Raw genomic sequence first — 72,089 nt, 5'->3', positions numbered from 1 at the left:
TGGTACTACGCACCTACACAGGGCCCTGGGGCTTGCCTCGCTCTCAGGGGGCTATTCCAACTAACTGCACTCACCATCAGCCCCAGGCGTCCCTCAACCTGCAGTGGCGGTCCCCCACTGACCGCAATACTGAGAGTGGCGTCACGACAAGAAGAAGATCTCCTACCTGTGACAAGATCCAGCCGAGTGGAGTCCCTGAAGGTAATGCACCGACACAACACCTCTGGAGCTACACATATACTATAGTATTTAAACCACTGACTTCCTACCTCTTTACAGTTCTTTTACTCTGGTTTCTCATGTTTCTCTGCCACTGCCCAGTGAGCATGATTCTTGTTTCTAACTTCGGCCTGTGTTTTGACTATTTTGCTGTCTGACGATGCCTGACCTTCTGGTATTGACTTGGCTTTCTGACCATTCACTGTCAGCCTGCTCCATCGCCAGTAAGTCCACATCCCTATCAAAAGGTTAAAGGGTGAAGGCCAGGGCACCCCCTGAGGTCTGCTAGACAGAGTGGCTAGTGCAAATCCTGTTCACGGAAGGTCAATAGAGAGCTGCCAGGTTAACACGCTTTAAGCACCCCTGACATATGGGAATCGGAGGATTAGGCTCTCCATCAAAAAGACCTTGGAAATACATCTTTTGTTGTTTGGTGCTAGTAATGGATTTGGTTCTACCTGCATCTCACTGATTTGCAGATGAAAAATTTTAAATACATTTTTTTCAGGCACTAGGGTAGAGAAGAAGCATGATACATTCAGTAATCTAACATCTGACATGAAATATAAAACTGACTAACTACTGTATATTATACTGTTGTGATCCCAGACTTTCTGTAAGCGATGTAACTGAAGACAATACTGCTAAAACAAATATAGATAAATTATATCTACACAGAGATTCTTAGTAAATGTTTTGAAGTGGAAAAATAGGTTTAATGTCAATGAGTAAGTAAAATGATAGAGAAATTGATATGACCCTTTAATATGTTTATAAACTGAGCAGGGTGTACAGTGAAATAGTGAAAAAAACACCACACACACACACACACACACACACACACACATATATATTAAACTTATATTTTCTGTGGTTAGTGTCTCTTTAAATGATATCATAGTTGGTTGTATTACAAAAAGATAAGAAGAAGCCATGACCAACCAGGGTTACACGTGACTGACTTTCAAAGAGTTTTCTCGACCAAAATAAACAAAGCAAGCACTGTGTAAATGACATTATTTTTGTTAAGGATTTTACATGTCAAGAATGCAAATGTTGCACGAGCTATCAAATTAAACAGTTTTGAATTATAGGAACATTCCAGTCAAAAAGCACAGATTAGATATCACATAGTGTTTATATTCCTTTTTAACCTTTGTCAGGCTGCATAATTTTGTCAAAATTTCTCGACCCCTTATCTCGGAAGGGGGTTGAGATATTTTATTGAAATTTGGCCAATATATTCTGGACCAAAACTGCTGAGATGTCACGAAATTTCAGCCCTCTACGGCTTTTCGAAAAAAAAAAAATTATTGCAATTTAAAAAGGGAATAGTTACAATTGTACCTATTCAGCAGAACGAAGGTTAATCTGTACTTCAGAATTTTAGCTTTGTGCTCCTTTTGTTTTCTGTTACTTAAAGCACAACTGCAGCAATTTTCTTTGTATTTTAGTGCTCGAATAGTGCTTTAAATCTATGTTCCCTGACTCTACTGTTATGCTTACCCTCCGCCATCTTCATCTTCTATCGCTGCAGCTCCTTTTTTTCTCTTGGCAGCTTGTGACCTACCAGTGCACAATGCAAGTGTATGAGCCTCATTGTGGTTCTGGCACATAGCCCCTACCTGAGCACAAGCACAGAGTGAAGTATAGACATTCAGGGCCGCCATCAGGGCATTACAACCATTACTGGTGTATGGGGCTCCGTGAAGAGGGTGGGTCCAGCCAGTCACCAGGGTAATTACGTAGCTTTATTAAGCCCCTTGCAGGACAGGCACCTCTCTTCACCAGGCCCCAGTTATAGCCGCAGCCAGGGCCGCCACTAGGAATTTCAGGGCCCCATACTGGCAAAATTTTCGGGCCCCTTTGGGATTTCGCCCATGTTCCACCCCAGCTCCGCCTCCACCGCTCAAACTTCCTACAGTCTCACTGCCACTCTTGCAAAAATATGGATGTATGTATTATATACATCCCCCTCCTGGGCACATTCTGGTATATATGTCTCCTTCGTGGTATATATCTCCCCCTCCTAGTACATATGACCCCTTCCTGGGCCACTCCTGGTATATATGTCCCAAACCTTGTTTATTTATTTAGGTATATATGTCCTCCTGGTATATATGTCCCTTTCCTGGGCCACTCATGGTATATATGGGTTCCTCTTGGTATATAGGTTACATCCTGGGGGCCTTCAGGTGTATATATATATATATGTATACATATATCACACTCTGGTATGTATGACCGATCCCAGGGGCCTCCTAGTGTGTGTGTAAATATATATATATATATATATATAGATAGCAATTATTATTATATTATTTATCCCTCTCCTGGGCACATGCGGGTATATATGTTCCCGGCCTGGTCTCTGCCCCTCCTGGTGAATATGTCCTGCTCCCAGTATATCTGTCCCATCCTGGGGACAAAAAAACTAAAAAAAAAACAAAACACCCTTCCCGGCTCCCACACTGGTAAATATGTCCCCCATCCTGGTAAATATGTCCACATCATGGCCACATCCTGATGCATGACCCCATCATGGCTATATTCTGGTATGGTCCCATCCTGGTATGTATGTCCTCTATCATGGCCCCATCCAGGTATATATATATCACCAACATAACCCCATCATGGTATATCTCCCCATCATGGCCCCGTCCTGGTATATATCTCTCCCATCCTGGTATATAGCACACCATCCTGGTATATAGCCCCTCATCCTAGTATATAGCCCTCCATTGTGGTATATAGCCCCTATCCTGGTATATAGCCACCTATCCTAGTATAGAGCCCCCTCATCCTGGTATATAGCCCCCAACCACGCCGCACATAGTAAAAAAAAAATAAATGAATGTACTACTTTTACTTTCATGAGGCATATGCAATTTTGTATAGATAGATAAGATGGATGTGTAGATAGATGTACAGACAGACAGATAGGATGGATGGATAGATAGGATGTACAAACAGACAGTATACACAGATAGACAGACAAAATATAGAGTAGGACTCCTCTATTGAGATTTGCCGTGACGTGGCGGGGGGCTCAAAAAATTGATTAATTATTTGCTAAAAATCTAATTTAGCATTATAGTACAGTTGGAATATGTGAATTTTCACTTTGAATTGTTTGCATACTATTCTCAAGCAGTGCTGGCTCCCCCTCTTTTTACAGATAGACAGTATACATAGATAGACAGATAATATACACAGACAGTATACAAAGACAGTATACACAGATAGACGGACAGTATATACAGACAGTATACACAGACAAACAGTACACACAGACAGTACACACAGGCAGTATACACAGATAGTATACACAGACAGTATACACAGACAGATAGTATACACAGACTGTATACACACATACTATATACACACAGACACACTGTATACACAGACAGAATGACTGTATATACAGACAGACAGACTGTATGCACAGACTGTATACATAGACAGACTGTATACACAGACAGTATACACAGACAGATTGTATACACAGACTTTATACACAGACAGATAGTATACACAGACATATAGTATACACAGACATATAGTATACACAGACAGATAGTATACACAGATAAACAGTATACACAGACAAACAGTATACACAGACAGTATACACAGATAGACGGACAGTATACACAGACAAACAGTATACACAGAAAAATAGTATACACAGATAGTATACACAGACAGATAGTATACACAGACAGACAGTATACACACAGACTGTATACACATACACACTGTATACACAGACAGACTGTATATACAGACAGACAGACTGTATACACAGACAGACAGTATATACATACAGATAGTATACACAGAAATACAGTATACACTGACAGAAACTTGTGGACAAGAAGGGGTATTTATCATGTTTTTGAAGTAAAACTACTGTACCACAGTTGTGAAAAAGTATACAGTTTTTATTATTACAAAAAGTGCAAATATCAAAATCACATGTGATGACAGTTAGTAGTTAGACATACTTAGATAAAATCCAATTAGATGAGACAGAGAGAGAAAAAAGGTCCCAGGGAGGGAGACAGACTACCCCTTAGCTAAAACTGTGAAGAAAGTGGTATTACTATATCCCAGGGGGGCATATAAGTAACCAAAATATTTCAATAGTATATCCCTTGGGCTAGTGGAGTGATGGAATGTCCATACATTAAACAGTAACCAACAGGATAAGGTCCAAATCAGGGCCTGAGTACACCAGTATGTAACACCACCAGAAAATACATAGCATAATCTCAGATAGAGAAAAAAAAATGATACAGTGGTGGGGAAATTGGCACCTGAAGGACCTACCTGTGGTATGTATAGCACCCAAAAAGGGAGTCTGTCAGCCTCACATGTGGACCCGGTCCCGACACGTGTTTCTTATGTGCTTCAACGGGAGACAAACAGTATAGACAGACAGTATACACAGACTGTATACACAGACAGACTGTATACACAGACTGTATACACAGTGTGAGGTAGCAGCGTTGCTTGGGCAAAAACGTGAGGCAGCAGCGTGTTCACACCAACAGTCTATTTATTGTTGCAGCATAACTAGATCCAATTTCCCACTGTCAAAGTCTCTTCCGGATCACAGCCGGTGCATATAGACAAATTCTTTGCATCAAAAAGTCTTGTTACCTTAGGACCCCGTTAACCGCAGGGATCTGTGTAAGGTTCTCTTAGGCTCACACTCTTGGCCTGTGTTCACTCCACACAGAGCCAGCCCAGCTCACACGGCATGTGTTAGCTTCACCAAGCCTGGCTCTCAACTGAGACACACCCTGCTGTGCTCTGCATGATTTTAAATGAAAATGCCGGACATGAGGATTGCTACAAAACCTGGACTGGGAGGAGGGATCTGTCTCCCTGTTACCCTTTGTGCTATACTCCCAGTAATAGCTATAGCAAACTCAGAGGGTTTCCAGACACATTCTGGGGGACACATAGCGGTCTTCAAATATTACCCCTGTCACTGCCTCACATATCCCCCCCCTCAGTTCAAACGGGCGGGGTTGAACTTTTGCCAACATACAGGGGCCTCTGGACAGGGCATCCGCATTGCCCTGCAACCTACCAGCCCGGTGTTCCACAGAAAAGTGAAAGTTCTGCAAGGAGAGAAACCACCTGGTGACTCTAGCATTTCTCTCCTTAGCATTCCTCATCCAGACCAAAGGGGAGTGGTCTGTCACCAGGCGAAAGTGTCGCCCCAGCAGGTAGTAGCGTAGGGATTCCAGAGCCCACTTTATGGCCAGGCACTCCTTCTCCACTATGCTATAGTTCTTCTCTGCCGGGGTGAGTTTTCTACTCAAATAGGTGACCGGGTGCTCTTCTCCATCTACCTCCTGGGACAGAACTGCACCCAGACCCACCTCAGAGGCATCTGCCTGTACTATAAACTCCTTTTGAAAGTCAGGGTTGACAAGGACAGGCTGACCACATAGGACTACCTTTAGCACCTGAAAGGCTTCCTCTGCTTGTGTATTCCAGTGGACCATGACCGACTTCTTCCCTTTTAAAAGATCGGACAAAGGCGCCGACCGTCCAGCAAAATTGGGTATGAACCGTCGTTAATACCCCATTATACTCAGAAAGGTTCTTACCTGTTTTGTGGTAAGGGGACGAGGCCATTTTTGAATGGCTTCGATTTTGTTTACTTGTGGCTTGATAACCTCTTGGCCTATCACATACCCCAAGTAACGGGCTTCTTTGAGACCCATAGCACATTTGCTTGGATTCGCCGTCAGACCAGCAGCTCTGAGCGAATCCACTACCGCTTGTACCTGAGATAAGTGGGTGCTCCAGTCACTGCTATAGATGATGATGTCATCCAAATATGCGGAGGCATATGGTTGATGGGGTTCTAACACTATGTCCATTAATCTCTGAAACGTGGCCGGAGCCCCATGTAAACCAAATGGCAAGACGACATAGTGATAGAGCCCCCCTGGCGTGACAAAAGCGGTCTTTTCTTTTGCCGCCTCTGTCAGCGGCACCTGCCAGTAACCTTTAGTGAGATCGAGAGTCGTGAAGTACTGGGACGGGCCCAGTCTCTCTATCAGCTCGTCGACCCTGGGCATGGGATACATATCAAACTTCGATACCTCATTTAACTTTCGGAAGTCATTACAAAATCTTAAAGAACCGTCTGGTTTTGGGATCAGCACAATGGGACTGGCCCATTCGCTCGTGGATTTTTCAATAACCCCTAGTTGGAGCATCTTTTTTACCTCCTCCGCAATGGCTTGCCTACGAGCCTCTGGTACCCGGTATGGCCTCAGGCGTACCCTTACTTGAGGCTCGGTGACAATATCATGGTGGATTACGGTTGTTCGGCCGGGTAGGCTTGAGAACACATCCGTATTCCGCTGCACTAATCTCCGAGACTCCCGTCTCTGCTGTTTTGAGAGAGAATCCCCTATCCTCACTCCCAATTCAACATCAGGGGACTCCTCCTTTGTTGTTGTCAAGGCACCTGAAAAGGTTAGGTCCAACGTTACGTCAGCCACCATACATTCCCTGTCTTTCCACGCCTTCAGCAGGTTTACATGGTAGATTTGCTCTGGTTTTCTTCTACCTGGCTGATACACCTTATAGTTTACTTCCCCCACTTTCTCCCGGATCTCATAGGGACCTTGCCATTTGGCTAAGAACTTACTTTCTGCAGTAGGTATTAGGACTAAGACACGATCTCCCGGTTTAAAAGACCTGATGGAGGCCTTTCTATTATACTGAGTACTTTGGGCTGCCTGAGCATCCAGCAAATGCTCTTTAACAATGGGCATTATTGCCGTGATACGATCCTGCATACCCATAACATATTCCACTGTGCTTTTGTGAGGGGTGGGTTCCTGTTCCCAAGTTTCCTTAACTATATCCAGCAGTCCCCGCGGATGTCTGCCATACAGTAACTCAAATGGCGAGAACGCGGTGGAAGATTGTGGGACCTCGCGGATAGCGAACATTAAATAGGGCAATAACATGTCCCAATCTTTCCCCTCTTTGGAGACCACCTTTTTCAACATAGCCTTTAGAGTTTTATTAAAACGTTCCACTAGACCATCAGTCTGGGGATGGTACACCGACGTGCGTAGCTGCTTGATCTGGAGGAGTTTGCACAGTTCCTTTGTAATTTTAGACATAAAGGGAGTGCCCTGATCGGTCAGGATTTCTTTGGGTAACCCCACGCGACAGAACATAGCAAACAACTCCCGAGCAAAAAGCCTCGCCGAGGTGTGACGTAGTGGAATGGCCTCCGGATAACGTGTCGCGTAATCCATCACTACCATGATGTGCTGGTGACCACGGGCTGATTTTACAATGGGTCCGATCAGATCCATAGCAATCCGCTCAAAAGGCACCTCTATAATGGGTAAAGGTATCAGAGGACTACGGAAACGGTGCGTTGGTGCGGTCAACTGACAAACTAGGCAGGACTCACAGAACCTCTTAATTTCTGCACCGACCCCTGGCCAGTAAAACCGCTGAAACATGCGTTCCCGCGTTTTCTCTTCACCTAGGTGCCCACTCATTAGGTGGTTATGAGCCAATTCCAAGGTCTGACGGCGGTACGGCTGAGGGACCACCAACTGTTCCACTATTTCCCCCCGGATTGTATCAACCCGATAGAGCAACTCTCGCTTTAGAGCCATGTAGGGAGTTTCCAGCCTGGCACCAGGCCGCTGGGGTACCCCATCAATTACCTGTACATTTCCACGTCCAGGAGCCAATGTGGGGTCCCGGAGCTGTGCTGTTCCGAAATTATCTGGAGACACGTTCAACTCCGGGATTGCCTCGGGTGGCTCAACCTCTCCTGCCATTACCTCTAGGGGGAACCTGGCAGGGTTACACTCTGTCCCTATACTGGTGACCCCTACGGCAGGTATCCCTGAGTCGGGATCGTCCGGCTCAGGGCCTGGTTCAATCATACACCTCGGAGGGCTAGGTCGCCTCCCACATAATGTCCAGAACAGGGGCAAGTCTCTTCCCAAAATAACAGCATATGGAAGTCTTTTCATCACCCCCACTTCATGTTGTACCTCTCCACACGAGGTAGCAATGGTGACCCTTTCCATAGGGTATTCACGTAGGTCTCCATGAATACAAAGTACCCCTACTTTATGTCCCGTAGGGTTTTCCCCGGAGACCAAGGAGGCATGTACAAGAGTCACTAAACTTCCTGAGTCCAACAAAGCCTCTGCTGTATAGCCATTAACACGTACTTTGCAGAGATGGGGCTCCTCCCCCATAGTAACAGTGCTTACGGTACAAACAGTATGGGCATACATTGATACCCGGCGAGCGTACCGGCAGTCCATGGGTTCTGATGTGAGTGGGCACTGTGCCATCACATGCCCGAGCTGATGGCACCACCAGCACATAACAGCAGAGGTGTCCCTGTTTCGGGTGTCGGACTTTGGGGAACCGGGACTCCTGCTGACCTTAGTCTGGGGTTTACTCTCTGCCAGGGCTGAAGACGGGGCAGCACCCGAGGAGGGACGGGAGTCTTTTACCAACTGTGAAGGGGGCGTATCCCTACGGAGTGCCCGCCGTGAAGCAGAGTCCCGGACCAACTCCTGTGTAGCTGTGTAGCGTTCCACCAAATTCACTAGCTGGTCTAGGGTACCGGGGTCCCCCTGTCCCACCCACCGTTGAATGGGGGCTGGCAAAGTCCGCACAAACCGTTCAATCACCACCCGCTCAATCATCTGTCCGGGGTTCAAGGTCTCCGGCTGCAGCCATTTTTTTACAAGGTCCAGTAAGACATGGGCCTGTGAGCGTGCAGGTTTTCCCTCCTCAAAGGACCACTGATTCACTCGTTGGGCCCGGAGATAAGTGTTAACCCCCATTCGTGCAAGCATCTCACCTTTCAGTGTGCCATAGTCCTTGGCATCTTCCGTGCTGAGATCCAGGTAGGCTTTTTGGGGTTCACCTACCAAGAACGGGGCCACGACATCAGTCCAACGGTCGATAGACAATTTCTCTCGCTCAGCGGTCCTCTCAAACACGGAGAGAAAGGCTTCTGGGTCATCCTCTGCACTCATCCTCGTAAGTGCTGCTCTTACTCTGTCCTGGGCCGCAGGAAGGACTGGATGACCTGGAGTTACCGCTGGGAGCGCTTCTCGCAGAGCAGAAAGCTGCTTAGCCAACAAGCTGTTTGTCTCCTGTTGCTGAATGAACGCCCGCTGGAGCTGGACATTGGTTTGTTGCTGCTGAGCATTAGCCTGGGCCAGCTGCTTTACAAGATCCTCCATGGTGGCTGCTGAGTTAAACTGTAACTTTGCAGGCTTGATCATAAACATGTGAAAACTTGGTTGTTGCCCCTAGCAACCAGGCTGCAACGCCTGTAAGCTTCGTGGACCCGCCGATCCACCGCAAACAGTCAGTAAAAAAAAAACAACATTTTTTTTTTCTCCCGGGTAAGTACCTCTTAGGCCATTGCCCTTAGCAACCAGGCTGCCATGCCCGCATTCTCCACCATAATGTGAGGTAGCAGCGTTGCTTGGGCAAAAACGTGAGGCAGCAGCGTGTTCACACCAACAGTCTATTTATTGTTGCAGCATAAATAGATCCAATTTCCCACTGTCAAAGTCTCTTCCGGATCACAGCCGGTGCATATAGACAAATTCTTTGCATCAAAAAGTCTTGTTACCTTAGGACCCCGTTAACCGCAGGGATCTGTGTAAGGTTCTCCTAGGCTCACACTCTTGGCCTGTGTTCACTCCACACAGAGCCAGCCCAGCTCACACGGCATGTGTTAGCTTCACCAAGCCTGGCTCTCAACTGAGACACACCCTGCTGTGCTCTGCATGATTTTAAATGAAAATGCCGGACATGAGGATTGCTACAAAACCTGGACTGGGAGGAGGGATCTGTCTCCCTGTTACCCTTTGTGCTATACTCCCAGTAATAGCTATAGCAAACTCAGAGGGTTTCCAGACACATTCTGGGGGACACATAGCGGTCTTCAAATATTACCCCTGTCACTGCCTCACAACAGACAGACAGAATATACATACAGATAGTATACACAGAAAGACAGTATACACAGACAGTATACACAGACAGATAGTATACAAATGTGGCGCCCTGGCCTAGCCAGGTCATCACAGATAACACTCAAACACCCCCCACCCCCATTAGACAGGGACACCAGCCAAACAAAAACCCTTGTTGCCTCCCTCCAGTGTCTGATGTCCACACCAGGTGGGGTGGAGCTAAGCGGTTGGCTCACCCACCGAGGAGTTCACAGGCCTGGAGGCGGGAAAAGTGACAGTTTAGTCTAGGAGGTGGAAGAGACAGGAGTAACCACTTGGGTGTCTGGGTTTGTGGCCCAGGCACTGACAGCAAGATTGGCAGACGGTGGTGGCCGCCTGCAGGAGTGGTGGAGCAACGTGGAACCGTAGGACCGGGGACAGGCGACGGCCCGCCGGTACCGACCGGGGAGCGAAGTGAAGCCAGCACACACAGGCAGGGCCATCGGACCCCGACCAGGCTTGAAGCCGCCGACAATAGTCAGATCTGAATGTGACTGGAACCCCAGGGGTTTCACAACAGCAAAAGTCCCGATTGCAGACAACAGCCCACACTGTGAGGGTAAACAGCTACCGCTTAAGGCTAGAGACCCAAGGGCCAGCGTCTGCGGGCAAACGGGCTCCTCCGGTACCCATACACCGGGGAGCGGACTACCGTTGGGAATCCATAGTAGTCAGAAAGAGAACATCAAGGTGCAGGGAAAGACAGCCGCCATCACCTGTCCAGGGAGAAGCACTGCAGCCAGCTGCGGGACCCGTCCATCCAGCCGTTTGGTTTACCGAGGACTTTGTACTTTTCTTGCTGAGTGAGTACACCCGTGCCATCCGGCACCGCGCCACGCTGTCCCTGTAACCCTGCACCTCGCCAACCCTGCCTCCCCGTCACATCATCGGGCCCCGGGACCACCGACCCCTACCCACGAAGGGGGAAAACAACATCCCAGCTGCTCCGTACCATCGCTCCCAGGATCCCCGTCACCAGCAGCGGTGGTGCCCATCTTCACCACGACCCGTGGGTGGCGTCACGGACTAAATCCCCCAAACCAACCACCTCTTTTACTCACGGGCGAGGAGCGCCGCTCGAGTCCCCGGATCCGGCCCACCGCTCGAGCCACCGAGCGGCAGCAGCAACCGCAGCAGCGCCAGACCCGAGCGTTAGCGAGAGCGCAGCAGCGACGGCATCCTCCCCGCCCGCGACAACTTGGCGTCACGAACAGGATTGAACCCCTCTACTTACCAGTAGAAGTGCGCCTTGTGATCCCCGCCGGCGGCGTCCGGACAAAAATTTTGAAGCGCCGCCATCTTGGCGCGAAAATCTCCCGCTCAAGCATCTTCTCCAAGCAGGGAAGGTGCGAAAGCGAAGCCCCGCCCCCAACAAACGGAAGTGCTGAAGAGTACCAAGGGGGGCGCGAGAGTGTGTCTGCCCGATGTAGCCGAGGCTATAGAAAGCGGGGACGCCAGGACTCTGCAAGATATCCCGTTCCTGGAAGCTGAGCAAGTAGGATGTCCGTCCCGTCCAGCAGGCCCACGCCCCCGGAACAGCGGCATGGGTGGAGGCTCAGGTGGCCCAATTAAACCGCAGGCTGCAGACCCGGCTCCAGCTCCTGGTGCAAGAATGGGAGGCTGGAATGGTGGAGGTGGTGATGACCGTGCAGGCCCGTCAGGCGAAAACAGAATCGGAGGAGCGGGTGAGTGACCCACGCCCCTGTGTCCCAGAGGGACCGGTCGCTGCGGCCGAGGGGCCCGGTCTGCCGTCGCTCAGCCAGCTGCGTTCCCCGCTGCCCGTATTGGTCAGTGCCACCTCGTCGGCCGGCCAGCTGCTCCTGAACCCGACAACAGATGACATCACCCCCGCCTGCAGGTGCTGCTCGCGAACGACAACTTGCCCGGCCAGTCCTGACCCCGCTCCCCTGGGAGATACCCGCTTCCAAAAGGGAGTCACCCCGCCCGGAGGCGGCCGCGCCTGAAGAGGCCCCAGCAGTCCGCCCGACTAGTACAAAAACGGAGGGTGGCCTGCCTCAAGCCCGGAAGGTGATGCTGACTGCTCCCAAAATCCAGGCCTCGGCTGAGGCTGCGAAGGGTTGCCGCTGCAAGGCAGCAAAACAGGCCGCGACACAGCGGTGCCCCCCTACTCAGAAGGTGCCGGTTGCCCGCATCGGGGGGTACCGGCTGGAGCCGCCATGTTGGGAGCGGTGGCCAGACCTGATGGGACGACAGGCAGAGGCCCGGGAGAAGGCTGCAGTCCTGGCCCATATCGTAGGAGCAAAGGACGCTCTCCGGAGGGCCTCCCCTGAAGCTCGTGGCCCGGTCTTTGAAGGTCAAGTCCAGCAGTTCCACCCCCGGCGAGGATGGGGGTTTATTTACGAGCCCCGCCTGGGAGTCGAGGCATTCTTCTCCCGTCGGGACGTGCACAGCCGACTGCCTCTGGGCCATCCGGAGCGTGACCTTTGTGCGGGAGAGTTGGTCACATATACCTGTCACCTGGGAGAGAGGGGCTGGTTCGCCCTGAATGTCCAGAGAAGGGTGAGCCATGATGACTTCGAACAGCCCCGGTCACCTCCTCCGCCATACAGTCCTAGGGTGGATCCAGAGGAAGCGAGTGGTGATGGTGATCCCCAGTAGTGGCAGCGGCCCGCTGTTGCAAGCAGTTGTTCCCCGTTGGGACCCTCAGCAGTGTGAATGAATGACAGTAAATCAAACCGAAGCTTTACCTGATTATCTGTGTGATTATTCCGGCCGTTGCCGGCAAATTGTCCCCGGAGGGACCCTGTGTGCTTTTACCCCCCCTGCATGAGAGACTACTCATGGACATGGCCGAGAACTGGCAGGCCACCCACGAACTGGTGGGCTTGTAAATAGTTTTGTGGGATGGAAACCGTTGCCACCTCCGGAGAGGCAGATTGGAGGAAGGGCCCGCAGCAGAGCAGGCTGGGGCCCGGTCACCCCCAGGACCGGTGGCCATCCCCCGGGGGTCAGGGGTCCCCCAAGGACGTGGGGTCCCCTGAAGTGACAGCTGGGTGTGAGAAACTGTACCCGTTCCCGCTCAGGCAGTCTGAACCTGGACTGGGGTCAAGGGGTGCTGCCCACTTCTTAGGGGCAGCATCAGGGCTAGGTTGCTTGGGTGGGAAAGCGGAAGACATCTGTCCGTCCGTCTGTTATTATTAAAAATGTTTTATATATGTGCAACGTTTAAGTGTCCTCACAAGAAATGCTTATGTTTGAAATGTTTCCATGTTATTTATATTTTACAGTTTTTGAAAAGAAAAATAAAACCGGTGATGGACGGGCAGCCCGCGGACGGTCTGCATTTCACCAAGGGGGAATGTGGCGCCCTAGCCTAGCCAGGTCGTCTCAGATAACACTCAAACACTCCCCACCCCCATTAGATAGGGACACCAGCCAAACAAAAACCCTTGTTGCCTCCCTTCTGTGTCTGATGTCCACACCAGGTGGGGCGGAGCTAAGCAGTTGGCTCCACCCACCGAGGAGTTCACAGGCCTGGAGGCGGGAAAAGTGACAGTTTAGTCTAGGAGGTGGAAGAGAGAGGAGTAACCACTTGGGTGTCTGGGTTTGTGGCCCAGGCACTGACAGCAAGGTTGGCAGATGGTGGTGGCCGCCTGCAGGAGTGGTGGAGCAACGCGGAACCGTAGGACCGGGGACGGGAGATGGCCCACTGGTACCGATCGGGGAGCGAAGTGAAGCCAGCACACATAGGCAGGGCCATCGGACCCCGACCAGGCTTGGAGCCGCCGACAATAGTCAGATCCGAATGTGACTGGAACCCCAGGGGTTTCACAACAGCAAAAGTCCCGATTGAAGGCAACAGCCCACACTGTGAGGGTAAACAGCTACTGCTTAAGGCTAGAGACCCAAGGGCCAGCGTCTGCGGGCAAACGGGAGGACAGAAGGAGAACATCAAGGTGCAGGGAAAGACAGCCGCCATCACCTGTCCGGGGAGAAGCACTGCAGCCGGCTGCGGGACCCGTCCATCCAGCCGTTTGGTTTACCGAGGACTTTGTACCTTTCTTGCTGAGTGAGTAGACCCGTGCCATCCGGCACCGCGCCGCGCTGTCCCTGCAACCCTGCACCTCGCCAACCCTGCCTCCCCGTCACATCATCGGGCACCGGGACCACCGACCCCTACCCACGAAGGGGGAAAACAACATCCCAGCTGCTCCCTACCATCGCTCCCGGGATCCCCGTCACCAGCAGCGGTGGTGCCCATCTTCACCACGAACCCTGGGTGGCGTCACGGACTAAATCCCCCAAACCAACCACCCCTTTCACTCACGGGCGAGGAGCGCCGCTCGAGTCCCCGGATCCGGCCCACCGCTCGAGCCACCGAGCGGCAGCAGCAACCGCAGCAGCGCCGGACCCGAGCGTTAGCGAGAGTACAGCAGCGATGGCGTCCTCCCCGCCCGCGACACATAGACAGACAGACAGTATACACAGATAGTATACATAGACAGAAAGACAGCTACATATTGCACACTATACAGGACACACATCTTATACATAACACATACAGACAGCACATACAGACAGCACATAACACATACAGACAGCACATAACACATACAAAGAGCACATAACACATACAGAGAGCACATAAGACATACAGGCATCACATAACACATACAGGCAGCACATAACACATACAGACAGCACATAACACATGATTCACATTACACTCACCTGCCCATTATGCATTTCAGCGCCCACCCGCGCAACTAGCTGAGGCAAGGCAGGGGCTGGGGTTGGCAGGACCCTGTCAGGTTTCCAGGTTTTCCAGTTCTCTTTTGAATGAGCTTGCCCTCAGTTAACATGGAGTTTTAAGGTTCTGTTGCCCTACTTCCTGTCCAGCTGCTTAAAAGGCCGCCTCTCAGCCCAGTCCAGTGCCTGAGTATACTGCTTGCTGTGTGCTCCTGCTTTGCTGCTGCTAATCCTGATTGCTTTTGGATCCTCCTAAAGACTACCGACCGACCGACTCTGGACCGTACCCGGTTTCTCAAGCTGTGCCCGGATTCCGTCTGCCATCTTCGGTCAGCACTCTGCCCGGTTCTCTCTGGTTCGTAACCACTCTGGACAATCATCCCGTACGGACACTCCTGGACTTTTACCGCTTGCCCCTTGTGTCCCGGCTGCTGCGCATTTAGGCCTTCCGGGGTGATTGCCGGACAGTCCCTGTATAGGGGTTCGCTCTGGTGGTCTCCCTGGGGGAGTCCGGTGCGTGGTCCCGGGAATTCCCTCCGCTCCGTTTCGGGACGGTATTGTGTGTATTTGTATTGCTGTGTTTGTCCCGTTGTTATCTACCGTGGTTACAGATTATAAAACATCTTGTATCAAAAACTCGTCTCTGCTGATCATTGCCCTACGCTATCGAAATCCTCAGAACATATAATAAGTATTACAGACCCCTGGTCTCAGATCAGCAACCCCCCCGGTGTGAGATCAGCGGCGCCCCCCCCAGTCTCAGATCAGTGCCCCCCCGTCTGAGATCAGTGCCCCCCCGGTCTGAGATCAGCGGCCCCCAGGGTCTGAGATCAGCGCCCCCCCGGTCTGAGATCAGCGCCCCCATCCCCCAGTCTAAGATCAGTGCCCCCATCCCCCGGTCTGAGATCAGCAGGCCCCCCTCAGCGAACCCCCCTGTGGCAATTGTCTTCAGCCCACAGCACTTACCTGTCCCACTGGCTGCCGCGTCCTCTCCACCTCTGTCGACTGCCACTGTTACTTGCAGGAGTGTAATGAGGTCGCAGAGTGACGACCTCACCACACTACTGCAAGGCACAGTGATGATGCGCCGGCGCCCTGCTCTGCTCTAATGACCTTGCCTCCATTCCACCACATGGCTAATTTGCATGCTCTGCCCTGTCGCATGCAAATTAGTCATGTAAGAAAGTGAAGCGACACCGCCGGGCCCCTCTGCTGCTGCTGTGACTGGGGCCTGGTGAAGAGAAGGAGCCCGTCCTGCCTGAGGCTTAATATAGATAAGTAATTACCCCGGGCCTGTCCAGGCCCCCTTTCTTCACCGGGCCCCCTACACCAGGCACAGTAGTAATGCCCTGATGGCGGCCCTGGCCGCAGCAGAGGGGCCCGGCAGTGTTGCTTTGGCTACTAAACATATCTAATTTGCATGTGAATTGGTGGAGCATGCAAATTAGCCACATGCTGGAGTAGAGGCAGGGTCAGTGAAGTAGAGCAAGGCGCTGGAACGTCATTGCTGGGCTGTGCAGCAGGGTGTTGAGGTCATCACTCTGCCCGCCGACCCCAGCCCAGCCTGCCCACTGATCGCAGCCCTGCCTGCCCGCCGACCCCAGCCCTTGCTCTGCTTCAGCTAGATGTTCGGCGGAGGGTGCGCATCCAGCTGAAATGCATCATGGCTCACTGCTCAGAGAGGATGCCGTGCGATGTGGAAGCCAGAGAGAGTGAGTAAAATGTTTTTTTTTTTTGTTTTTCTTTTTCCAGCACGCAAATATGCCACGAGGCCCCCAGGATGCAACATATATACTAGGGGGAGGATATATTCACCAGGAAAGAAACCAGGATGGGGACATTATATATCAGAATGTGCCCAGGAGGGATATATATATATATATATATATATATATATATATATATATATATATATATATATATATGTATATATATATATATATATGTCATATGAAAAAGTTTGGGCACCCCTATTGATGTTAACCTTTTTTCTTTACAACGATTTGGGTTTTTGCAACAGCTATTTCAGTTTCATATATTTAATAACTGATGGACGCAGTAATATTTCTAGATTGAAATGAGGTTTATTGTACTAACAGAAAATGTGCAATCCGCATTTAAACAAAATTTGACCGGTGCAAAAGTATGGGCACCTCAACATAAAAGTGACATTAATATTTTGTAGATCCTCCTTTTGCAAAAATAACAGCCTCTAGTCGCTAACTGTAGCTGTTAATGAGTTCCTGGATCCTGGATGAAGGTATATTTGACCATTCCTGTTTACAAAACAATTCCAGTTCAGTTAGGTTTGATGGTCGCCGAGCATGGACAGCTGGCTTCAAATCATCCCACGGATGTTCAATGATATTCAGGTCTGGGGACTGGGATGGCCATTCCAGAACATTGTAATTGTTCCTCTGCATGAATGCCTGAGTAGATTTGGAGCGGTGTTTTGGATCATTGTCTTGCTGAAATATCCATCCCCTGCGTAACTTCAACTTCGTCACTGATTCTTGAACATTATTGTCAAGAATTTGCTGATACTGAGTTGAATCCATGCGACCCTCAACTTTAACAAGAATCACGGTGCCGGCATTGGCCACACAGCCCCAAAGCATGATGGAACCTCCACCAAATTTTACTGTGGGTAGCAAGTGCTTTTCTTGGAATGCCGTGTTTCTTTGCCTCCATGCATAACGCCTTTTTGTATGACCAAACAACTCAATCTTTGTTTCATCAGTCCACAGGACCTTCTTCCAAAATGTAACTGGCTTGTCCAAATGTGCTTTTGCATACCTCAGGCGACTCTGTTTGTGGCGTGCTTGCATGAACGGCTTCTTTCGCATCACTCTCCCATACAGCTTCTCCTTGTGCAAAGTGCGCTGTATTGTTGACCAATGCACATTGACACCATCTGCAGCAAGATGATGCTGCAGGTCTTTGGAGGTGGTCTGTGGATTGTCCTTGACTGTTTTCACCATTCTTCTTCTCTGCCTTTCTGATATTTTTCTTGGCCTGCCACTACTGGGCTTAACAAGAACTGTACCTGTGTTCTTCCATTTCTTTATTATGTTCCTCACAGTGGAAACTGACAGTTTAAATCTCTGAGACAACTTTTTGTATCCTTCCCCTGAACAACTATGTTGAATAATCTTTGTTTTCAGATCATTTGAGAGTTGTTTTGAGGAGCCCATGATGCCACTCTTCATAGGAGATTCAAATAGGAGAACAACTTGCAAGTGGCCACCTTAAATACCTTTTCTCATGATTGGATACACCTGCCTATGAAGTTCAAAGCTCAATGAGGTTACAAAACCAATTTAGTGGTTTAGTAAGTCAGTAAAAAGTAGTTGGGAGTGTTCAAATCAAGAAATTGATAAGGGTGCCCATACTTTTGCACCGGTCAAATTTTGTTTAAATGCAGATTGCACATTTTCTGTTAGTACAATAAACCACATTTCAATCCAGAAATATTACTGAGTCCATCAGTTATTAGATATATGAAACTGAAATAGCTGTTGCAAAAACCCAAATTGTTGCAAAGAAAAAAGGTTAACATTAATAGGGGTGCACAAACTTTTTCATATGACTGTATATATATATAAATACACACATGCTTTTACAAGAGTAGCAGTGAGACTGGGGGAGGTTTCAGGGGTTGAGGCGGAGCTGGGGTAGAGCCTGGTTGGAGTCTCAAGGGGGCCTGAAACGTTTACCAGTATGTGGCCATGAAATTCCTAGTGGCAGAGCCCTGTATACATTAAGTCATAGATTTTCAAGTCATAGACATTCTATATATACACTATTCTCTGTGCAAGCCTTGTGGAAGGAGCTGTGAGCTCCTGCCTCTTCTCTTGTGGCAGTATCTCTCACAGTAATATAGGCTTGATATGAGCTCAATATTCAGATACCCCTACACTCTTGAGATCTGAGGAAATCCCTGCATGTCCCTAGAAAAAAAGACAAAACACCAATCTCAAACAAATAAGAGTGGGGGATCAGATAGAGCAGGGGTGGGGCACATTCTTCTGGAGGCCATTTGGAAATTTCTACCAACCTTCGGCGGTCGCAAAAAGTGATCAGCTTAAAAATTACCCTAATATAGTTGGTCAAAGTATTAATTAACTCACCCCCTACACCCCTACTGTGGTGGCTGGAGCTGCTTTTCTTTGATGCAGCTGTGATGTTTGGTGATATTGATCATGTTGCTTCCCACAACTGCTTTTTCAGGTTTGTCTTGGTCTGGAGCGCAGTCAACAGATTGGTAAATCATATACAAACATCACAGGAGGGGCTGGGGGCATAGACATCACAGGAGATGCTAGGGCATACACATCACAGAAGACACTGGGGTGCATAAATTACAGGAGATGCTGGGTCATATACATTGCAGGAGGGGCTGGGGTAATATATACATCACAGGAGGGGCTGGAGCATTTATTCATCACAGGAGGGGCTGGGCACATATATAATTTTCGCTTTATAAGCTGCTAAGCTGCACTTTTGTTCCCCCAAATTTTGGGGGAAAGTAGGGGGTGCGTCTTATAAGCCGAATATACGGGGGGAGGGGGTGTATATATATATATATATATATATATATATATATATATATATATATATATATATATACACTGCAGGATCCGCTCTGGAGCGCTGCTGGGGTAGGTGAAGCTGCAGGCTGCAGCCTTTGATCCCCTGCTCCCGCTCATATAATATGCACAGCCACTATCCACCACCATGGTGCTGAAATCGCACCGCAGTGACGGGCTGGGGCAGCGGTGCATATTATATGAGCCTGCGTCCCACTGTGATCGCACATGTCCCCCCTGTGTTAGATATGGCCCCCATGCTGCTGCTCATTCTAAAAGAAAAAAGCTTTACTTACCCTCTCCAGCATTTCTCCCCGGTGTCGCTGCTTCAACTGTGATCAGGCAGGCACGCAGAGATGAGATCACTCTGCTCTGCCGATCACATGACCGGCAGCAAGAACCAGGAAGTGGAGGAACAGAAGCACGGAGGGAGACAGGAGGGAGATCAGCGCTGGAGGAGGTAAGGAAAGAGTGTTTTATTTTACTATGGGCAGCAGCATGGGGGCGATATCTAACACAGGGGAACGTGTGCAATCCATAGGGGGCCATAGGCAGCACAGGGGAACGTATGCAATCCATAGGGGACCATAGGCAGCACAGGGGAACGTATGCAATCCATAGGGGACCATAGGCAGCACAGGGGAACGTATGCAATCCATAGGGGACCATAGGCAGCACAGGGAAACATATGCAATCCATAGGAGACCATAGGCAGCACAGGGAAACATATGCAATCCATAGGGGACCATAAGCAGCACAGGGGAACGTATGCAATCCATAGGGGACCATAGGCAGCATAGGGGAACGTATGCAATCCATAGGGGACCATAGGCAGCACAGGGGAATGTATGCAATCCATAGGGGGCCATAGGCAGCACAGGGGAACGTGTGCCAGCACAAGGGGGCTATATTCAATATAAGGGGGCCATATCCAGATTAAGGGGGATAATTTTAGGATGGGGGGCTATGAGGGACATATACCCTATATGATGTGTTAGACGGACACTGGCATTATAAGATGGACCCCATTTAACATTAAAAAAAAATAATTCCCTTTTCCTTCACCAAATTTGCGGGTGCATCTTATAATCAGGTGCGTCTTATAAAGCAAAAAATATGGTACATTACAGGTGGGGCTGGGGGCATATATACATCACAGGAGGGGCTGGGGACATATACATCACAGGAGGGGCTGGGGGCATATATACATCATTGGAGGGGCTGACAGTATGTACATTACAGGACACGCTGGGGGCATATACATTACAGTAGAAGCTGGGGTATCTGTACATCACTGGAGAGGCTGGGGCGCATAAATTAGAGGAGATGCTGGGGGCATATACATCACAGCAGGGGCTGGGGCATTTATTTATCACAGGAAGGGCTGGGCACATATACATCACCGGAGGGGCTGGGGGCATATATACATCACAGGAGGGGCTTGGGACATATACATCACAGGAGGGGCTGGGGGCATATGCTGTATACATCATAGGAGGGTCTGACAGCATGTACATTACAGGACACGCTGGGGGCATATACATTACAGGAGAAGCTGGGGTATCTATACATCACTGGAGAGGCTAGGGCGCATAAATTACAGGAGTTGCTGGGGGCTTATACATCACAGGAGGGGCTGGGCGCATATACATCACAGGAGGGGCTGGGCTCACACAACTGGGGGGGGGCACAGACAGTACTGCCGGGCATGGACAGCACTGGCAGCGGCACAGACACCACTAGGTGGCACTGACAGCACTAGAGACACAGACATGACTGGGGGAGCACAGACATCACCAAGGTGGCACGGACAGCACTGGGGGGTGGCACACAACATTAGGGGGATGCCACACAACACTAGGGGTTGGCACACAGCACTTGGGAGTGTGGCGCACAACACTTGGGAGGCACATAACATAAGGGGGCACACAGCACTGGGGGTGGGCCCACAGCACTGGGGGGCATATACAGTACTATGGGGGTACAAAGCACTGGATGGAGGGTTCAGAGCACTGGGTAGAGGTAGGCGTCATACAGCACAGGGAGACAAGTACAGCAAGTAGGCCCTTAAACCTGCTTCTCCTCTTGTTCTGTGGTACGGGATCGCACCTCGTGCTTACCCTGCCCAAAAAGTACATCACTAAGGACCTAATAGTATGTGCTGTGTACACCCCAGGAAAGGAAGACCAAGAGTCACCTCTGCTGCGAAGGATAAGTTTATCCGAGTCACCAGCATCAGAAATCACAGCTTAACAGCAGCTCAGATTACAGGCCAGGTCAATTCCACACAGAGTTCTAGTAGCAGACACATCTCTAGAACAACTGATAAGAGGAGACTTTGTGCAGTAGGCCTTCATGGTAAGATAGCTGCTAGGAAACCACTGCTAAGGACAGGCAACAAGCAGAAGAGACTTGTTTGGACTAAAGAACACAAGGAATGGACATTAGACCTGTGGAAATCTGTGCTTTAGTCTGATGAGTCCAAATTTGAGCTCTTTTGATCCAACCACCGTGTCTTTGTGCGACGCAGAAAAGGTGAACGGATGGACTCTACATGCCTGGTTCCCACCGTGAAGCTGGTGACACTGTTGGGGATTTATTCAAAATTGAGGGCATACTGAACCAGCATGGCTACCACAGCATCTTGCAGCGGCATGCTATTCCATCCAGTTTGCGTTTAGTTGAACCATCATTTATTTTTCAACAGGACAATGACCCCAAACACACCTCCAGGCTGTGTACTGGCTATTTCACTAAGAAGGAGAGTGATGGGGTGCTACACCAGATGACCTGGCCTTCACAGTCACCAGACCTGAACCCAATAGAGCTGGTTTGGGGTGAGCTGGACCGCAGAGTGGAGGCAAAAGGGCCAACAAGTGCTAAGCATCTCTGGGAACTCCTTCAAGACTGTTGGAAGACCATTTTTGGTGACTACCTCTTGAAGCTCATCAAGAGAATGCCAAGAGTGTGCAAAGCAGTAATCAAAGCAAAAGGGGGCTACTTTGAGGAACCTAGAATATAAGACATATTTTCAGCTGTTTCACACTTTTTTGTTAAGTATTTCATTCCACATGTGTTAATTCATAGTTTTGATGCATTTAATGTGAATCTACAATTTTCAGAGTCATGAAAATGAAGAAAACTTTTTGAATTAGGTGTGTCCAAACTTTTCTGTGATGTAGCAGCGACCTTGCTAGCGATGTCGCTGTGTGTGACATCCAGCAATGACCTGGCCCCTGCTGTGAGGTCGCCGGTCGTTGCTGAATGTCCTGGACCATTTTTTGGTCGTTGCTCTCCCGCTGTGAAGCACACATCGCTGTGTGTGACAGCGAGAGAGCAATGAACTGAATGTGCAGGGAGCAGGGAGCCGGCTTCTGTGGACTCTGGTAACCAAGGTAAATATTGGGTAACCAAGCCTTTGCTTGGTTACCCGATATTTACCTTCGTTACCAGCGTCCGCAGCTTCTTGAAGCCGGCTCCCTGCTCCCTGCACACGTAGCCAAGGTACACATCGGGTAACTATAAGCAAAGCGGTTTGCTTATTAACCCGATGTGTACTCTGGCTACGAGTGCAGGGAGCCAGCGCTAAGCGGTATGCGCTGGTAACCAAGGTAAATATCGGGTAACCAAGCAAAGCACTTTGCTTGGTTACCCGATATTTACCTTAGTTACCAAGCGCAGCATCGCTTCCACGCGTCGCTGCTGGCTGTGGGCTGGTCACTGGTCGCTGGTGAGATCTGCCTGTTTGACAGCTCACCAGCGACCAGGTAAAGACGCAGCAGCAATCCTGATAAGGTCAGATCGTCGTCGTGATCGCTGCTGCATCGCTACGTGTGACCTAGGCTTTAGTATGTGAGATGAAAGGCTACAGCTTTGACCTTCTGGTATAACCTCTTGTATGATAAGAAAGTGCTGGGCGATTAAAGCACAGATGACCAACACCTGTCAGATAAGGTCCTTGTGGAAAGAGGGTCAACACTGTTGAGTTTAGCTGTATAAGGTTAGGTTCACACACTGCGTTTTTTTGACGCTGCGTTTTTACCATGAAAAAAACGCATGCGTTTTTACCGTGTTTTGGTGCGTTTTTGGCTGCATTTTGTTGCGTTTTTTCTCACTGCGTTTTTCTGCGTTTTTTTATCAGTGAACATTGCCATTAAAGATTGTTGAAAAAAAAAAAAGGTTTGATGTCATTTCCTTCTTCCATATGTTCTTCATTCTCCACTAGTGTATGCAGGAGAGCAGACAGCTGCAGAACTACAAGGCTCAGCATGCTCCATCCAGGACTGTATGCTGGAGGGAGAGTCAGGGGGAGCAGACCTACAAGGCTCAGCATACTTCATCCACTAGTGGATGCAGGAGAGCAGACAGCAGCTGCAGAACTACAAGGCTCAGCATCCTCCATCCAATAGTGTATGCAGGAGAACAGACAGCAGCTGTCGAACTACAAGGCTCAGCATCCTCCTTCCAGGACTGTATGCAGGATTTCTTTGCCCGCCCAAACAAAAAAAATGACGTGAGCTTCGCCATATTTTTGTATGCAAGCCGGGTACAGCAGGCAGGTACGGGCTGCCCCCAACCCCCAGCTGCCGATTTGTACCCGGCTGGGAACCAAAAATATAGGGAAGCCCTTTTTTTTTAATTATTTCATGAATTTCATGAAATAATTAAAAAAAAAATGACGTGAGCTTCGCCTAATTTTTGTGTCCAGCCAGGTACAACTAGGCAGCTGGGGATTGGAATCCGCAATGCAGGGTGCCCATGCTTTCTGGGCACCCCCGCTGCGAATTGCAGTCCGCAGCCACCCCAGAAAATGGCGCTTTCATAGAAGCGCCATCTTCTGGCGCTGTATCCAACTCTTCCAGCTGCCCTGGTGACGGTGGCTCGCTGGGTAATAATGGGGTTAGGGCTAGCTGTATATTATCAGCTGGCCCTAAGCCCGAAATTCATGGTGTCACGCCAATATTAGACATGGCCACCTTGAATTTCTAGTAAAGATAAAAAAAAACACAACACACAGAAAAATATGTTTATTAGAAATAAAACACAACACAATTAGTGACTCCATCTTTATTGAAATAAAGAGCCCCCCTCCGCAGTAATCCTGGGTCAAGGATCCCGCGCCGTCCAATCTGGGTCCAATATCATCTGATCGGTTTGCTGGAAGGCAAAGTGATCAGATGATGTGTCAGGTTCCAGGATGTGAATCACATCACACATCAGCTGATTGTATAAAAGCCGATTATACAATCAGATGATGCATCAGTGCAAAAGAACCCCCCAAAAAAACAACCAACAACTCATTTATGTGCTGATTACTGGCAGCTCCTGGAGTGGAGTTTGATCCCGTCCAATTGCTGCAGGAGCTGCCGGTAATCAGGGATGAAGTCTCCTGACGGCATCCGCTGACAGGTTAAGCTGGCCGGGCGCCGGCGTCACCCCGAGACTTGCGATCAGCTGACGCGTCAAGTGATTGCATCAGGTGATCAATTGCCAGGTCCTGCATCCATCGCACGTACCCGGGGAGACTGCACACAGCCGGAGCGGCGGTACCGGGAGAGGAGCTGGGAGCGGGCATGGCACCGGGAGTCTGCAGACAGGTGAGTATGACATTTTTTTTTTCTACTGTTCACTTTTGTTTTTGCAGCTGCCTCCACCTTCCACCCAGACATGGCACCGTACGGCAACAGACATGCACAGGACTGGAGGTGGAAGCGGCAGTGACGGTACCGGGAGGATTCACGCTTCTGTATTTACTGACAGAAGGAATCCTCTTCCTGTACATGTCACTTTACTACCCACCTCCTGCATTTATAGCTGCGTTTTTGAAATGCAACAAAACGCACCAAAAAGAGTGTAGGTACTATCCCAACTGGGTACACCTTGACGTTTGGTGGGATAGCTTTATACTTTTTTTGATCAAAAACAGTGTTTACTAAGTACCCTATGTTTATATACACTATGCTTTTATTTAGTTACAGCAGGGTATGTTTTCACAATTTTTTCCTTGGTTTCTCTTTGTCTTATGGCCAGTGTGAACATGGTCTCACAAGCTCCATGTATATCATCTCATACTCCGGCTCACTTTTTTGTTTTTATGTAGTTTTTTTGTATTCAGTACAAACAGGGAGTGGCCCCCTTTTCAGTGAGCTGGGCATTTCATTCTGTGCATCCCTTGACTGTGTGTCCTGTTGAGACCCGGTCACTCTCAGCCCTTAGCCATATTGAGGCCTATTTTAGACCCATGGTAAGGTTTTAATATTAGAGAGTGTAGGTACTATCCCAACTGGGTACACCTTGACGTTTGGTGGAATAGCTTTATACTTTTTTTGATCAAAAACAGTGTTTACTAAGTACCCTATGTTTATATACACTATGCTTTTATTTAGTTACAGCAGGGTATGTTTTCACAATTTTTTCCTTGGTTTCTCTTTGTCTTATGGCCAGTGTGAACTTGGTCTCACAAGCTCCATGTATACCATCTCATACTCCGGCTCACTTTTTTGTTTTTATGTAGTTTTTTTGTATTCAGTACAAACAGGGAGTGGCCTCCTTTTCAGTGAGCTGGGCATTTCATTCTGTGCATCCCCTGACTGTGTGTCCTGTTGGGACCCAGTCACTCTCAGCCCTTAACCATATTGAGGCCTATTTTAGACCCATGGTAAGGTTTTAATATTAGAGAGTGTAGGTACTATCCCAACTGGGTACACCTTGACGTTTGGTGGGATAGCTTTATACTTTTTTTGATTAAAAACAGTGTTTACTAAGTACCCTATGTTTATATACACTATGCTTTTATTTAGTTACAGCAGGGTATGTTTTCACAATTTTTTCCTTGGTTTCTCTTTGTCTTATGGCCAGTGTGAACATGGTCTCACAAGCTCCATGTATACCATCTCATACTCCGGCTCACTTTTTTGTTTTTTTGTTTTTGTTTTTAAAACGCACCAAAATGCAGCTATAATAACAATTTGCATTTCTCATTGCGTCTTTCAACATCCAATTGCACTCAATGGATGAAAAACGTGGGAATAATTGACATGCTGCGTGTTTGTGGTCACCACAAAAACGCAGCTGAAAAAAAACGCTGTGTGCAGACAGCAAAAATGAAAACTCATAGACTTTGCTGGGGGAAGCAAAGTCATGCAGTTTTCTGGGCAAAAACGCACCCGAAAAACGCGCAAAAACGCCGCGAAAAACACACTGTGTGAACTTACCCTAACATTACCAATCCAACTATCAGCTCTCCTCCTCTACTAGCACAGTCAGCTGTACTGCTACTCTCCACGCACTGCTGTCCAGAGATGTGTCAATAGTCACATTTATGTGTGTTATGCTAAACTTGTAAGTGCTCTGTATTGAAATCAGAGCAGGGGAGGGTGTCATTAAATCTCACACAGGGGTAATACAGGTGAGGCTGGTTACTCCTGTGGGAGATATTTTGACATCAGAGACATAGCTAGGGGTTGATCCCAGGGTAGGGGAGAGTAAAACATCTGAGTGGGCCCCTTACCAGGTGGCACAACCTAATAATAGGTATATTAGAGCCTCCTCAGATGACTAGACTGTTGTGGAAAACATCTATACAAAGATTAAAGGGTGCTTTACACGCTGCGACATCGCTAGCGATTGCTAGTGATGTCGAGCACGATAGCACCCGCCCCCGTCGCTCGTGCGACATTTGGTGCTCACTGCCGTAGCGAACATTATCGCTGTGGCAGCGTCACACGCACATACCTTGTCAGCGACGTCGCTGTGACCGCCGAACAATCCCTCCCTCAAAGGGGAGGTGCGTTCGGCATCATAGCGACGTCACTGCAGCGTCACTAAGCGGCCGGCCAATAGAAGCGGGGGGCGAAAATGAGCGGGACGTAACATCCCGCTCACCTCCTTCCTTCCGCATTGCCAGTGGAGGCAGGTAAGGAGATGTTTGTCGCCCCTGCGGTGTCACACATAGCGATGTGTGATGCCGCAGGGACGACGAACAACATCGTGCCGGTGGCTGCAGCGATATTAAGGAAATGAGCGACGTGTCAACGACCACCGTTATTGAACGATTTTCTGCTCGTTGATCGTCGCTCATTTGTGTCACACGCTGCAATGTCGGTAACGGCGCCGGATGTGCGTCACTACTGACGTGACCCCGACGATATATCGTTACCGATATCGCAGAGTGTAAAGTACCCTTAACACTGACATTTCCACCATATAGTGACCATATATTGGTAGATACCAGTCCTGCAGAGCACATAAGAGATCAGTACAGTTATATATAGTGACGTACAGCTGATGTTTCTTAGAAAGTCTTTCAATTTTTCCCTATTTTCCACCTGATCCAAACTGATATCCCAACTTTTACAGTCAGGACTTGTCTGCAGAGAGTACAAAAAAGAAACATTTCTAGCACATCCACTTCTATTCCCAGCCTGCACAAACTCCTCATCATGTTGTCACCCCAATGCAGAGTTACTGCTGCCGTATGTGTCCCTATTACTGATCCACATAGTACCCAATATAGTAATGCCCACCACTTTGTTTCTTAAAATGTAACATACCTTCCTTGTGCTCTATAAAGGGTAATATTGTTTCTTAAGTGCCCACTTAACCTGAGTCCCTCATTATATAGTTCCCCTCTAAACAGCATGATGCTCCCCACAGCACTCATATACCCAGCATGTTGGGGCACAGCTCCTTAGACACAGCTTGATGCCCACCCCCACAGCTCCCACATATAACTACTGATTGCTAATTCTGTGATCCTGCAACAAACAGACATTTCAGCATATAAATACTGATTGATAATGCTGTGGTCCTGCCACACTATCTCAGTAGAGAAAAAAATATTTGGATATTTGTGTGGGCCTCCAACACATATATGTGGCACTTCAGTGGTCCGGTTGCCACAATAGTGTTGCCCTCCTCACAGGGGGTGATGCTATGCCTGGAAGCAAGAAGGCGGTCCCCCATGCTAGGTAGCACCAGCAGTCAACCCTTTCCTGACTCCATACCAGAAGGGGGAGCTCTAAAACCCAGGTCATGGGGAGCTTCCCTATGCATTCTGGCATGGGGGAGGGGTTAGCTTAAAGGGAAGGAAAGGAGACAAGGAAGTGAATAGAGTCTAGAGAGGGACAGCCTGGGCACAGAGCAGTGACAGAGCTCTCCAGAGCAGAGCGCAGAGACACAGGACGCCGGAGTCCTTGGTTGTTCAGGTACTGAAGGCCTGGCAGCTGAATCCGGAGGGCAGGAGACTGCATGTCTTCTAGCCACACAAAATGCAGCTACCAGAGGAGAAGCACCTGTAAAAAAAGGCTCACGCTGCCTGTTATATGAGTGAGAAACAGTAAAAACACCAGGAAGAGGGCCATAGCATAGCTTTAAGCAGCAGGGACCTACACAGGACAGCGCAGAAGGAAGGCCCCTGAACCACCTGGTTAGATGGATCCCCAATTGCTTCCAGGCTGCCCGGACCTCCGTTACCGGCTATACCAGTTCCCCTGGCCTGCACCATCCACTACCAAGTAAAAAGGTAAAGGAAACTACAGCCCCTGTGTCATCCAGTTATTCCCTGCGTCTTCGGTCCTACACCCCAACGTTAAGTCCTTCATCATAGACTATACCGGTTGCCCTGTGGCCCTGCTCCACCTGTGGGGAGCTGTATCATCATTGTTGGATCACCATCTGCCCCAGCGGTCCAATCCAGCAGTGTCGGCCATACATTGCCGAATACCACAGGTGGTGTCACGATTCATCCCCCTATAAATATCCCTCATTTAAACGACACCGCCAGGGTCACGGAGTCGGGCCCTGCGACCGTGACCTCCCAAAAGAACCGGCCTGGTTCCGAATGCCCCACGGCTCTGGTGGTCATGTCATATACATCACTGGAGATAAATACTAATTGATAACTTTGTGCTCCTTGCACAAATAGATGTTTCAGCAGATAAATACTGATTACGTTTGTAAAGAAAAAAGAATCGCCATTTTCCAAGTTTTCTCATATATATACGTTCTTGGTCATGAAAGGGTTAACCAACTGTTTCACAAACCTAGGTCCACACCTGTCAGTCACCTGTCACTAAGTTAACAATCAGTATTTATATGCTGAAATGTCTATTCGTGGCAGAACCACATAATTATTAATCAGTATTTACATGCTGAAATGTCTATTCGTGGCAGAACCACATAATTATTAATCAGTATTTACATGCTGAAATGTCTATTTATGGCAGAACCACATAATTATTAATCAGTATTTATATGCTGAAATGTCTATTTGTGGCAGAACCACATAATTATTAATCAGTATTGTATTTATGTGCTGAAATGTCTATTTATGGCAGAACCACAGAATTATTAATCAGTATTTATGTGCTGAAATGTCTATTTGTGGCAGGGCCACAAAATTAGCAATCAGAATTTATATGCTGAAATATCTATTTGTGGCAGGACCACAGAATTAGCAATTAGAATTTATATGCTGAAATATCTATTTGTGGCAGGACCACAGAATTAGCCATCATAATTTATATGTTGAAATGTCTATTTGTGACATGGCAGGAGCACAGAATTAGCAATCGGAATGTATATGCTGAAATATCTATTTGTACCAGGAACACAGAGTTATCTATTAGTATTTATCACCAGTGATACATATGCAGCAGCACCCTCTCCAATATGTAGCAGCCTCAAAATGTCAGCGACGCCGAATGTCCATGTGTTATATGCAGAGCAACATGAGACTTAAGGCCCCATCACACACAGAGATAAATCTTTGGCAGATCTGTGGTTGCAGTGAAATCATGGACATATTGTTCCATTTGTACACAGCCACAAACCTGGCACTGATTGTCCACAATTTCACTGCAACCACAGATCTGCCGCAGATTTATCTCTGTGTGTGACAGGGACTTCAGGTAGCCAATGACACAAACCTATGTGTCTGAATGTTGTGGATGATTTCTGCGCCCAGACTGGCTGCCTAGCTACTGAAATATTTACACATTCAGTTAAAAAAAAAAAAGAAGAGTCCACCGCTCATATGACCTCTCCCCCTCCCCCTCGTCATAATAAGATAGAAGAAAAGTTTTAGTGCAAATGCGAATCTTCTCAGATTCCTTAATAACAGGGTCGGTACCGCAGGACTGGCGCATAGCAAATGTGGTGCCAATATTCAAAAAGGGGACAAAAACTGAGCCGGGAAATTATAGGCCGGTAACTTTAACCTCTACGGTTGGTAAAATCCTTGAGGGGTTCTTGAGAGATGCTATACTGGAGTATCTCAAGAAAAATAACCTTATGACAGAGTATCAACATGGGTTTATGAGGGATCGATCCTGTCAAACTAATTTGATCAGCTTCTATGAAGAGGTAAGTTCAAGCCTGGACCAGGGAAATGCAGTGGATGTTGTGTATATGGACTTTTCAAAAGCTTTTGATACGGTGCCACACAAAAGGTTGGTACATAAAATGAGAATAATGGGGATAGGGGAAAATATGTGTAACTAGGTTAAAAACTGGCTCAGTGATAGGAAACAAAGGGTGGTTATTAATGGTACGTACTCGGACTGGGTCTCAGTTCATAGTGGGGTACCACAGGGGTCAGTATTGGGCCCGCTTCTTTTCAACATATTTATAAATGACCTTGTTGGGGGCATGCGGAGTAGAATTTCAATATTTGCAGATGATACTAAACTCTGCAGGGTAATCAATACAGAGGAGGATAATTTTATATTACCGGGAGATTTATGTAAATTGGAGGATTGGGCTGAGAAGTGGCAATTGAAGTTTAATGTAGATAAATGTAAGGTCATGCACTTGGGTAGAGGAAATAACATTTATGATTATGTACTTAATTGTAGAACACTGGGTAAAACAGACACAGAAAAAGACTTGGGTGTGTGGGTGGATGGTAAACTTCACTTTAGTGGACAGTGTCAGGCAACTGCTGCCAGGGCTAATAAAATAATGGGATGTATTAAAAGAGGTATAAGTGTTCATGAAAAAAATATAGTTCTACCTCTGTACAAGTCACTAGTGCGACCGCACTTAGAATACTGTGTACAATTCTGGTCACCGATATATAAGAAGGACATAGCTGAACTGGAGAGGGTGCAGAGAAGAGCGACCAAGATTATTAGAGGAATGGGTGGGCTGCAATACCAAGACAGGTTATTAAACTTGGGGTTATTTAGTTTGGAAAAACGAAGGCTTAGGGGGGATCTAATCACAATGTATAAATATATGAGGGGACAGTACAGAGACCTTTCCAAAGATCTTTTTACACCTAGGCCTGCGACTGGAACACGGGGGCATCCGCTACGTCTTGAGGAAAGAAGGTTTAATCATAATCACAGACGAGGATTCTTTACTGTACGAGCAGTGAGACTATGGAACTCTCTGCCGCATGATGTTGTAATGAGTGATTCACTACTAACATTTAAGCAGAGCCTGGACGCCTTTCTTGAAAAATTTAATATTACCAGTTATGTATATTAGATTTTATGACAGGGTATTGATCCAGGGAAATAGTCTGATTGCCGGATGTGGGATCAGGAAGGAAATTTTTTCCCCATTGGAACTTGTCTGCCACATTGGGGTTTTTTTTGCCTTCCTCTGGATCAACATGTTAGGCTACGGGTTGAACTAGATGGACTTAGGTGGGCTTTGCACGCTGCGACATCGGTAACAATGTGTTACCGATGCTGCAGCGATAGTCCCGCCCCCGTCGCACGTGCAATATCTAGTGAAAGCTGCCGTAGCGATTATTATTGCTACGGCAGTTTCACACGCTCATACCTGCCGTGCGACGTCCCTCTGGCCGGCGACCCGCCTCCTTCCTAAGGGGGCGGGTCGTGCGGCGTCACAGCGACCTCACACGGCAGGCGGCCAATTGAAGTGGAGGGGCGGAGATGAGCAGGATGTAAACATCCCGCCCACCTCCGTCCTTCTCATTGCAGCCGGCGGCAGGTAAGGTGAAGTTCCTCGCTCCTGCGGCTTCACACACAGCGATGTGTGCTGCCGCAGGAGCGAGGAACAACATCGCACCTGTCGCTGCACCGGCATTATGGAAATGTCGGAGGCTGCAGCGATGATACGATAACGACGCTTTTGCGCTCGTTCATCGTATCATCTAGGATTTACACACTACGACATCGCAAGTGACGCCGGATGTGCGTCACTTTCGATTTGACCCCACCGACATCGCACTTGCGATGTCGTAGTGTGAAAAGCCGCCCTTAGAGTCTCCCTTCAACCTTAAAAACTATGATACTATGATACTATGAATATGAAATGAATCTGAATGGACAAGGCTTGTGCCGAATTTGAGATGTGCAAACTTTTTCGAACAAGTTTGCTCATCCAGTCATGAATTATCATTTGCATATTAGTAACATGTGATTTTGTCACGCTCCCCGACTCCCCTGCCATGCTCCCCGGCTCCCCTGCCACGCTCCCCGGCTCCCCTGCCACGCTCCCTGGCTCCCGTGCCACGCTTCCCGGTCCCCCGCTCCACAGCCTCCATGCTACCTCACCTGCGTCCTCCAGGCAACCCGGTCCCCGCTCCCGGCGCCCGTCTGCGATGCTGAGCCAGCCCGGCACTCCTGCCTCCTGTGCACCACATCCTGCTCTGGCTTCTGGCACCCGGGCCTCGCGCATGCGCATTAAGGCGCGCGCGAGGTCATTGACCCTCTCTTAAAGGGCCAGCGTCCTCCAACAGGATATTGAAGAATCAGGTACAGGGTATATAGGAGGATCCTTTCCAAGTGGGCGGGGCCTGTTCTTTGTGTTTGCTAAGCTAGGAGTCAGGTCTCCCTGTGCCTTGTCCCGTACTCACCTATCTCTCTTGTAGAGCCGCTCCTGTCTCGCCAACCAGTCCTGACGGTTCCAGAACTCGAACGGTGCCTGTCCGCCATCTCGTCAGTCCTTACCATCTCCGATCCCTGGATCCGTGTGGTGACCGACTTCCTCGCATAGCTGGTTCCGGACTCTGCCTGACATCATCTCGGCCTCCGACCCTGAGCTCCGTCACCCGGACTACCTTCAGAGACTCCGTGGTCCCAGGGACTTCTTCACTCCACTCCTCTGAACGGACTGTCCTGCTACCCATAGTGCTCCAGCTACAGGGCACCTTGCCCTCGGTGGGGTGCTCAGTCCAGTAGATCCACCTCCAGGGCCTACCCGTCCTCCTGGTCCTAACAGTAAGAACAGGCCATGGATCCCACCAAAGCACTAGCGTCCCAGCTGGCCGGATTGCAGCAGGAACTCGGACGACAGCGCGAGACCCAGTCCCGCATGCTGGCCTTCATGTCCTCGGTGGACACCCGCCTGAATACGCTGCAAGCAACAGCCACGTCCCTGGCATCCCAGTCTGCACCAGCACAGTCCACGGCCGCAGTTCCCGTGGCAGCATTCTCGGAAGCCTCTAAACTCCGCTTGGCCTCTCCACCCCGATATGCCGGAGATTCTAAGACCTGCAGAGGATTCTTGAATCAGTGCTCCCTCCACTTTAAGCGGCTTCCGCATCTGTTTGCCTCCGACCAAGCCAAGGTGGCGTTTGTGATGTCCCATCTAGAGGGTGAGGCACTGGCCTGGATGAACCCCTTGTGGGAGAAGGAGGACCCTGTAACTACTAACATCCAGGAATTCCTGCAGGCGTTTAGAACCACCTTTGACGAACCCGGACGTGCCGCCGCGTCCGCCTCATCACTCCTCAGGCTACGTCAGGGGATCTTGATGGTGGGTCAATATGCCATCCGCTTCCGCACCTTGGCCTCAGAATTAGGGTGGAACAATAAGGCCCTAACCGCCGCCTTCTGGGAAGGACTCTCCGGTCGTATTAAGGACGAGCTGGCCGACCGCGATGTTCCTACCACCCTGGATGCCCTGATCGCACTAGACACCCGCGTGAACCTCCGTTTTCAGGAACGATCCAAAGAGGTGTCCCGCGAGAGACGTCCAATACGGCATTCCTCTCCTCCGCAGAAGCCCGCCGTACCTCAGTCGGCGTCGTCTGGCGTCCCTGTCCACGAACCCATGCAGATTGATCGTTTGCGGCAGTCTGAACAACGCCGAGCAGAACGGCTCGCCAAGGGCCACTGCTTCTACTGCGGAGAGGGCACACACCTGCTACGTTCCTGTCCAGAGAGGCCGGGAAACTCCAAAGACTAGGGTTGGTAGGAGAGGCCACCCTAGGTACTGGGACTCTCTCAGACCCGGTTACGTGGACTGTTCAAGTGACAGCGGGAGAGACACGGTTCACGGCAGAGGCGTACCTCGATTCCGGGGCAGCAGGCAATTTCATCCAGCAGGCCACGGTGGACAAATACCAGGTGCAGGTTACTCCACTCGACAAACCCCTCGTGATTGCCTCTGTAGATGGGAGACCCCTCTCTGACACCATCTCGTGGATCACCAAGCCTGTAGAACTACGTATCGGTGCCCTGCACACCGAGAAAGTCACTCTCTACGTCCTCCCGCACATGTCTCATCAAATCCTGCTGGGACTCCCCTGGTTACAGACACACGAACCGTCGGTCAGCTGGCGTGCTGGCGAAATTACCCGTTGGGGCTCATCTTGCCACGAGAACTGCCTGAAGTCCATACAGCCCATCCGACGACCTCCGGTTCCGGAGTCCCTACCAGGACTGCCTTCGGCCTATTGGTCCTTCGCGGACGTTTTTGATAAAAAAAGAGTTAGAGGTACTGCCACCACATCGTCCTTACGACTGTGCCATCGACCTACTCCCGGGAACCACACCAACTCGAGGACGGATATATCCTTTGTCCCCTGCTGAAACAAGGGCCATGTCTGCCTACATCACTGAGAACATGGCAAGGGGATTCATCTGGAGATCCTCCTCTCCTGCTGGAGCAGGCTTCTTCTTCATTAAGAAGAAAGAGGGCGACCTGCGCCCCTGCATTGACTACCGGGGATTGAACCAAATCACCGTAAAGAATAAATACCCCCTGCCGCTCATCCCCGAATTGTTTGATCGGCTTAGAGGAGCTCGTGTGTTTACCAAGTTGGATCTTCGTGGTGCCTACAACCTGGTCCGCATCCGCTCTGGGGACGAATGGAAGACCGCATTTAACACTCGCGATGGGCACTACGAGTATTGTGTGATGCCCTTCGGCCTGTGTAACGCACCGGCAGTCTTTCAAGAATTAGTGAACGACGTGTTCCAGGACCTTCTCTACGTTTGTGTGGTGGTATATCTGGATGACATCTTGGTCTTCTCTCCGGACCTCCAGACCCACAGAGAGAACGTGCAGCTGGTACTACAAAGACTGAGAGAGAATCGCCTGTACGCCAAGTATGAGAAGTGTGTCTTCGAGCAGTCCTCTCTTCCCTTCCTGGGTTACGTAATCTCCGATACCGGCCTGCAGATGGACCCGGAGAAGGTCTCTTCCATTCTCAACTGGCCCCCTCCTTCCGGACTGAAGGCAATTCAACATTTTCTTGGCTTTGCGAACTATTACCGTCAGTTCATCCCTCACTTCTCTGCCCTGACTGCGCCTCTCTCTGCCTTGACCAAGAAGGGGGCTAATCCGAAGGACTGGTCACCTGCGGCCGACGCCGCGTTTGGCTCCCTGAAGCGGGCATTTGCTTCCTCTCCTGTGCTCCATCGTCCTGAGTTAAACCGACAGTTCACCTTGGAGGTGGATGCCTCCTTCTCTGGAGCCGGGGCAGTGCTCATGCAGAAGTCCTCCACCGGGAAGATGGTTACTTGCGGTTTCTTCTCCAAGAGCTTCTCAGCGCCAGAACGCAACTACACCATCGGTGACCGAGAGCTATTAGCAGTCAAGCTGGCTCTGGAAGAATGGCGCTACCTTCTGGAGGGAGCAGTGTACCCCGTGATCATTTACACGGACCACAAGAACCTGGAATATCTGCGGTCTGCTCAGCGACTGAACCCACGACAAGCCAGGTGGTCCTTGTTCTTTGCCAGGTTCGATTTCCAACTCCATTTTCGGCCCGCGGATAAGAATGTGCGAGCAGATGCCTTGTCCAGGTCATTCGTGCCCATGGAAGAGGAGGAGGAGACATCCCAACCCATCATCTGCCCAAGTAAAGTCATTCCGGTGGCCCCTGTCACTCTGGCCCAGATACCGCCCGGGAAGACCTATATCTCTGAAAATGACAGACAAAAAGTCTTGCACTGGGGCCATGCCTTGAAAATAGCCGGCCATGCTGGTCAGAAGAGAACATGGAGTACAATTTGTACGTCACTATTGGTGGCCATCCCTTCGCACGGACGTCGCGTCCTTTGTCTCAGCCTGCTCCTCTTGTGCCCGGAACAAGACGCCCAAACACCTGCCATATGGTTGTCTTCTGCCGCTGCCAATTCCCTCCGTTCCGTGGCAACACATTGCAATGGACTTTATTACAGACTTGCCCTTGTCTTCCGGACACACGGTCATATGGGTCGTGGTGGACCGTTTCTCCAAGATGGCTCATTTCGTCCCTATGGCTGAACTGCCCTCTGCCCAGGAGCTCGCTGATGCCTACATACAGCACATCTTCCGGTTGCATGGCTTTCCATCACACATTGTGTCCAACAGAGGAACTCAGTTTACCTCGCGCTTCTGGAGGGCTCTCTGCAAACATCTGGGAGTGGCTCTGGACTTTTCTTCGGCCTACCATCCTCAATCGAATGGCCAAGTGGAACGAGTCAATCAGATCCTGACCTTCTTCTTGCATCACTACGTTAACACCCATCACGACGATTGGTCCACGCTCCTTCCCTGGGCTGAATTCTCCCACAACCATCATGTCAGTGAGTCCTCCTCCAGCTCTCTCTTCCATGTCATTTACGGACTTCAGCCTTCCGTCCCATTGCCTGTATCTTCTTCCTCGGACGTCCCTGCTGCTGATACCGTAGTTCGTGACTTTTCAACAATTTGGGACTCTGTCAAGACGTCCCTTGGACGCACTTCCCTGAGGATGAAGAGACACGCGGACAAGAGGCGTCTGGATCCTCCGTGTTTCTCTCCAGGAGATCTGGTCTGGCTTGCTTCCCAATATGTCCGATTGAAGCTACCATCGTACAAGCTGGGTCCTCGATACATCGGGCCGTTTAAAGTCATCGGCAAGATCAATGAGGTCTCCTACAAGCTGCAGCTCCCGGCCACGATGAAGATGCCCAACTCCTTCCACGTCTCCCTGCTCAAGCCGGTTGTCCTTGGTCCCTTCTCCGCTGCTGCCAGTTCTGCTCCTCCTCCTATTGCTGATGATGACATCTATGCGGTAAGGGATATCGTGGCCATGAAGACCGTGCGGGGCCGGGGCCGACTTCCTGGTGGACTGGGCTGAGTATGGTCCTGAAGATAGGTCCTGGGAACCCCGGGAGAATGTGGGTACTCCTCTGATACGTGCCTTCCTGTCCCTGTTGCGGGGAGGGGGTACTGCCACGCTCCCCGGCTCCCCTGCCACGCTCCCCGGCTCCCCTGCCACGCTCCCCGGCTCCCCTGCCACGCTTCCCGGTCCCCTGCTCCACAGCCTCCATGCTCCCTCACCTGTGTCCTCCAGGCAACCCGGTCCCCGCTCCCAGCGCCCGTCTGCGATGCTGAGCCAGCCCGGCACTCCTGCCTCCTGTGCACCGCTTCCTGCTCTGGCTTCTGGCACCCGGGCCTCGCGCATGCGCATTAGGGCGCGCGCGAGGTCATTTACCCTCTCTTAAAGGGCCAGTGTCCTCCAACAGGATATTGAAGAATCAGGTACAGGGTATATAGGGGGGATCCTTTCCAAGTGGGCGGGGCCTGTTCTTCGTGTTTGCTAAGCTAGGAGTCAGGTCTCCCTGTGCCTTGTCCCGTACTCACCTATCTCTCTAGTAGAGCCGCTCCTGTCTCGCCAACCGGTCCTGACGGTTCCAGAACCCCGAACGGTGCCTGTCTGCCATCTCGTCAGTCCTTACCATCTCCGATCCCTGGATCCGTGTGGTGATCGACCTTCTCGCTCAGCTGGTTCCGGACTCTGCCTGACATCATCTCGGCCTCCGAACCTGAGCTCCGTCACCCGGACTACCTTCAGAGACTCCGTGGTCCCAGGGACTTCTTCACTCCACTCCTCTGAACGGACTGTCCTGCTACCCGTAGTGCTCCGGCTACCGGGCACCTTGCCCTCGGTGGGGTGATCATTCCAGTGGATCCACCTCCTGGGCCTACCCGTCCTCCTGGTCCTAACATATTTATAAGGTATCACAACTTTTCCTTTTTGGTGTTGCAATTTCAATGTGTAGTGAACCAGCAGGGGGAGCTGGAACACCAGGAGAGTGCTAGGTATGAATTATCCACTAGATGGCACTAGACCTAACAAACCAGCAGGGGGAGATGAAGCACCAGGTGTGTGCTAGACAGAAATTCTCTACTAGAAGGCACTAATCTTTCTAGCGGAAGAAGTGGATGGTCGTACGGGCTGGAGTCAGAGCCAGGAAGTCGGTGAGGTACCAGGGGTCAGATGGAAATAGGGTCTAGGGAGAGCCACGTCAGAAAACCGAGGGAGAACGTCAAAGAATGGGGGAGCGCGGAATAACAGAGTTTAATAACAAGCCAAAGTGGGAGCCAGGAAAGCAGATAATAGCAGGGAGTACAGGAGGACGGAACAACAGAGGAGGGAGGACGGGTGTCAGAGAGGAATGGAGGCGGTCAGGATGGAAAGCAAGGAGGACGGAAAGTCAGGACGGGAGGCAAGGAGAACGTACACAGTCATGACGGGAGGCAGGGAGGATGGATGTAGTCAGGACAGGAGGCAGGATCAGAACTTACAGGGACCAGCAGCACACTGCAGAGCAGAATTGTAACTGACACCGCATGAACGGAAGTGCCCTGAAGATAAGGCGCCGTGATCCCGGGAACGAGGCACGGAGGAAGGGACCCTCCCCCCGGCCACGCTCCAGGGAACACTGACAGCCGAGGTCATGACACAATGTTGAAGATTTTAACAATTATGGCAATACAAATGCTACCTGGATGGTCTCACTAGTAATTGTTTGTGTGCTTAGGGCTCTTCATGTCACAGGTATTATCTAATTAAAGAGATGTGCTTGGCAATCATTCTTCACACTGGCTAATAAATAGACGTTCTAAATAAAGGGCAAAATATATTAACTGAGAATTTTTGTTAGATATCTTAAAAATGTTTCTTTTAAGCCAGGCATTGACCCATATGGTGCTGATTATACTAGCTGCTGCGTGCCCTTATGTTTATACATTTTTTAATACTGACAATAAAATGTTAACCTTTCCTAAATATATCCATAAAATGTAATAACATCTTAAAATATATTTATAACGCAGCATATAAATGGTAAACTGTACACTCACAACAGAACTCAGACATTATACAAAAGTTTAGAATGCTGTCATTTACCGTGTGGTATAACATCTGGCTTACAAATGACTTCTCAATTTCATACCACAGAATGTATACTCTTGGAATACTGTAGGCAGCAATATTATCTGGACACTTCGTGGGCATTATTTATGAAAATCATATCTCTAACTAGTGGTTCATTTTATCAGCTGGACTAGAAATGATGACATCTGGAATATCATTGATCTAAATCACAAACCCTAAATTTTAACATTAGATTGAAACCTTTAAATCAAGACTTGTTTAATCTATTGCAATGCCCCAGCCAACAGATAATGTTACAATAGGGATTTCCTTTACAAAACCAATAGTGAGTCTTTACACTGGCCAATTAGTGTTCTTAGAAACACTCCTTTCTGGCAATTGGCCTGTGTAAACAGGCTGCAAATCAAATGATGGACGAGCAAAACTAAAGGCCCCGTAACACGCAACGACGTATCTAACGATATATCGCCAGGGTTATGGATTCCGTGACGCACATCCCGCATTGTTAGCGACGTCGTTGCGTGTGACACCAATGAGCGGCCGTTAACGATGGAAAATACTCACCAAATCATCCATCGTTGACACGTCATTCATTTTAAAAAAATCGTTGATTGTTGAGGACGCAGGTTGTTTGTCGTTGCCGAGGCAGCACACATCGCTATGTGTGACACCTCGGGAACGACGAACTACAGCTTACCTGTAGCCGCCGGCAATGAGGAAGGAAGGAGGTGGGCAGGATGTTACGGCTGCTCATCTCCGCCCCTCTGCTTCTATTGGGTGGCCGCTTAATGACGCCGCACGAACTGCCCCCTTAGAAAGGAGGCGGTTTGCCAGCCACAGCGACGTCACTAGGCAGGTAAGTCCGTGTTACGGCTCCTAACGATATTGTGCGCCACGGGCAGCGATTTGCCCATGACGCACAACCGACGGGGGCGGGTTCTTTCACCAGCGACATCGCTAGCGATGTCGCTGCGTGTAAAGCCCCCTTAAGGCTTAAGGCCCCTTTACACACTGAGACTTTCTAGCGATCCCACCAACGATCTCGACCTGGCCGGGATCGCTGGAAAGTCGCTGGTGAGTCGCTGGTGAGCTGTCAAACAGGCAGATCTGGCCAACGACGCAGCAGCGATATGGACCTGCAGAATGGCCTCGCTGGAAAGGGAATGCTAGCACGCCTATGGGCTGGGTCGCTAACGATGTCGTTGTAACGGTGTCAAACACACTAATACATGCTGCCCAGCGGGAAACAAAGGACCAAAAAATGGTCCTGAACGACTTGTAGCGATCAGCGACCTCACAGCAGGGGCCAGGTCGCTCATGCGTGTCACACACTGCAATGTCGCTGGGGAGGTCGCGATTACGTCACAAAACCGATGACGTTACAGCGATATCGCTAGCGATGTTGCAGTGTGTAAAGGGGCCTTTAAGTGTACTTAGACTAGCAGACCCTTGATGTTAAACTATCGCCAATCTGCATTATAGAAACTGATCAGCAGTAATTTTATAGCCAGCTCAGAAATTGCCGGTATATTGATACAAACGTTCTGTACACGTAGAATATCATTGTTCAAGGCAGCATACGATGATGCTCTCTACAGCCCGATGATTTTTAAGCAAGCTTTAAGATCATTTCCCCCAATAAACTAGCATTTTGCTTGTAGGTTAGGTAATTGGGAGCCAAGAGTTGTAAAAGAGAGTTTCTAGAAAAGCATGTTCATTCCTACATCAGCCAGTCTTAGTTTTCATTCCACTTTCATGTTAAAGAAGCAAGAAAATTTAGATATGGCATAGCAATGATATCCTTCTTTGTCTGCCCAACAGCAAGAGGGTAATTCTAGTGACATAAACCAGGAAAACTTATGTTTTTTGATAAGCCACTGAGGAGTTGTTTGAAAGATGGGTCAACAACAGTTAATATAGCGTGAGACACAGTTTCACTCCTGGAGGTGGAGGTGCAATGTTTAAAGGTACTGTAGGGCTCTGATGTGTCAGACCAAAATGTAGCTTCCTTTCAGATACAAATGAAAAGGTAAATGATGCAAATCGCAGATATCACTCAGCCCTTATATTACCCCAATTGCCACCGCACCAGGGCAATTGGGATGAGCAGGGTATGCGCTAGGATTGGAGCATCTTATAGATGCGCAAATCTGTGGTGGCTGTGAGCTGCTATTTTTAGGCTGGGAAGGCCCAATAACCATGACCTTCCCCAGCCTGAGTATACCAGCCCCCAGCTGTCTGTTTTATCTGGGCTAGGTATAAATATTGGGGGGAACCCCATGCCATTTTTTAAAATTATTTATTTAAATATAAAAAAAGCCACATAGGGTCCCTAGTATTTTGATACACAGCCAAAATAATGCACACAGATGGGGGTTGCAGCCTCCAGCTGTCTGCTTTATCTGCACTGGGTATCAAAATAAGGGGGACCCAACTCCAGTTTTTATATTTATTTATTTATTTTTGCACTCCACTCCATTCATGAGGTTTAATGAGAGGACCTGGAAGCAATGTGATAGCCGCACAGAAACTCGGTAAGTATAACTGTGTTACTTTAATTGCTATTTTGCTTCCTTTTTCCTTTTTTTACTTTTATCCGAGTGGCCGACACTGAACAGTAACTTCCCTGAGAAGTCTGTGCACAAACATTAGGTGTCCAGTACTGACCCCAAACTTTACAGTTCAGGTTCGCCGATTACTAGTCAGAATGACTGTGAGTCGCCCACCACAGCGCTGCAGCGGTCGCCTGCGGGACACTGCGGGGACTTCTCTGTAGGGACCCTTCTGGCAACAGGTATGTAGGTTCACTTTCATAGGGGTCGTGACGCCACTCTCGATTTTGCGGTCAGGGTGATAGAGGACCGCCACTGCAGTTTAACGAGCGTCTGGGGCTGATGGTACTTGCAGTCTGGTGGTATGGCCTCCCGAGAGTGAGGCTGGCACCAGGGGCTCGGGTATATGAGTGTTGCGGGCGGAGGAGGGGACGCTGCGCTCACCACACTTGGGTCCGGTGCTGCTGCTGCTCGGTGGCTCGAGCGGTGGGCCGGATCCGGGGACTCGAGCGGCGCTCCTCATCCGTGAGTGAAAGGGGATGATTTCTGGGTTTGGGGAAGTCAGTCTGTGACGCCACCCACGGTTTGCGGTGATAATGGGACACCACCGCTGCTCTGGACGGGGAATCCTGGGAGCGATGATAGGGAGCAGCTAAGGTGTTTCTCTCCCTCCGTGGGTAGGGGGGTTTGGTGGTCCCGGGGCCCGGTGATAGCGACTGGAGGGTGAATGGCAGGAGTTGGGGAGGTGCAGGGTTGCGGAGCGGCAGCGCAGTGCAAGGCGGCATGGTGGTACTCACTCAGCCAGTAACGTACACGGAGTCTCTGGTAAAACAAATGGCTGGATGGACGGGTCCCACAGACGGCTGCGGTGGTCACTCCCGGTAGGTTGGCGGTAACTGTCTCTCCCTGCACCTTTGATGTGTTTTCGGCCCCCGATGGCTTCTCACCGGTGACCCGCTCCCCAGCGGTGTAGTTGCCAGAGGAGCCCCTTTTGCCCGCAGGCGCTGGCCCTGGGAACTCTAGCTGTGGCGGTAGCTGTATTTAACTTCACGGTTGAGTGGTTGCCTTCAGTCGGGTCTTTGCTGCTGGGAAACCCCGGAGGTTCCCGTCGCTGATGGATTTGACCGGTTTAACGGCGACTCCAAGCCTGGTCGGGGTCCGTAGGCCCTGCCGAATGGTGCTGGCTTCTCTTCGCTCCCCGGTCCGGTACCGGCGGGCCACCGCCTGACCCCACTCCTTACGGTTGTGCGTCAATCGGCCTCGCCTGCAGACGGTCACCACCGTCTGCCAACCTTGTTGTAGGTGCCCGGGCCACGTACCCGGACACAGTCAGTCTGCTCCTCCACTACCACTTCCCTCCTTCCACTTCACTTTCCCTTCCAGTTCTCTCTCCTTTTCCTGCCTCGAGGACTGTGAACTCCTCGGTGGGTGGAGCCAACCGCCTGGCTTCACCCCACCTGGTGTGGACATCAGCCCCTGGAGGGAGGCAACAAGGATTTGTGTGTGACTCTGATGTTCCTAACCGGGGTGTGGGGTGTGTTGTTGTAGTACCTGTGACGTCCTGGCTTGTCCAGGGCGCCACATGAGTGTGGAACAACATGTCGCAGAATGACTTAGTCACAGTCCAGAAAGTCTTTTAAATTGTTTGCTCACTTTTAGTTGGTTGGTGACGTACCTGCGCGATGCTGAAATTATACCAGTTGGAACCAGGAATTCCTGCAGGCCATTCTGAGGGTAGCTATTAACTCACCTTCCTTGCACTTCTTTTGTTTTGGATAACCCCGACTTGCAGTATCGTGGGATTCATCCAGGGAAAGTTGCTACTGCCTCTCCTTCCCTTTCTGGCCCGTTTGCCGGCAGCGTGGACCAGCTGAGATGGCTTCTGGTCCAATCTACTTATGGGTTCCCCTGTTGCTGCTGAGGCTCGAGCTCTGTTTCTTTGGTGAGGAACCTCTAGTCCCCTCAACGGCAGGTTTAGCAGATCAGTAAATCGATGTCTGGCTCTAGGGACCTGTTCCCTGTGCGTGTCCAATCACCAGCAATCCCCGTACTCGACTGCCTCTCTTCAGGTGTCTTTCAGGCTGCCTTCCTGGTCACTGTACTGCCCCGCTAACAGCTACCACACCTGCAGGGTCTGACTCGCGTGGCTGTACCTCTGCTTCTTTCAGCAATTTCTGTACACTCTGCCTCAGACTGGCTTGCTCCTCCTCTTTCCTTTCTGCCACTGCAGCTTAGCTTCCAGCCCCTCCACTGCACCCCTTGCTGAGAATTGAAAGCTAGCCTCTTTCTGAGGCTACCCAAGGGTCCCTTCTCATGGTGTGGGAGACCTGGTTGCTATGTGTCTGTGCGTACACCTCATTCTGGCCTTTTGGAATTACCTGGAAGCACTGTCCCAGCATGGGTGCAGTACTCAGTGGTGCCTGACCTGGTCAGGGGCACCACAACTGCACCCAGTAATCTAGGTTAAACATCATTGGATTCAGAGTCTCTTTGGCTACAGCATGCTGCTCTCAGATGAGGTAATAAAAAACTGCTGACAGATTCACCTTACCTTTAAAATGTTAAAAGTTTCTGTGATTGTGCTGCTATTTTTCATTTGTTGCTTTTTGAGCACAATATGTGAAATCTCTGCTTACAGACCAAATTGGCAATTCTTCAGTGTTTTTTTGGTGGCACTCCCTCCATCCCCCTTCCAGAATCTGCTCTTTCAAAGAAAAGTTAAGAAATACGTTTAGATGTCAGTCAGTTTCGCCATTACTGAGAAATCAGCATTTCAATTGACTTTAAAATGATGGAAAAGAGTTATTGTAGATCTGAAACCTCTTTCACTCCAGCTCTATTACCAAACCAATGCCACCTCCTCCTGCTTGACTGACAGCCTCTATGTTATGTGACATCAGCCAAAAGAGGAGATAGTGCTGGGCAGGGGACAGAGCTAAAGTGGCAGAGGCTTCAGATCTACACATAGCTCTTAAGCCTCATTAGCATATATATTGAAATGCTGATCAAACTTAGCTTTGAAAGATCTACATGTAGATAAATAGTTTGGGATGTGAAATTCTGGTGACAGGATTTTTTTTAAGATACTCAAACATAGAAGGCAGCATCAAACATCAATATCTAGCAATACATTAAGAAATCACTCACTGTATTATTTAGTTTTACTACGACCTGAACTGATTCCAAATATATGCAGCTAAGAATGAAAGACAAAGGTGTGAACAAGATACAGGCTTGCTGGAAGAAGCCACAGAATCAGATTTCAGTAGTCTCTTGATAGTTGTCTGCTTTCTATGAGAGTACTGCATTGTTAGTCATTCTGGAATTTATTAGAGACTCTGAATGAGCAGATAGCTGAGTCATGAGAAACTTCTACTGTGCCTGAGCTCACTAGTAAACAACTGACTCATAAGATATGTCTCACTAGATGAATCATGAGAGGCTTAAAGAACACATTATTAGTGGATGAAGCATACGTGCTATTAATATTAGTGGGTGAAGCTTACATACTATGTTGTCTCATTGAATCTTTTTTTAATCAAGTACAGTGAAAAATTGCACAGATCTAGTAGATGAAAAAACAAAAGTATATAGACGACTTTATTGTGCAGATATGTCTAAACCTCATATGATGCCAGTTAATGTTGGGTGGACAATATCATTAGTAGGGGCATTGATTTAATGGATTAAACAACCCATTTGACAGTTTTACATGGGACTGACATATACATTAATTTCATTTTTTATTTTTTCAAGTTACCAGTCTTGGGAAAAGTAAATAGTTTTTTCAGAAATCGTGCGCTATTGTCCATGGGTTGTGGCTGCAATTGTCAACTTACACCATTTTTCATAATCAAATCATGTATAGCCATTCTAGAATTCGTAAAGGATCCTTCACCTATCGGAGGTGGGCCACTGACACCCTTTGGAATGACCCAGTGCTTAGGAGTCATTTCTGACAGCGGTTTGTCAATTAGGCTAAGTAGTACTTTGCACACTACAACATCGCAGGTGCGATGTCGGTGGGGTCAAATTGAAAGTGACGCACTTCCGGCATCGCAGGCGACATTGTAGTGTGTAAAGCCTAGATGATACGATTAATGAGCGCAAAAGCGTCATAATCGTATCATCGGTGCAGCGTCGGCGTAATCCATAATTACGCTGAGGCGATGGTCCGATGTTGTTCCTCGCTCCAGCAGGCAGCACACATCACTGTGTGTGAAGTCGCAGGAGCGAGGAACATCTCCTACCGGTGTCACCGCGGCTCCCGTAGGATATGTGGAAGGGAGAAGGTGGGCGGGATGTTTACATCCCACTCATCTCCGCCCCTCCGCTCCTATTGGCTGCCTGCCGTTTGACGTCGCAGTGACGCCGTACGACCCGCCCCCTTAAAAGGAGGCGGCTCGCCGGCCAGAGCGATGTCCCAGGACAGGTGAGTCCATGTGAAGCTGCCGTAGCGATAATGTTCGCTACGGCAGCTATCACAAGGATATCGCAGCTGCGATGGGGGCGGGGACTATCGCGCTCGGCATCGCAGCATCGGCTTGCGATGTTGCAGTGTGCAAAGTACCCCTAAGGGACTCTAGTGCAATATGCCGCTCCAGAGTTGCTGGAGGCCGCCATGGCCATCACTATCAGATTGGATTGACGCCGCAAGGAGAGACCTTCTAAGATAATGTGTCGCCCTGGGCAAGCCAGGGGACACAGGTCACCACACCACCACACCCTACATCCCAGTCAGGAACACCAAAGGCAACCAAAAATCCTTGTTGCCTTCCTCCAGAGGCTGATGATTCACACCAGGGGGTGGGCCAGGCAGTTGGCTCCGCCCACCGAGGAGTTCACAGCTCTGGAGGCAGGAAGTACCAGGCAGATTAGCTCAGGGGGAGCTTGAGTGAGGAGCTAAGTGGAGGAGTAAACAGTGAAGTTGAGTTAAGGAAGTGAAAGTGAAGGAAGTAAAGTGGTAAAGGAGGAAAGCAAGAGTGGTGACAGGAAAGAAAGAGAGTAGAAAGCCTGAAGTGGTCCAGCTGAGTGCAGGACAGGGTCAGCAAGGTCAGCAACGACGGTGACTGTCCAGAGGGGTGACTGTTCGGGAGTTCCTGGAAGGACCGCGGACGGGTAGTGACCCGGCGGTCTGGAGCAGCGTGCAAAGGACAGTCAGCACCAGGGCAGGGGCCTCTCGGACCCCGGCAAGGCTAGGAGTCGCCATAATTTGCCGAATCCGTTAGTGAAGGGGACGTAGTTCCCCCAACAACCAAGTCCCGATTGAAGGCAACAGTTCGACCATTAAGGAGGAACACCGCCACCGCCAAGGCACCAGTTCCTCAGGGCCAGCGTCTGCGGGCAAAGTAGAGCACCTCCGGTCCAGCTTGAAGCCGGGGAGTGGGTTACCGGTGGGAACCCATCGCTACCACTTAGAAACAACAGGTGCAGGTCAGAGGGACATCACCGTTACCTACTGGGAGAGCAAGTGCAGCCGTCCGTGGGAACCGTCTTTCCAGCCGTGTGGTTTACCGTAAAACTGTGTCAACGTCTCAGGCTTAGTGAGTACCACAGTGCCGCAAGGCACAGCGCTGCCCCCGCGTCCCTGTGTCCACCAGGCCCTGCACCTCCCTCACCATCACCGGGCCCCGGGATCACCAACCCCTACCCACGGAGGGGCAACGCAACATCTCGCTGCTACACACCATCGTCCCCGGGCCTATAGAGCAGCGGTGGTGAAATCACCACAACCGTGGGTGGCGTCACGGACAATAGACAATTCCCACACCCAACAACCCCCTTTCACTCACGGGCGAGGAGTGTCGCTCGAGAACCCCCGGGATCCGGCCCACCGCTCGAGCCACCACTGAGCAGCAGCCGGACCCGAGCAGAAGGGGTGAGCGTAGTGTGCTGACACCCTCCTCCCCGCCCGCGACAACTTGGCGTCACGAACAGGATCTTACCGCTCCGCCCTCTGGTAGAGGTGCGCCTTGTTACCGCCGGAGGTATCCGGCTGAAAAATTTCAGAAGTCGCCATCTTTGGCGCGAAAAGTTCCCGCTCGAGCGTCTTCTCGAGTAGCAGAGGCGCGAAGGCCAAAACCCCGCCCTGAGAGAGGAGGGGCCAGAAAGAGCTAAGGGGGACGCGATGGCGGCTGGCCGCATGTAGCTGCAGCGATAGAAGCAGGGACGCCAGGACCCTGCGGCCATTTATTGGTTCCTGGAAGAGGCCGCTGCTAAAGATGCTGAGTCCGACCAACAACACCATGGTCCCCGCGCCCGGCATGGCGGCGTGGGTGGAAGTCCGGACCGCCCAGCTAAGCAGCCATCCGCATGCAGCTCCTCCTGGAGGAGTGGGAGGCCGACATGTTGGAAGCGGTGGCTGCTATGCGGAGATGCGAGGTGGAGGAAGATTTGGAGGAACGGGTAAGAGACCCACGTCCCTGTATTCCCGAGGGATCGGCCGCTGCGGCTGAGGGGCCCGACATACACCCGTTCACCCTGCTGCCTCTCCCGCTACCCGCGTTAGCTGCTGCTGCCCCACCACTAGGCCCGCTACCACCACCACCGGTAGCGGTACCCTGCCAATCCGCCCCGGCGGACCGACCTGCAGCAGAAGCTCATGACCGCCCTGATCCGCTTTCATGGAGGAAGCCGAGGGCTGAAGCCGTCGGCGGAGATGCACCGGAGGCACGGCGGGGATGCGGCTGCCAGGGGGCAGAGTAGGCCATGTCACAGCGGGGTCCCTCATTGCTGAAGGTGCCGGTCGTGGCCGACACGGAGGGACTCTGGCTGGGCCCGTCCCCCGCACACGCTGAACCGGAGCAAACGGGGGGTGCTCCCGGCTGGGAGCGACGGCAACAGCGGCTGCGCAGGGAGATCGATGCCCGAGAGGGGTGTAGAGCGGATGTGCATGCCCACATGAATATGGAGGAAGATGACCCGCAACTAGCTGCCATCGGGGCCCACGGCGGTGCACCATGTGAAGGTGGCACTAGAGCCCCGCGATTGAGGATGGACTGCTAAGCCGGCGGTCCTCCGCCTAAAAGTTGTCCCCGTTGGGACCAGAAGTCAGTGTGTTTGTTTGAAAAGTGATGATAAGCAAAAATGATACCGAGTACTTCACCAGATTGTCTGTTTGATTTGCAACCGGCTGGAGCTGGCACCGTTGTCCCAGTGGGGACCGTTTAAAAAGTTTGCATGGAGAACTTTCCATGGACAAGCCCGTGAACTTGCAGGGCAACTACAAACGTTAAGTGGCTTGTAAATATGTTGTTTTACCGTACTGTTTTCCGCAATGCCGCCTCCGGAGAGGCAGGTTGGAGGGAGGGCCCTCAGCAGAGCAGGCTGGGGCCCAGCCACCACAGGAACCGGTGGCTACCCTCTGGAGGGAAAGGACAGATCCCGCTCGGGTACCGTGTGCTGGACTGTGGGTCAAGGGGTGCTGCCTGGGCTTTAGGGGCAGCATCAGGGCCAGGTTGCTTGGGTGGGAGAGAACGGAAACCGTAACCGTAAACCGCTATGCAACGTTTAAGAAATGTGCCTCCCGTTATGGGAAGATTCATTAAAAATGTACATATGTTATTGTTTTACCATGTTATCTTTTACAGAAAAATAAAACCGGTGTTGGACAGCAGCCCGCGGACGGTCTGCATTTTGCTAAGGGGGAATGTGTCGCCCTGGGCAAGCCAGGGGACACAGGTCATCACACCACCACACCCTACATCCCAGTCAGGAACACCAAAGCTAACCAAAAATCCTTGTTGCCTTCCTCCAGAGGCTGATGATTCACACCAGGGGGTGGGCCAGGCAGTTGGCTCCGCCCACCGAGGAGTTCACAGCTCTGGAGGCAGGAAGTACCAGGCAGATTAGCTCAGGGGGAGCTTGAGTGAGGAGCTAAGTGGAGGAGTAAACAGTGAAGTTGAGTTAAGGAAGTGAAAGTGAAGGAAGTAAAGTGATAAAGGAGGAAAGCAAGAGTGGTGACAGGAAAGAAAGAGAGTAGAAAGCCTGAAGTGGTCCAGCTGAGTGCAGGACAGGGTCAGCAAGGTCAGCAACGACGGTGACTGTCCAGAGGGGTGACTGTTCGGGAGTTCCTGGAAGGACCGCGGACGGGTAGTGACCCGGCGGTCTGGAGCAGCGTGCAAAGGACAGTCAGCACCAGGGCAGGGGCCTCTCGGACCCCGGCAAGGCTAGGAGTCGCCATAATTTGCCGAATCCGTCAGTGAAGGGGACGTAGATCCCCCAACAACCAAGTCCCGATTGAAGGCAACAGTCCGACCATTAAGGAGGAACACCGCCACCGCCAAGGCACCAGTTCCTCAGGGCCAGCGTCTGCGGGCAAAGTAGAGCTCCTCCGGTCCAGCTTGAAGCCGGGGAGCGGGTTACCGGTGGGAACCCATTGCTACCACTTAGAAACAACAGGTGCAGGTCAGAGGGACATCACCGTTACCTAAAGGGAGAGCAAGTGCAGCCGTCCGTGGGAACCGTCTTTCCAGCCGTTTGGTTTACCGTAAAACTGTGTCAACGTCTCAGGCTGAGTGAGTACCACAGTGCCGCAAGGCACAGCGCTGCCCCCGCGTCCCTGCGCCCACCAGGCCCTGCACCTCCCTCACCATCACCGGGCCCCGGGATCACCAACCCCTACCCACGGAGGGGAAACGCAACATCTCGCTGCTACACACCATCGTCCCCGGGCCTATAGAGCAGCGGTGGTGAAATCACCACAACCGTGGGTGGCGTCACGGACAATAAACAATTCCCACACCCAACAACCCCCTTTCACTCACAGGTGAGGAGTGTCGCTCGAGAACCCCCGGGATCCGGCCCACCGCTCGAGCCACCACTGAGCAGCAGCCGGACCCGAGCAGAAGGGGTGAGCGTAGTGTGCTGACACTCTCCTCCCCGCCCGCGACAACAATGTCCCCTGTCATTCTCCCTAGGGAAGAATTTGCATTAGTGCAAGCCAATGAACTCATGCCTCCTGAGGGGAGGCTCCCCCCAACTGCATGGGTTCGTTGACATAAAACTATTGGAAACTTTTCCCTTGGGAGCACAACAGGGGACAGGGTCCTAGAGTGTTTCTCCCTTGATCCACTCTAATGGCAAGGGCCATGGTGGCCTCCAGTGACTCTAGGGTAGAGTATTGCACCAGAGAGTCCCTAAGCCTACCTGACAACCCCTAACAGAAATGACTCCTAAGCGCTGAGTCATCCCACTGGGTGTCAGTGGCCCACCTCTGGAACTCCGAGCAATACTCAACTACTGGCTGCGCCCCCTGTTGGAGCCTTAAGGGTTTAGACACCACGAGCGTGACGCCATCAGGTTCACCATATACAAGGGCCAATGCATCAAAAACTCTTCCACTGACCGTATTGATGGAGATTTGGTCAGCAGTGAGAAGCCTCATGACTGGGGATCTCCCTGCAACAGAGAGACAACAATACCCACTCGCTGTTTCTCACTCTCTGAAGAACAATGGCAGAGCCTGAATTATAACTTACAGGCCTCCCTGAAGGTGGTAAACTTATTCCTCCCAGGAGAAAACTTATCTGGGAGGGATATCTTGGTTCTGGTTGCACCTGAGCATGCACCAAGATCAGAAACCCAGCAATTTGTTGAAGCTGCTACACAACCTAAGACTGCATGTCCGATAACTCCTAAGACAGGGTCTGCATCAGCTGTGCAAATGCGGCAGCCTGAGCCATAGTGACATAGGAAAATGTATGGCTGACTATAATGTCACGCAACAGGAGTGACAAGTGCGTTCAGACCAACTGAAGTCTGATGCACAATAAAAAATACACCTCAAAAACACCACAGACAAGGGGGACACTGACGAAACAATAACAACAGTGGGCCCTGGCACTAGTGAGAGGGTAGATGGACACCTCCTATCCTAACCTGTAGCCAGCCGTACTCTCCTAGCCAGTCCCTATACTGTTTCTGCCAGTGTCGCCGAGCAGCACCCTAAATCCCTGGGAGACCCTACAGACCCCCTGACTAGTGAGAGGCGGGTGAGATTAACTAAACCCACTGCTGAACTTAAGAGACAAGAGGGTAGGAGAGACAAACAGGGGATGAATAACCAAAATTGATAGGATATGACTCCAGGAGAATCCTCAGCAGCTTTCTCACCAAAGGGGCCAGCATACAAATGACTATGAATACAACTGATTGTTGGGAGTTGGTGTGTTAAGCTTGGTTTACACACTGCAACATCTCAAACGACATCGCTGTAACGTCACCGGTTTTGTGACGCAATAGCGATGTTGTTTGCGATGTTGCAGTGTGTGAAACCTATCAGCGACCCGGCCCCTGCTGTGAAGTTGTAATCGTTACAAATCGTTCAGGACCATTCCTAGGTCCTTTGTTTCCCGCTGTGCAGCATGCATCGCTGGAAAGTTTCAGTGTGTGAAAGACTTTGCAGCGACTTTGTTAGCAACTTCCCTTTCAAAAGGCTGCTTATCAACGTCCCCAACAACCAGCTAGGTCGCTCTGCAGGTCCGGATCGCTGTTGAGTTGTTGGCCAGGTTTGCCTGTTTGACAGCTCACCAGAGACTTAGCAGAGACTTAGGGAGGTCGCTATTGCGTCACCAAACCGGTGACGTTACAGCGATGTCCTTTGCGATGTTGCAGTGTGCTGGTTTTCAGCTTGATAGTTGGCACAGAAAATAACTTAATCTTAGTATGGGGTGGCAAATGCAGCTGCTGGGGAGACACCCCGGACCATTGCATTAGGTTAGTCTGATGGTCACCTGCTAGCATTGTTCATAACTAAATCCTTTATAACAATTAAATTTGTTATAAGAAAAACATCTTCCATATAGTATCTGCCATAACTAACTTGTGGTAGGACATTTCAAAGTCTGACTACCGTATTTTTCGGACCATAAGGCACCGGATTATAAGGCGCATTAGCAATGAGCGCCTGCTAAGGCACCTAGGTTCATATATAAGGTGCATTGGATTATAAGCCGCAGCGCATTAAGTTCATGACAGCTGTGAACAGGCTGGGCTGCAATCCGGAGTTCAAGTGAGAGCACCGGAGATCATCCCGGCCTGTCTGCAGCTGTCATGAACTGAACTGCAATTGCCGGGGAATCAATCACTTGGCGCTCGCGGTATAGTCTAGGCTCCATGCCGGAGCTCAGGTCAGAGCTCTGGAGTTCAATAGCAGGTACCTGAATCCAGGCCTGGCATTACTGGAGATTCCTCCGGTAGCCAGTCCGATGCTGCTCTTATGTACAGCATTCTAACATGCTGTATATAAGAGCGCAGGCCGCGCTGTATAAAATAAAAAACACTTTACTCACCTAAACTGGTTGCTCCGGTGCTGGTTGGACAGATGGACGGCGATGTTCTCCGGGCCTGCGCCTCCTCTTTCGGCCATCTTGCTCCTGTCTTCTGCAGCCTGTGTGCATGACGCGTCCACGTCATACACACTCGCCGGCAATGAGGTCCTGCGCAGGCGCACTTCGATCTGCCCTGCTCAGGGCAGATCAAAGTACGGTATTGTAGTGCGCCTGCGCAGGACCTCAGTGTCGGCGAGTGTATATGATGCGTCATGCACACAGGCTTCAGAAGACAGAGGAGCAAGATGGCCGAAAGAGCAGGCGCCGGTCCCGGAGAACAGCGCCGCCCATCTGGTGAACTAGCACCGGAGCGACCGGTTTAAGTGAGTAAGGTGTCTCTTATTCATATATAAGGTGCACCGGACTATAAGACGCATTTTCGATTTCGGAGAAAATCATGGACTTTTATGTGCGTCTTATAGTCCGAAAAATACAGTACAGTACTTTATGTCATGATTCTTATGCAGAGCATCTCACAGGCCTGGAGATGCTCTGCAGTGTTTTCAGATCTGACAGTGTGTCTGTGACGCCCTGGAATAGCCAGGTTGTCACAGGTAGTCCCATACACACACACCCCCCCCTTAGTAAGGTGACAGCAGCCAAACTACAAAACCTTTGTCACCTCCCTCCGGGTTTGATGTTCACACCAGGGGGCGGAGCCAGGTGGTTGGCTCCACCCACCGAGGAGTTCACAGGCCCCGAGGTGAGAAAAACAGTAGTCTAGTCTAGTCTTGACAGTGAAGTGGAGTGAAATTCAGGGGCAGACCTGTGCCTAGGTCTGCCATAGTCTTCACAGGTGTCTGGGTTGGAGCCCAGTCACCTCTGGCAAGGAGGCAGATGATGGTGGCCACCTGCAGGAGCTGGGATTACAGCCGGTGGAACCGTAGGGACCGTGGACGGGCGGTGGCCCGCCGGTACCGAACCGGGAAACCGATTGGGGAACCGGAGCACCAGGAGGGGTACTCAGACCCATTACGAGGCCCAGAAACAACCGGGCTGAGTCAAATCAACTGATTGAGGACTGGACTTTAGGACCTATCTCACCCAAGACCCGACTGAAGACAACAGCCGAACCATTAGGGTAACGCCACCGCCCAGGCATAGAGACCCGAGGGGCCAGTGTCTCCCGGCACATACCAAGCCGGAGAGCGGACTACCGTTGCTCAGGCATAGCAGTTGACGTTTTCAACATGAGTAAGGTGCAGGAGAAAGGCGGAAACCACCAACCTGTAAAGGGGAAAACTGCAGCCGGCTGCGGGAACCGTTCACCATCTTGTTTGGTTAACTAGAGACTCCAGCGTGTTTGTAATAGTGAGTACAACAGAGCCTCCGGGCCGCGCACCGCGCCGCACCGCAACGACACCCCAGCACTCATCCATTTCCCCGCTTCAGCACCTTCCCTCGGGCCCCCGGGACCATCATTCCCCCTACCCACGGAGGGGTCAACACCAAGCTGCGCAACACTGTCCCCGGGAGCCTAGTCAACGGCAGCAGTGGTGTCCATCCACTCACCACAACTCGTGGGTGGTGTCACAAACTCAAATCTCCTACAAACAACCGCGGCTCCAGCCGTGGACCTCCCCACCGAAGTCCCTACGTGTAGCGCCAAACCCCTTTCAGAGCTCGAGCCACCCATCGATGAGCACGGATCCGAGCGGCTCGGCAGCCGGCCGAGCCCCTGGCCGGTACATGTCCATTCCTTGTGCAGAGCATCTTGCCTTTGAAGATGCTCTGTGGCACTTACAAATCTGGCAATGTCTTTATTCCTTTGTGCAGGGCATATTGCCCTTGGAGATGGTTTGCGGCGCAATCCTTTTTAATGAACTAGCAGCTTGGTCACTATACTTGAGTCCAGGTTGGTTCTGGAAGGAGGTGCTGGTTACTCAGCTGTTCCATCTTCCGGGTAATTGTTTTGGCTTCTTTACTGAGCATGCTCCCCCAGAACTCTGCCAGTTGTATTTTCTTGCTTTGCTGTGTTCCCATAATTTGTGTGTCTGCTAGTATTCTAACCCCGGACAGTTATTGGACTTCCCTCTGCCCGCTCCCTATTCCTGTCATGCATTCCTGTTTTGGACCGCAGGCTGTTAGTTGACCACGACTCTGCTTGCTCCCTGTATGTACTACGTACTCTTCTGGTATTCTGACCCTTGGATTGGGCCCTGACTACCCATTATGATTATATGTGACCAGGGCCGGCCTTAGCTTGAATGGCGCCCTGTGCAAAACTGCCCTTTGGTGCCCCCCCTACTGATTTTTTTACCCAATTTCCAAGGAAACAAGCGAGGATAGGAGGCCATTTTTTTTATATCCTAAGAAAATTGATCTCTTCAAATGTACAATAAATTACAAATTTGTGCTGGAGAATCTGCACCTCAAATCCACCACGCCTGATCTCGTTTTTATAGAGGTCTTCCGATTTCAACCATTTATGCCGTATCCATGGATATTACACCCCACCCCAGCTCTGACTCCACCCCTCAAACCCTCCATACTTACCACCATTCTTGGAAAAACGTATGTGTGTGTGTATATATATATACAAGTTGTTCCAGAAAATAAAGCATTTCCCTTAGAAAATTAATAATACACCCCCTACACCACCCCTCTCCATAATATACTCTCTACACAGTCCCTTTACATAACCTCTCTCCCACACTGCCCCATTTATAAATATTCCCCCACACACTGCCCCTCAGTGTACCCCCACACGATACCCCTCTGTATGATATCCCTCACACACACACACACACTCACACACTGCACCATGTATAATATCCCCCACACACTGCTCCTCTGTATATCTCTCCCACACACACTGCCCCATATATAAATATCCCCCACAAACACTGCCCCTCAGTAGAATATACCCACACAATGCCCCTGTGTATAATATTCACACACTGCTCCTCTGTATAATATCCCCCCAAACACACTGCTCCTCAGTCTAATATCCCCCCACACTGCTCCTCTGTATAATATCCCCTCACACACACACTGCACCTCAGTATACTATCCCCCACACACACACACTACACCTCAGTATACTATCCCACACACACACACACTGCTCCTCTGTATAATATCCTCCCCCCACAAACTGCTCCTCTGTATAATAATTCCCCACACACATACTGCTTCTCTGTATAATATCCTCCCACACACACTGCTCCTCTGTATAATATCCTCCCACATACTGCTCCTCTGTATAATATTCTCCCACACACTGCTCCTCTGTATAATATCTCCCCACAAACACTGCTCCTCAATATATCCCCCCACACACTGCGCCTCTGTATAATGTCCCCACACGTACACTGCTCCTCTGTAAATCCCAACACACACTGCCCATTTGTATAATATCCCACACACTGCTCTTCTGTGTAACATCCCCCCCCACACACACACACTGCACCTCTATATATCCCCCACACATTGCAACTCTGTATAATTTAAACACACAAAATGACACTCTGGTAATATCCCTAATGTACGCTATCCCCCACACAAGCTTCCCCTCTTTATATATATCCTCACACACAATGCTCTTCTGTATATCACCCCACACACACTACCCCTCTGTATACTATCCCCCCACATACATTGTCTCTCTGTATAATATCCTCCTGGTATATATGTCCAAATCCTGGTATATGTGTCTGCATCCTGGGCCGTTCCTGGTATGCATGTCCCCATCCCAGTTTATATGGCCCTATCCTGGTCTATATGTCCAATCCTGGGCACCTCCTGATTTGTATATCCCACTCCTGGGCACATTCTGGTATATATGTCCCCATCCTGGTTTCTGTCCCCTTCTTGGTATATATGTCCTCCTCCTGGTATATATGTTCCCATCCTGGTTTATTTGTCCCTTTCCCAGCATATATATCCCCATCCTCTTGATGTATATATATTTCCCTCCTGGGCACATTCTGGTATATATGTCCTCATCCTGGTTTTTGTTCCCTTCCTGGTATCTATCTCCTCTTTCTTGTATATATGTGCCTTTCCAGGGCCTCTCCTCGTATATTTGTTTACTGCAAAAAGAAAAAAAAAACAAAAACATTTTACTCACCCTCCCCGGCTCCCACGTCCTGCAGCGTCCTCTCTGAGCAGCGATTCAATTCAGCTGGATGTGTGCCCTCCACACATCCAGCTAAAGCAAGGCAGGGGCTGCAGTCAGTGGGCCCCCCCACCACCCACAGCTGGAATCAGCGGCCATCCCCCACCACCCGCAGCTGGAGTCAGCGCCCCCCCACCACCCGCGACTGGAGTCAGCACCCCACCACCACCAGCAGCTGGAGTCAGCGCCCCTCACCACCCGCGGCTGGAGTCAGCGCCCCCCACCACCCGCGGCTGGAGTCAGCGCCCGCCCCCCTTCCTACCACCCGCGGCTGGAGTCAGCGCCCCTACCACCTGTGGCTGGAGTCAGCGCCCCTACCACTCGCGGCTGGAGTCAGCGCCCCCACCAGCGGCTTGAGTCAGCGCCCCTCACCACCCGCGGCTGGAGTCAGCGACCCCCCACCACCCGCAACTGGAGTCAGCGCCCCCCCACCACCCACCGATCTTCAGCTCATAGAGAGCCTACCTCTCCCTGCCAGATGCCGTGAGCTCGCTAGCTCCGCGTTGCCAGCAGCACTGTGATGAGGTTCAGAGTGATGACCTCATCATGGTGGGCCGCAGGATGACGCACCACCTTTCTGCTCTGCTCCACTCCACTCACAGTGCCTCCCCTACCACATGGCTAATTTGCATGCGATGCCCTAGAAGGACTTTGCACGCACCTTAGTCATATGATGTGCAGACTGGAGTAGTGGCTGAAGCGACACCGCCGGGCCCCTCCGCTGTAGCTGTGACTGAGGCTCGGTGAAGATGGTGGGCCCGGATGGACAGGGGCTACATAAAGCTAATTGATTAAACTGGGACCAGCTTGGCCCCCTCTCTTCACCGGCCCGGTACACCAGTCACAGGAGTAATGCCCTGATGGTGGCCCTGTTCACACAAACGTTACACTCTACTTGTAAAGAAACTTTTTCTTTATAGAAGTCTAAATTGCATTCCCTCTACAATACTATGTTTCCCTAATCCATTGTAAAGCCCTTAGAATTAAAGCAGTTCTCCCATGAAGATTTATTTAAATAAATCTGTGTATATCTGCATGAAATGTAATGCGTATATGTGTTAATATACTCACCTACCTCTGCCTTCTCCAGGAGACAGTGCCATTCTGCTCCGCTTCTCAGTCATGAAACCGCTCTTGTGGCTCATTTTATGCTCTATGGCTGAGGTGGAAGTCTCGTTTATAACGAAAGCCTCATGTTGATGTTCTGTTGGTCTACATTGTTAAAGCCAATTCTTGGTCATGCAGAGTACAGCATTACTCAGAGATTCTGAAGAGAATGTCACTAAGAAGAGGAGTCTAAGGGGAAAACATTTCTCCTTGTGGAGACTAACAAACCAATCTTTCTGCCAGTGAGGGGTCTTATAGCTGCAATGCTCTTCTGGGAAATATTCAAATTGTCTCTCCAGGGAGGAAGGAGATGAATTCTAGTGCCACCGATTGGAAGTAAAAAAGCTAAAATTCAAAAGTGGCCCTTGTTAACCCTAGAACGCATACCTGAGGCCTGCTAGGTTACTTGTTGTCTATTGTAGATTTCTATGGTTGCACGTTCTAGGGTTAAAAGGCTTGTTAAAGGGCCACTTTTGATTTTCAGGATTACTGCTTCCAATAGGTGGCGCTAGAGTTTGTCTCCTTCCTCCCTGGAGAGACAATTTGACTAAGAAGATGAGAAAGCCGACGCTGGATACTAGAGAAGGCGGCAGTAGGTGAGCATGTTAACACACACACTATACTACATTCACATACTTTTACAACACTTCCATTTAACCAATCAGGCAATGGACACAAGCGATTCATGCAAATAGGTATATTTTTTATTATATTTAAAGTAAAGACATTCCTTTTGCTGCTATTGAAATTGGTAATGGTATACATAAATAATTTACCTAAGTATGTGTCAAGCCCACCCCACCTGCAGCAGTCGCCTCAGGGACATCACTCCACCTTCAGGGACACCACAGTGTCTTCACTTTGGTATTTCTGGCAACAGGTATGTCGGTTTTGTATGAATATGAGTCGTGACGCCACTCACGGTTTGTGGTCAGGAATATGGGTGACCGCCACTGCAGTTTTAACGAGCGTCTGGGGCTGATGGAGTCTGCAGTCGGATGGTGTGGCTTCCCGTGACTGAGGCTGGCCCCAGGGGATCGGGTGTGTAGAACAAGAGGTTCCAGAATAACTCAGTCTCAGTCCAAAATGTCTTTCAACTTGCTTGTACTCACTTTTAGAAGGTTTTATGAGGTACCCGGGCGGTACTGAGATTAACCAGGTGAAACCAGGTATCCTGTAGGACGATCTAAGGGTAACCATTAACTCGGCTTCCTAGCACTTCTTGTTTCGGATAACCCCTGACTTGAAGTACCATGGAATTCCTCCAGGGAAGTCACTACTGCCTTTTCTCCCCTTTTTGGCCCGTTTGCCGGCAGCGTGGACCAAGGGAGATGGCTCCAGGCTCGATCCCCCTTATGGGCCCCCTCGTTGCTGTTGAGGCTCGGACTCTAGATGGTTAGTGAGGGACTTGTAGTTCCCCTCACCGGCAGGTTTAGCAGATCAATAAATGGACATCTACTCTAGGTACTTGTTCCCCGTGCGTGCCTAGTCACCAGGAGTCCCCGTACTCAACCGACTGACTCCCTCAGCGTCTTTCTGGCTGACCAACTGGTAACCGTTCTCCCCTGCTAACGGCTACTTCATGTGCAGGGTCTGACTAGAGTGTGCGCGCTCCTGCGTCTCCTAGTAACCGCTGCGCTCCACTCCCAGACTGGTTCTCCTCCTACTTTCCTGACAGCCTCTGCAAACCTTAGCTCCCAGCCCCTCCACAACACCCCTTGATGAGATGTGGAGGCAAGCCCCCCTCTTGGGTCTGCCCAAGGGTCCCCTCTCAAGGTGTGGGAGACCTGGTTGCTATGTGTCTGTGCGTACACACCCTATTCCAGCCTTTAGGATTACGTGGAAGTACTGACCCAGCATGGGTGCAGTACTCAGTGGTGCCTGACCAGGTCAGGGGCGCCACATTTGCTGCAAAAAAAGAAAGAAAACTGGGCACTAATCAGCATGCCAAATCCTCAATGAGTGGCTCCAAAAAACAGTTGCCTCCGGTCACTTAAAAGTCACGCTTAAAATGGCAGTATTTTAACACATTCTTGTCTGCCTTGTGAAATTCTCTGACATGAGCAATCATTTTTATAGCTCCTATACTGGTCTCAATTGAATTACGGTGCTCCCTGAAAATAATAAAAAGCGGACGGCTAGTTTTCTCTATGTAAAACATTCCGCAAGGGCAAAAAAATGACATATACCCCCATTTTTGTTTTGCAAGTAATGAGTTGTTTAGTTATGTGCCAGTTATCTCCGATCCTTATTGATTTCTCAATAGAATGAAAATTACAAAATGAACAACTGCCACATTTATACTTGCCCTTAGGGCTCAACTTATGCAACCAAGTCTGAGGTGGCATATATCGCTTTTTGACCAAAACGTCCCCTAGATTCTTACATCTCCTGTAGGCTATAATCATTTTTTTCATTCCCAATTCTGCCAGGTCTTTGTTTTTTTCGATCAAATGCCATTTCTTATTTATGACCGTCTAGATTATATTATCTAATGGACCATATCTGAAGTTGAACACAAACCTATTTAATTTTTCTTTTTTTCCATCCCTCCTTCTTTGACCGCTAGGGGAACATACCGCTAATGCTTTTTTATGTACCTCTTCTATGTTATTGGCAGGGTAGCCGCAATCTTTAAACTGTTTTTTTTAATCAGCTGTTTGTTCTTGTAATCTGATCGGGTCATTCGTTATTCCATTCAATCGCATGAATTGGCTATATGGGATAGACCTCTTTATATGCCATGAATATGTACTTTCATAATGAAAGAGCATATTAACCGCCGTTGGCTTTCTATAGAGTTCACGTACAACCCTACTCTCTCTAGCAGACAATTTTACATCCAAGAACTCAATTGATTCGGTGTCAAAAATGTGGGTAAAAAGCATATTAAATCTGTTGGTTGTATTCAAGTAGGACACAAAAGCCTCAAAAGCACTTTCAGAACCATCCCAAATAATTAGGACATTGTCCACATAATGCAAAAACGTTTTTACATGCTTCAAAAAGGGATTATCGATATTGTACACCAGTTCTTTCTCCACTCGTGCTAAAAAAATATTGGCTAGCGTGCAAGCCACAGGAGTGCCCATGGCAACTCCGCTGCACTGTCTATACCATTTTTGTCCAATCTTAAACGCATTATGCATCAGCACGAAGGACAAAGTGCTGTGCACAAAATCAATCACTGTTTTAGTTTCTCCTAATTTTAATTTTTAAGTGTCCACCACTATCTTCACTCCTAGGTCCTGTGGTATCGTAGTATATAGGCTTTCTATGTCTAAAGAAGCCCAGTGGAATCCAGTCTGCCAATTAACACTAGAAGTCCCAGGAATTTCGAGCTCCATAGGGTTTCAATGGCAGAAATGTTAAATGACCCCTATCTGGGACTTCTAGTGTTAAAGCCTTCTAGATGTTTAACGAAGTCCCCTGTGTCCTACACATATGATGGAATTGTTTTCAATATAAGGTGCAGGATCCAGTCTAGATATCTCGAGATGGGCTCAGTGAAAGAGCCCACTCCCGAGACAATTGGACGACCGAGTGGTTTATCCATCGACTTGTGCACATTGGGGACAAAATACCAATGTGGCCTCTTTGGACATAGCAGTAATAACTTCTCAACCTTACTTTTTGACAGTGCTCCCAACAACACCTGTTTATTTAACAGGCTACGTATCTTTATATGCCAGAGTAGATCCTTTCAGCATCTGATATACTTCTGCATTATTTAACTTGTCTAAGGGCTTCCTCTACATAATACTGAATTCTTAGCAAAATGTCCCACCGTCTTTGTCTGCTTTTCTTATTGTCACATTATCGAAAGACTTAATTCTAGATAGTGCCTCTTTTTCGGCCTTTGACAAATTGACTGATAGAATAGGGTAATATAGAGCACGTATTTCCCAAAATACTGTTTCCTGAAATAAATCAATATTATTACCCAGTGTTGTGGGTGGAAAAAATGAAGATTTTACACCTCCTGTGAACTCTGATCTCTTATTGGCAACTATGAACTCACCAACCTGCTGATCTTCTGTAATACTTAGAAGCTGTAATGCATCCTGTGAGACATCACTAAGTGTTGGGTCACTACGAAAAAACCCAAAAGGGCCTATAACACAAGTATTTTCCCCTATGTCGCTTCACATTATCAGTTTATCTTTACTTTTATTTGAATATAATTTTTTTAAATGTAGTTTCCTACATGATTTAAAGAGATCCACCTCAAACTCCACAGGGTCAAAATGCATCGGGGATGCAAAAATTGAAGCCCTTCTCTAACACAGAAAGCATATTAACATCAAGCACATGATCAGTTAAATTAAAGATTTTTCGGTTAGTAGAGTCATTTATGCTCTCCAGGAGACCCGTTTCATTTTGCCTAGCGCATATGAGCTTGCGATTGCCCCAGTGTTACGTCACCACTGGAGTCCGCTCCAGCGACTTCTGCTCCGATCGCCAGGCGACGCAGTGTTCCTGCCGTGGATGGTGCTGGTGATGGGAGAGGAGTCGATGCCAGCGGCAACGATGGGCGCAGGCTCCGATCATCCACTGGGCTGGGTTATCTTGGGATCTGCAGTACCACTGGCTGACTGTGGGTGGCATGTGTCTTCCAGCTGAAGTTGCCAGCGTTCAGCTACAGCCAATGGGAAGACACCACACCCTTCTTAGCTCCCATCCTGTCTGCTCACCTCTGCCAGAGATAGTTCTGATTTCCTAGCTCCTGATCCGCCCTATTCTGTTTTGTGATTCCTGTGTGCTGACTTCTGCGTGTTTTCTGACTACCCTTCTGCCTGCTGTTTTTGTACTTGGCTGCCCGATCTAGATTTGAGCTCTGCTACGTTTTCTGATTACGTCATTGTCTGCCGATTCTGTCCCTGTTCTCCTATTCCTGGTTTGACCCTGCCTGACGACTACTCTCATCGGACTGCAGCCTTCCACAGGTAGTGATCTCCAGGGCCCTGTGTAATTCCAAATCCCTGTATAGGGGTTAAAGGGTTAAAGGGTTCTAGGGGTCCTGCTTGGTGAGTGGCTTCCCTCTAGCCTGTCCATTACATCCCACCTGAGTCTGTTGATCCAGGCAGGTGTTACACCCGGCATCTTTGTGTTCATGGTCTAAAGGGGCTGTAGTTTGATCAATTTTATTCAAATCTTCATTCATCCTCCGTTTATGGGAGGGGTGGCTCACCAACCCCACTTGAATCAGAGTCCGTGGTCCATACCATCTTTTTGTTATTACCTCTGCTGGAATTGTTTTTGAATTTTTTCTTAGATCTATTCTTCTTATAAGAAGGTGAAATGTCACTATTTTTATTCCAGTTAAACACTGTCTCGTAATCCAACTTGTCTCGAAGGAATTTTTCCTTTTTCCGTTCTTTTATCATAACCTGGAGTTCAATAAGTGTGCCGCCCCCGCGTCAGCAGCCAGGCTGCTTGGATCCGGATCCGCGGTGGCTCGAGGGGTCTCTGGACCCGAGGGTCGGGGTAGCGCAGCCACTCAGAATAAAGGGGGAGTATGTAAAGGGGATGATGTGGAAAGCTCGTGACGCCACCCGTGGTGCGTGGTAAGATGGAGTACCACCACTGCGATTGGGAGTATCCATTGGCGATGGTGTGGGCAGCCAGGTGTTTAACCCCTGCACGGGTAGGGGGGATGCCCCGGGACTCGGTGATGGTGACGGGGAGATGCAGTTGGGACGGTAAGGGTCACTGTGTACTCACTCAGTCCAATAACGTTGACACAGACAACTGTGGTAAACCAAAGTTCTGGACACCGCTGCCGCTTGAAGGGAGCATTCCTGGATCCCGTGCCCGTTGGTGTTGCCTGTTAGCCTGTGACCTTTTCCTTGGCACCTTTTCTTCTAACTGGTACCTTTAGCATAAAACTAGTCGGGTCCCACTCACCAGTATGGCTAACTGGGTGAGCTTTCTCTCAGGGTTCATGCTTGGGATTTTCTGGACTATGTAGTGGGAAAGTCCTATCCCCCTCGTTGCGCTAGTACCCCGATTTTGGAGCGGGTGGAGAACGGATCTTGAAGGCTCCGTCCTCGTCGGGTAAATTGTCAGGACGCCTGAAGCTTCTTCCTGACCAAGGGTCCACATACTTCGTCGTGCCCTGGCCCCTGCCCGGTGATGACACAAGGCCGCCGGCTTTCCTCCTCGACAGTCCGTGCCGCATGTCACGATCCCTTGTGACCGGGGTCCAGCTCCTACCAGGCCCAGAACAACGTCTGCCACCTAGTAAACCAAGGAGCCCAGCTCCTGACGTCTCCTCTTGAGAGTCACTACTCAACTGTCTGTCTCCTGACACTCCTGACCTTCCCTTAACCAACCCCCCCAAATAGCCAACCCTATTCCCTTCAGGCTGTCCACTGGTGTGTCTGGTGGGTGGTACTTCACCCTCACCACAAACCACATGTGGCGTCACAAACTTTAACCAAACAGCCCCATGTAAATACTCCCCCTTTTGTTTGAGTGGCCGTATGATCCCGACCCCCGGGTCCGCAGACCCCTCGAGCCACCGCGGATCCAGATCAGAGTAGCCCGGCTGCTAACGCGGGGGTGACACACCTCAAACTTTTCTGGCGTCATGAACAGGATCCGTGCAGGACCGACTTACCTTGGTGGCGTGCGCCTTAGAGCCGAAAACCGCGAGTCAAGATTCCCTTTTCCGCCAATTCCGTCATTGTCCGCCATCTTTTCGAGCCAAAACGCCATCTTCTCCGTGAAAGCGCATGAAGCAGAAGCCCCACCCTTCATCTTGCGTGTGAGGCCGCAACTGGAGGTTCTCAGAGGGCCACAGCGCACGAAAGAGTGCTGAGTGAAAACCGAGGGGGCGTGCTGGAATGTAACCACAGCGGAAGTGAAGCAGGGATGCCAGGACTCTGCCATAACGTTCCTGGACAACTCAGAGGCAAGATGGTGGAGCGAGACTGGTCACCGGAACGTGCTGCTCCCGGGACCGCGACATGGATAGAGGAAGAGACAGAGCAGCTGTGCAGGAGAATGCGGACGCAGTTCCTGTTCATCCTAAACGACTGGAGATGGCGGTGCAAGCCCGTTAGATTGAGATTCCACGTGAAGAGAGGGTAAGCGGTTACCCAGTCCCTATTGATTGCCCAAATCTGGCCACAGCGGCTGAGGGATCCGGACCGCCCCCACTCGCGGTGAGCCCTACACCGTCACCTACCCTGCCCTCGGCGGACACCGAGCCGCCCACACCAATCCCAGCAGCGGAACCTTCGGTGTCTTTAAAGAAAGCTCCAGCTGCAGAAACCACGGTGCTGTCCCTCATCCTTGCCATGACAGCGGTCATCCGGACCCCGGCCAGACCAGACCCGGCCGCATCACCGGCAGTGAGCAGTCGGTCTTTTTACTTGCAGATGTGGAAGTGGAACCTAAAGATCCACCGTTCCACTGCCACGCGGCATCCCGACGGCTGTTGGGGCTGCAAGAGTCCACATTAAACCACAGCCAGCTAGGGAGCTGAGGCCGGACACTGACGCCCCCTACTGGGAACGACATCACCAGCAGTTGCAAGCAGAAATAGCAACCCGAAGCCAGCGACAGCTGACACCAGCGATGACGACTCCAGACCAGCGGCAGCGGGAGATCATTGCCCGTACACAGAGGGAGAAAGAAAATCTGAGAAAAGCCACTTTTCGTGTTCGAGGGCTGCAATGAAGGGGCCTCGTGTGGCGCTTCAGCCCTGAGAAGGGGTGGGGTTTCCTCTCTGAAGCGAGTCTCCCCGATGAAGTCTTTGTAGCTCGAAGAGATATTGAGCAGCATCTCCCAAGGGATCACCTGGGCCGAAATCTGGAGCCAGGGGAAGTAGTCACTTACACACGGCATTGTAGCGAGCGGGGCTGGTACGCCCTCGATGTGAAACAGCTCACTATGGTAAATGAGCAAGTTGTGCCAGCTGCTGCTGTTGACTACCAGCCTCCCAGTGAGCGGTACCAGTAGTTTGAAAGAAAAATGTTAAAAATACCAGTAGTTTAACGATGCCATAGAACTGTTAGGTATCGGTGTTTTCGTTTGTTATTTTCCATAGTTTGTTATTTTTCATATAGAAACGTTAGTAAATAAGTGCTTAATTAACCAGTTTTAATGAACAGAGTGAAAATAACCAGATTTGCTAGAAAATTGCTAAAGTGTGTACACCCGGTACATGGACTCCATTAAGTTTTTATATATAGTAAACATGGACCACGGTCACAGGACTGGCGTGACCAACACGAACTTATGTATTGTACATAGTTGCACCTCCTGTGCCCACCAGAGTCGTCTAAAACAACGCCCGGGACCTTAATCTGGTCACGAACCCACCATAGGTATGCAGCGGTTCAGGTTGTTTGGGTGGCGGGTTAACAGGATGCGGGACATTGGGACTGGATTGTCATGGGTAAAGACTGTAATGTACCCTACCCTGCCACTACCCTGTCCCGGTCCCTTACGGTTCCGCCGGTCGTATTCCTGGTCTCCTGCAGGCGGCCACTGCCTGCCTGACTGATCGGGGGTCCTAGACTCCAACCCAGACCCCGCACAGAACTGTCCTCCTAACTCCTCTCTCTTCCTCTCTCCAAACTTCACTCTCTGTGTTTTCCTGACTCAGGCCAGCAGACTCCTCGGAGGGCATGTCTATCCGCCTGACTCACCTGGTGTGCCTATCTGACTCTGAGGGAGGCAATCAGGTCTTTTGGTTGACTGGTGGTACCATACTGGAGTTGGGGTGTATGTGGTGAGTGTAATGACCTGTGACCCCTGGGGTGTCCAGGGCATCACATTCCCCCTTGGTTTAATGCAGACCATCCGTGGGCTGCCCGTAGATCACCGGCTTTTATTTTCTGTAAAGATATATACAATTGAAAACATTCAAAAAGCATTTTTTTTTTCATTTCTTCCCTTACGGGAAGCACAATACTTGAACTGTTGCAAACGGAACATTTTTATTAAACATACGGGAGCGGGATCCATCCTGGAAGAGCCCTGCGCAATCATGGTTTTAGCCAGCTGGACCGCAGGTTCCTGATCCTGGGCTTCCTGCCACCCCTGGCCGCGCAGCGGGTCAAGGTTCACCTGCTGTTGGTTGACGCAGGGCTTCTCATTTCGGGGCCGATGGAATGCGGGTGGCTCAATTTCTTCAAGGTCGTCGTTCTCCACCCCGTCATCAGGTAGGTGCGGCATTCGGGACAGCGCATCTGCATTGGTGTTCTTGCGGCCGGCCCTGTACTTGATAGTGAAATCGTAGTTGGACAGTCGAGCCATCCACCTCTGCTCCAGGGCACCCAGCTTGACCGTGTCTAGATGTGTCAATGGATTGTTGTCCGTGTAGGCAGTAAACTTTGCAGCTGCGAGGTAATGCTTCAATCTTTCAGTTATTGCCCACACAAGGGCTAAGAACTCCAGCTTGAAGGAACTGTAATTTTCGGGGTTCCTTTCCGTCGGGCGGAGTTTTCTGCTAGCGTAGGCGATCACCTTTTCCTTCCCATCCTGCACCTGGGACAGGACCGCGCCCAGGCCCACATTATTGGCGTCGGTATAGAGGACGAATGAGAGACCGTAGTCCGGGTAGGCCAGGATTTCTTCGCCCGTCAGGGCGGACTTCAACTGGTGGAAGGACTCCTCATGTTTCTCACTCCAGACAAACGGGGTGCCAGAGGCTCTCCCATTTTTGGTCTGTCCCACTAGGAGGTCTTGCATGGGTGCGGCCATCTTCGTGTACCCCTTGCTGAAACGGGGATAGTAACCCACCAGGCCCAGGAACTGCCTGACCTCTCTCACCGTAGTCGGCCGCGGCCAGCTCTGGATCTCAGCAACCTTCTCCGGATCCGGGGCTACGCCTTCGGCGCTCACCACATGCCCAAGGTATTGCACTTTGGGTTTCAGCAGATGGAACTTTGACGGCTTCAACTTCATCCCGTATTTGGAGAGGGCCGTGAACACTTCTGCCAGGTGCTCCAGGTGGGCCTCGTGCGTCTTGGAATACACGATCACGTCGTCCAGATACAATAGGACAGTCTCGAAGTTGAGATGCCCAAAGCAGCATTCCATGAGCCACTGGAAGGTCCCCGGGGCATTGCACAGCCCAAACGTCATACTGTTGAACTTGCAGAGTCCCATAGGGGTAGCAAATGCGGTCTTCTCGTGATCTTCTGGTGCGACCGCCACCTGCCAGTATCTGCTGGTAAGGTCAAGGGTAGAGAAATAATTAGCAGTTTTCAGTGCAGCCAGCAACTCTTCAATGCGGGGGAGAGGGTAGGCATCTTTATGCGTTATCTGATTGATCTTCCGGTAATCCACACACATCCTCATGGTACCATCTTTCTTCTTTACTAGTACCAACAGAGCTGCCCAGGGACTACAACTATCCCGGATGACCCCCGCCTCCTTCATGTTCCTCAGCATGTCTTTGGCGCATTGATAGTGTGCTGGTGGTATTGGCCTATACCTCTCCTTGATGGGTGCATGTGTGCCTGTGGGGATATGATGCTGGACCCCTTTAATCCTCCCAAAATCTAGCGGGTGCTTGCTGAAAACCTGCCCATACGCCTGTACTACCCTGTATACCCCGGCTTTGTGATGTCCCGGGGTAGATTCGGTGCCGACATGTAGCTCTCGGCACCACTCCTGTAATGACGGGGATGAAGTGTCACTACTCATGTCGGGTGTAGGGGGAGTGGGGGTGGTCTCAAGGATAGTGTGTGGATTGATGGTGAACAGCTTAGCTATGGTGGCATAGCGGGGAAGCCTAACCTCTTCCTCCCCACAGTCCAGCACTCTCACAGGCGCCCTCCCCTTTTTGACATCAATCACCCCTCTGGCTACCATTACCGTGAGACAGTGCTCCGAAGGCGAAGGTTCCACCAACGCCGGGTAATCCCGTCCCTGGGGGCCTACTGCTGCCCTACACCAAATCATCATCTCGCTCCTTGGTGGGATCACCAAAGGGGCGGCATCCATCACCCATACTCCACCAATTTCTCCACCTGTCAGGTTCACCTGTTGCCGGTGCAGGAGGGCCCGGATCTCACGCTGTAGGGCCCTCTGCCGCCCTCCTCCTGCAGTGGCAGACAGTTGTTGCAGCAAGTTCAACACCTCTCCCATACAGTGCTCAATCACATTGGTTCCCAGGACCACTTTCGGGTTACGGTCACTGCACTCATTCAGCACCACAATCATCCATTGGCGTTTCAGCTGGGTCCGTCCCACAGTCACGGTCACTTCCCTGAGTCCCACTTGGGTAGCCTATTGGCCGCAATAACAGTCATGCTATCATCGGGAGGGGCAAGTTCACTATCGGCCCAATATCGCTGGTACAATGAGTAAGGCATAGTGGTTACTTGCGATCCGGTATCCAGCAGGGCCATGGTCGGGACGCCGTCCACCGCCAGGGAGATGATGGGGCGGCCTCCTACAAACTGGTCTCTCCAATCAGCTGGGCCATGGGGGTCTACTCCTGAGGATTGGTCCTTGGCCTCAGGGGTTGTTCATTTAACGGACATCGGCTAGAGTAATGGCCAGGCTTGTTGCACTTGTAACACACGGGTGGCCCATACCGCAGGTCGGTGTTCTTCCTCCACTGCATCCAAGGGACGTCCTCTGGGCTGTCGGCGAGCTGAATCTTCTCCTGGGGCTTGACTCTCGTCGGGAGCTGGAGTGCGGCGAGGATCCGGGTAAGATCTTCATTCATACGTTGGACCTGCGAGGCCAGCGCTTCTATCGTCCCAACGGGTGTAGCAGGGGCCGATAAAGCTAAGGGAGGGGGTGCCACTGAGACAGGAGCGGTTCAACCGGCCAGGGGGCCTCGTCAGGAGCGCCACCAGTTGATGTTTGCAGGGCCTTGATGGCCCGCTCCTTTAGTACTGTAAAGTCTAAGTTGGCGTGCTCCGGAGTCCATAACCGCAGCCGTTTGCGATCCTCAGCAGACCCCAATCCCTGTAGAAACTGCTCCACCAACATCTTGTTGCTGTCGGCGTCGCTGATGGTGTCCACCCGCCTCAGGGTCTGGAGGGCCATCTGCAAGCGCAGGGCATAGTCTCTGATACTGTCCGCGGGCCGCTGCCGACATTGGTAGAACTGCATCCGCAACTCAGCCTCAGTCCGGGTCTCAAAGGCGGTCTGGAGTTTTTCAAAGATAGTGGCTACCGAGGCCCGGTCCGCGTCGGTCCAGGTCTCCGTCTCCTGCTTGGCTGCGCCGGTCAGCTGCCCGAGTACCATCGCCGACCGCTGTCTGCCAGTCATGGCATACAGGTCAAGAATCGGGTTTATCTTTTTCCGGAACACCTGTAAGGCGTCAGGCTTACCATCATACTGTGGTAGCCAAGTAGCACCGGGCACGTACGGCAGGGAGATCGGCATTACCTGGGCGACCGCTGGACCTGCGGCCTCCCCTGTTCCTGCGACCAGAGCGAGGGCTGCCACATTCGCATCTTCGAGCGCCGCCACTCCTGCAGCTGACTCCCCCCCACCGTCTCCTGTAGGCACGGACATCTTCTTCCCGTCCCCCCTTGTTTTTTCTACAATACTTCTCTCTTTAGGGGCGGGGCTTTGCTTTTGCGCCTTCACTGCTCAGGGAAGATGACTCAAGCGGGAAACTTTCGCTCCCAAGATGGCGGATCTTCAGATTTTTCAGTGGGACGCCGCTGACGGGAACCACAAGGCGCACTTCTACCGGTAAGTAGATTGGTTCTATCCTGTTCGTGACGCCAGAAGAGTCGATGTATACCGCCCCGCGGCCTCGGCTGTGACCGCCGAGCCGCTCGGGTCCGGGCTCGCATGTCGGTGGCTCGAGCACCTCCGGACCTAGGGGTCACGTCGCTCTGGAAGGGTGTAGTGGCGGTGCACGCAGGGGTGGTGGGGTGGTTGTATTGTAAAGTTCATGACGCCACCCACGGGTTGTGGTGATGGTGGACACCACCGCTGCGGTAAAGGTACGGGGACTCCCGGGAGCGGTGTAGGGGCGCAGCTAGGTGTTGACCCCTCCGTGGGTAGGGGATGTTGGTCCCGGGGCCCGCTTGGCGAGGGGTCGGGGTGCAGGGTG

This window comes from Anomaloglossus baeobatrachus, chromosome 6, assembly GCF_048569485.1.
Source record: "Anomaloglossus baeobatrachus isolate aAnoBae1 chromosome 6, aAnoBae1.hap1, whole genome shotgun sequence".
NCBI lineage: Eukaryota > Metazoa > Chordata > Amphibia > Anura > Aromobatidae > Anomaloglossus > Anomaloglossus baeobatrachus.
The sequence above is the reverse complement of the archived record's forward strand: the minus strand, read 5'-3'. Positions refer to the sequence as shown.